At 64.1% G+C, this 61397-nt stretch overlaps 1 protein-coding gene across 2 annotated transcripts; it reads right to left on the bottom strand.

The window, feature by feature from the left end:
• Window positions 1–944: 944 nt before the first annotated feature.
• PRR5 (proline rich 5) lies at window positions 945–48574 on the bottom strand. 2 transcript variants are annotated; one of them, XM_054582583.1, is made up of 9 exons: window positions 48537–48574; window positions 25240–25359; window positions 17181–17261; window positions 12563–12611; window positions 11259–11316; window positions 7481–7572; window positions 7022–7162; window positions 3392–3527; window positions 945–1854 (listed from the first exon to the last, which is right to left on the bottom strand). In XM_054582583.1, the coding sequence occupies exons 2-9, from the start codon at window positions 25347–25349 to the stop codon at window positions 1415–1417; spliced, it is 1107 nt and encodes a 368-aa protein (XP_054438558.1). In that variant the 5' UTR covers window positions 25350–25359; window positions 48537–48574; the 3' UTR covers window positions 945–1414. The 2 variants fall into 2 exon arrangements, with proteins under 2 accessions (XP_054438558.1, XP_054438557.1); XM_054582582.1 differs by lacking the exon at window positions 48537–48574 and having other exon boundaries at window positions 25240–25389.
• Window positions 48575–61397: the final 12823 nt, after the last annotated feature.

Here is a 61397-nt window from a genome sequence, read left to right as displayed (position 1 = left end):
AGAGGGCTATGGAAAGTGGGTAGTGTCCCCAGATCTCTGCCATGGAGCTCTTCCCCCGCAGTGTGGTTGTATTTGGAGATGGGTCATAGGGTGGGGGCCAGACGGACAGGGTGGGTCCTGATGGGAGGGGCCCTTTCTGCCTCAAGGACAGGCCAGGGGGTGGCCGCCAGGCCAGGCGATGGCCGTGGTGAGCCAGGAGGTGGCCCTCGCTGGAGGAGGCGACCATGCTGGTCCCCTGGCCTCGGAGGCCCTCCTGTAGGCTGCGGAGATGAACTTCTCTTGCTGAAGTGCCCTGGGCGGCGGTGTCTGCACAGCCCGGAGTGGACTGTGAGCCAGGCTGCAGGACACCTCTGGTTCGATGACCTGCGGGGTCAGCGGCACTGAGGGGACAGCTCTCTGGGAGGCCAGACGGGAGGCAGCCCTTTGCTGTCAGAAGCCCGCCGGGGCGGAGAAGGTGCGTCCGAGGGACAGGGCTGAGGAGCCTGGGCCTCAGGAAATGCACTGATGCCTCCGTGGGGACAAGCCAGGGAGCCTCCCCATGTCGGTTCAGGACCTGGACCCCAGAGCCGCAGGGGGGCAAATCCTGCCAGGGGCACACAGCTGCAGGGGCGGTAAGAGCGGGTGTCGCCGGCCTGCCCAGGCGGCCTCCCCAGTTGTGTCCCGCCAAGGGTCGTGGTAGGGGACCAGGCAGGTCCTGACCCCTTCCAGCCCCCTGTGCTTTACGCTGGGGGCAAAGGCAGGGGCCAGCCCCCTTTGGTCAGGGCTCATGGCCTGGAGCAGCCTCTGCCCCCTGGGGTCCTGGCTCCTCCCTCGGGGCCGCTGGGCCCCTCTGACAGGGTGGGACAGAGAAACTGGGTAACTGCCAGTCGGACAGCAGGGCGGGGGTCTCCGACAAGCCGCGGCCTCTGGGGGACCCTGGCACGACACGCCCGGGAGCAGGGTTGACACGTTTTATTCCACCCTCTTCCGGCCCGGGGCCACCCTGGCCGAGTGAGGGCTGGTGGCTCTGAGGGTCGGGCACACAGTCACCCGCAGGCCACGCTGCGGTGTGTGGGGCGGGGCAGTGGGTCCAAGGGTCCTTCTGGGGCCTGGCCGGACGCCAGATCCATAGTCTCCACGGGTGTGGATGTGGCGTGCTGGGCGGGCTGGTGCGGGGAGTGAGTGGTGGTGGCCCTTCCATGCACATGAGGTTGACCGGTGCGCCCGGTGCCCCGTGGGCGGCAGGCGAAGACGCCGGGCCGACACCCCAGAACGGCGTGGTGCTTGGGCTGGGGCCGGTGAAAATGGTGTTTCCAACGAAGTGGGGGACGGGGGCTAAAGTGGATGAGGCTGACCGGGAGTGGACGAGTAAAAAACTCACACGCACGCACGCACGCACCGGCACGCACTCAGGCTCAGTAAAAACACCAGGCCCTCACACGAGGCTCTGGCGCCCCCTGTCCCCCTCAAACTTCGAGGTGCCAGACCCACTGCGCCGGCCAAAGTCAATGAAGATGCCTTCGGAATCCGAGTCCACGGATTCCAGGACCTGGTCCACCAGGTTCTCGGGGCTGGAGGAGGGCAGGGAGCCGCAGGCCGGGCCGGGTTCGGGGGGCTGCAGTCTGCTGGGGCAGGGCCCGGACTGGAGGCCCGGGGAGGCCATGAAGTCCCCTGCGGGGCCCTGGCCGGGCGCGTCCGGGCAGGACGTCATCTCGGAGACGGAGTGCCTGCGGATGCCGGGGCCTCCGGCCGCTGTGCCCTCCGCCTCGTGCTCGGCCACCGGGTTCAGCAGCGGCGTGTTGTAGCTCTTGGAGCGCACCACCGGGTTCTTGGCCAGGATGTCCCCGGAGCGGGAGCGGCGCAGGAAGTGCTTCTCTGCAGAGAGACAGACAGACAGGCGTCAGGCGCTGGAGGCCAGGGAACGCGGGCGGGGCGGCCCCTCGGCAACCCTGGGTGTGCCAGGCCCGTCCGCCTGCCCGGTGCCGGGGGTCTCCCACTGTGAGCACTGACGGGGCCCCCGTCCGCCTGGGAGGGCGGCCGCAGGCGAGCCCTGGCTGCTGCAGACCCCGGCCATCCCCACCGTAGCCCCCCAGGGGCGGCCTGGCCCAGCCGGGAAGGGGGTGCGGGTGCCACCCCCGCTGTCTCCTTGGTCCCAGCCTCTGAGCCTGGAGAGGCGGTGGGTCGGGGGCAGCTGGGGGGCTGCTACGCCAACTCTCCGGTTTCGAATGAGCACGTGCCTGTTTCCCCGCCTGCGCAAAGCCAACAAACATCAGCACGTGCTCCGCACCAGCACTTCCCCGGGCGGCCGCCGCAGCCCCCCGCCTCCCTGCTGGAGCCTTCAAATGCACGTGTGGCGGGGGAACAACAAAGCCACATGGGTCGTCCCCAAGTCAGGGAGTGGTACGTGCCACCGTGGGGACAGACATCAAGGGGCCCATCAACGCGAGGTCAGGGCTGGGGTTTTATTCTGAGTGTCACGGGGGGCCCCTGGAAGGTGGGAGAGGACCCCGGGGTGGCCGAGGCTGCGCAGGGGCGTTCTGATCCCACTCAGGACCACGCAGTCCCACAGAGCACCACGAGGTGGCACGGCTGAGTGTGCCCAGCAGCTGGCTTGGGTCTTTCCTGGCCAGGAGGTGAGGTGACCGCCTCAAGGCAGGGGGCGGGGGCCGTCCTTTCACCCAGGGCCACGGGGAGACCCTGTCTGGGCTGAGACATGCCTGGTCGGCAGGTGTTATACCAACCGGGGGCGGGAGTCACAAAGGACGAGGGGACACCTCCAAGCAGCTCTCATGCTGCCAACTGCTTGGTCCAGGGCGCTCTTCCTAACCCTGCCCCCAGGCCTGGCTCCCCCCGGTCCTCAGCTGGACAGTCGCCTCCCAGTTTGGACTTCCCGGAGCTTCCTGCCCGAGGCCCCATGTCACCCGGGCACAGGTCACCTTGGGCCCTTATCGGTGCGGGGAGGGGGCTGTGCACTCACTGGTCAGCCTCCCCTGATGCGCCAGGGTGGGGATTGGTCTCTCCTGAGCCCCCGGGACCAACGGCAGGCGCCGGCACGCCGTAGGTGCTCGGTTCCCATTGCTGAGTGAACTGATGGGCCGACTGGTAAAGCAGCAACAGGACTGGCTTCCGTGGACACGCCAGGCAGCCCCAGGACGCCTGCCCCACCCCTGAACCCCGCCCTGCCCTGGGGTCCTCCAAATTCCGGGGCTCTGACTTGTGCCGCATGCTGTGCCTGGCCAACGCCTGACTTTCAGGATGGAGCGCAAGCGCGACTCCCCCGGGGACACAGAGGACACTGCTGGGCTCTCAGGGACGCTGCCGTGCCCGCCCCGGGGCCTCCTTCACCCCAGGGTGGGCTGGGCGGATGGGCCCAGTGTGGCTCCCACCCCGCCCCCGGCCCAGGCGACCCTACCTAGGATGCAGGAGTGCGAGAAGGTGCCCTCGCTGGAGTAGAGGCCGTAGGTGCCCAGGTAGGGTGACACCACCTTCTGGATCAGCGTCTCCAGGCGCAGGTAGTCCTTGGTCACACCCCGGGACTCATGCACGCCCTGTGAGAGGGGGAGGCGGGGGGGGGGTCACCGCACAGCCCACCCCCATTTCCCTCACTCCGTAGGCTCCGCTCAAAGCCACCATGCACACCCCGCCCAGTGCCCCTCCCCCCCATTCCCACGGGGCCCTGGCCCCGAGGGCGGCCACACGAAGACCTCCTCCCTAGCGCTCTTGCGCGCCGAGGCCTCGTGGCCGCTCTCCTGCTCGGACACCCTCCGTGGCTGGGTCTGGGAGCCCGCTGTGCCCTGCGGGGAAGGACCCTGCAGCCGAGTGAGGTCGGGCGGTCTGCAATCTGCCCCTGGGGAGAGGGTCCCCGGGCGCTGGCTCCCTAGAGGCTCAGGGAGTCCTCCTGTGGGGACACGCTCATCCGCCGGGGTCCTGCCTGCCCTGCCCCGCCCGTGGGGCACTGCCAGTGGGCAAGGCTGCCCCGCGGGGCCAGGCCCGAGTCCACATCCAAGCTGGGCAGCCCGGGCCCCTCTGCCTGACAGCTGCCCATCCCCGCCACGTGCTCCACCCTGTGCCCCCTGCCAGGGCTCACCCAGCTCCTCCCTGACACCCCCCCTTGTCCGGAGCTTTGCAGGGGTCTCTGCCTCATCCAGTTTCATTCAAGCCAAAGCCTGAGGAACGAGGCTGCCCACCGGACAGCGCTGGGCTTGCTGATGGGGAGGGGAGGGGCCGTCTTTGAGTGCCCAGCCTCCCTGGCAGGGGGCCGGCACTGGACAGGGTTTTAGTGAGTGCTTGCTGAATGACGGATAGATGAACGAATGAAAGATGTCGCTCCTGAAGGAGCTGCCAGCAAGGGACAAGATACACTCAGGGTAATAACACAAAGTACCAGTTCAAGCCAGTGAGAGAGCCCAGCTCTACGCTGCCTTCGCCCACTTAAACTTGCGAAGGCACATGCAGATTAAAGGGAAAGCAGGGAGAAAGCTATGCTGGGCCCTTGCTGAGAAGCCAGCTGGAGGGGCTGCGTTCACTTCAGACGGGGCAGGTTCCAGACTGAGGCAGTAACGGAAGGAGGTCGGGACACAGTGATAGAGGGGGCCGTTCTCCAAGACGCCATAACAATCCTTCACATACACGCGCCTGACAACAGAGCGCAAATGAGGGGAGGCGAAACCTAACAACTGCAGGGAGAGACACAGACCTACTCCCACAGCTGAGACTTCAACACCCCTCTCGGCACGACAGACCCAGCGGCAGAAAGTCGCAGGGACCCAGCTGAACGCAACACCACCACCCATCAGCCGGGCGTCGCTGACGTCTACAGGCCAGTTCACCCAGGAACGGAAGGAGACACGCTCCTCTGAAGCTCCCATGGAACGTTTGCCAAAACAGAACATACCCTGGGCTGTAAAACAGACCCTAACAGATTTTTAAACATACAAAGCATACAGTGTCTGCTCTCAGGCTACAGTGAAGTGACACCAGGAATCAATAACGGGAAGATAACTAGAAAATTCTCTAATACATAAAGATTAAACAGCTCACGTCTAAATAACACATCAGTCAAAGGAGAAACCTCAAGAAACAGTTTAAAAGATTTTGAACTAAATGAAAATGAAAATGTAACATTTGAATTTATGAACTACATCAAAAGCAATGCTTAGAGGGAAATTTATAGCGTTGAATAGACACATTAGAAACAGGAAAGCTCGGAAGTCAATAATCTAAGCTTCCACCCTAGGAAACTACACGAAGAAGAGCAAATTAAGTCTGAAGTAAGCAGGAGGAAAAAAAAACCTCAGAGCAGAAATTAATAAAGCTGAAAACAGGAGTCAATAGAGAAGATCAACGAAACCAAAAGCTGGTTCTTTGAAAACACCAATAAAATGAACAAGCCTCTTGCCCGACGAGCTAAGAAAAAAGAAGACACACGTAACTGATTTCAGAAATGAGACAGGACATCACCGCAGGTCCAGTGGACCCAGCTGTGTTCGGACACGGAGGGGGTAGGATTCTGGGGGTGCCCGCCCGCCGGGGACCCCGACCTCCCTGGAGCTGTCTCTGCCCCCGGCAGCGGTGCCGTGGGCAAGGACGGCAGTGCTGAGCGGCGCCGGGCTCCCAGGAACTGGAGGCCACCTCGTTCCCAGAACTGCCGTGGACGCCGGGCCTCCGCCGCCCTGTGCAGAGCAGACGGGGCGGGGGCCGCGCTGTCCCTGAGCCCTCAGCTGCACGGCTGTTCCCTGGTGTCTGGGACCCTGCGAGAAGGAACTGCGCCTTCCTGGGCGAAGCGCAGGGCAGACAGTGGGTCCTCAACTACACCGAACAGCATCTGCGACTTCAGATCCATTTGGGACTTGAAAACAGTGGGGACAAGTTCCCGGGGGAGCTGGGACGAGGTCATTCAAAGTGTGGGCCAAGTGTGTGTGGGGGCGGGGCAACAGGAAAGGTTGTGGTTTGGAGTCGTACCCACCGGGAGCAGGACAGTCTGGGCGGCGGTGGGGCCAAGCTGCCTGAGGCAGTGGCCACCAGGGGGCAGCACCGCGCCAGCCTGGCCACCCGCAGGGACCAGGCTGCTGGGGCCAACGGGCAACCTTATTCCTTGGTTCCGAATCCCAGCCCCGGGGCTGCCTGCTCCCAGGAGGCTTTACAGCTGATTTCTCTCCATTATCCTCGCCCCTGCCCGGTCAGGAGGGCGGTCTTACTCCATGACACAGACGAGAAAAGAGGCTGAGGGCCCCCAGCCTCAACCCAGCCCGGGGTGACCCGAGAACCTTTAAACCCCTGCCTGCAGGCCCGGCGCCCCCGAGGCTGCCAGGCGGCCACGGCTCCCAGCAGGGCAGCCCGACCCTCCACACTCTTTGGCCCTGGAACCCAGGGCCAGCCTCATGGATCCTAATTTAGCAGGATTTCCACGCACAGGGGGATTCAGGACAAGGGGCGGGGCTTTGGAGCCAGCCAGGCCCCCGAGGCCAGGGCCCTGGGGGACTAGTTCCCCGCCCGTGAGGCGGGGTGCCCACCCTGGTCCTGCACAGTGAGGCGAGCCAGCACACCGTGGCACGCTGTGCCTGCGCCAGGGCTGGGGATGCGGCGGGAGGTCCAGGCTGCAGCAGGGGCTGCTGGTGGCCCGTCAGATCCCGCCTTGGCCAGGCCACTCACCCCCCGGTGCTGGGAGGACGTGGCCAACAGCTTGCCGCTGCGCCCGCCCCAGAGCCGCCCTCTAGGATGAAAGCCGTCTGCACCACAGATGCCGGGTCCGCTGTGGGGCATCAGGGGGGGCGGCCCTCAGCCCCCGTGCCCTACTGATGGGCACTGTAAAGACCCCGCTCCTGGCCCACGGCGGACAACTAGGGTTTTGGTCACACCACTGGGCTCCCATGGGGCCAGGCCAAGGCCATGGAACCCAGGCTTCTGCACAACTCCTCCCTCCCAGGCTCCTCCTGCCAGCGTCCCCGTTGGGGACGCTGGCGAAACCCTGTGCCCTCTCAGGCTCTGCCCCAGGGAGCCTGGCCTGAGACACACGGCCCACCCCGCGCTTGCCCGCGCCCACCTGCAGCACCAGCAGCATCTGCACGATGGCCGGGGGCACGCGGGCGTGGGTGCGGGCCAGCGCGTCCTCCAGCTTCACGCTGAGGGTGATGGTGTTCCGGAAGTGCAGCAGGGCCAGCTGGCGCACGGATGGCTCCTTGCCCTGCACACACACAATGCTGCGGTCACGACAAGGGAAGGGTGACTGTCACACACAGAGCGCCTACTATGCGCTGGGCACGGCCGACTACTCCGTGCCGCTCAGGCTTCACGGGGCCTTAGGAGGGCGCCGGCCTCGTTTCCATCTTGTGGGTGGGAATCGGGTCCTGACAGGCCCAGGGACAATGTGCTTCATCCTGCTAGGGGTGCAGGCAGCCGGTAGCGGCAGCGAGGGGCAGAGGGTGAGTCCAGCCCCAGGCTGCGCGGTGGGGCGGGGGGTGGCACGGTGGACCAGGGTCCCCCGGCCTCCGGGGCTGCTGACCTGCACCGGGTAGAAGATGGCCTGCAGAGTGGGCAGCACGTCGCTGAAGAAGAAGTCCCACGTCTCCGCCAGCGAGTCCAGCAGCTTCTGTCCTGTGGGCACAGGGAGCCGTCACCGCCTGTCCCACAGGGGCTCAGCAGCAGACGCTTCACGCCCTCCCAGGTCAGCAGCCCCCTCTCCTGGCCACAGGGCGCTTGGCAGCTTGGTGGCCCCGGGCCCACAGATTAGCCTTTCTGTGCTTCAGCTCCCCCATTAATAAAAGGGGGCAGTAGCAGGCCCACCTTACAGAGCCGATGGGACGCAAGGAGCCCGCGCAAGGCCTGGGGCAGAGAAGTGCCAGGTGCTTTGGTTCCTGTCCCCGCCATAGCGGCTGCGCAGGCGCGCGAGCGTCAGCTCACGCTCTGGTCCCACCTGACTCACCTCACCACCCCACCCGCCCAGGAGCGGAGGCCTCTGTCCACCTTACTACACTGTGCCGGGCCCGACACCAGGGACCCAGTTGAGCCCCAAAGAGACCCAGTCCCACTATGTGACCAGGAGCAAGGCACTGAACAGCCACTGTGAGGCAGGGCGGCTGGGGGCAACCTCACTGGGCAGGCGAAGACTCTAAGTCTGCGAGGAGTTCAGGCCTCGTCCTCCAGGGCCTGCGTCCCTGCTGCCTGGGGCTGCCTGCGGTGGGATCTGCGGAGCCAGGGGACCGTGTCCAAGCCTGGCAACATGCTCCAGGCAGCAGAAGGCAGAGAGAAGGTGGCGAGGGTCAGGCAGGGAGGGCTTCCTGGAGGAGGCACCATCTAAATTGATTTGGGATGGTCTGCCAGGTTGACTGACATCCTTGGTGTTTGACATGCAAAAGCAGGTGTGTGGAGGGCAGGCAGCTGGATGGCTCTGCCATCCTTTCTGCCTGCCCTGGGAAGGAGGGGTGCCGCTCTCAGGTGGACAGGGTGCCCCCTGGGGCATGGGTGCAGCTCAGGCACCCTCAGGCTGGCCCCGCGGTCGTCCAGGAAACGCCAAGTGCTGAACCTGCAGCCTTTCCACTGCAGAGCAAAGTTAGGATGGAGGGCCGCCGGGCCCTGGGGGAGCGGACCCCCCACCCGGAAGCCAGGCCAGCCACCGGCGGGGACGTGGTGGGCGGCTCCAACCGAGGAGGGGCAAGCGCCCCGGCTGGCCGCTCTCCCAGACGGCACTGCTCATGCCTGACCGCCAGAGGTTTCCATGGGAACCAGGGCCAGACAAGAGCCTTGGCCTCTCTTCTCCTCACTTTCCCCGGGCTCTGGGCCCCACTGCCTCCACCCTGCAAGGCTCCAGGCTGTGTAGGTGCTGGGGCTCTGGGAGGGGAGCCTGGCGGGGTGGCCTGGGAGGCCCAGGGCGGTCCGCCGGTGGCCAGGGGGGCCCGGCCTCTGGGCTCAGCCGTCTGCTGGCACTGGGGCTCCCTGCCAGGCGGCCAGCTCTCGGTCCTCCCTGGGGCCCACACCTGGGTCTGTGGCGGGACGGGCGGGTACTAGCAGCCCCAGGGGCTCTGCCTGAGCACAAAGGTCCCTTCAGGTCCCCACCGTCGCCGGCAAGGAGAAAGGCAGCTCAGTTCCCTAGGTCGGCCATGGGGTGGCCCTGGGCACGGGCCAGGCCAGTGTCCGCTGAGCTCAGGCCACCCTCCAGCCTCTGGCCCGGAAACACGGCGGAAAGCAGATGCTGTAAAACACGAAGTCCAGCCCGGCCCCGCCGCGCCAAGCAAGGCCGGGAAGCTGGGCTGCGCCTGCGGACCAGGCCCCCTGCTGCGGACCGTGTCTGGGGGGACTGGCATTGCGAGGTGACAGAGTCCGGCTGCACGGCCTTGCTGTGGGGCCCCAGGGGAGGCCCGCAGCCCGGGCCTGAGCACGGTTCTCTGTAGGATGGGCACGTGGCCATCCCACGCACGCAGGGCTAGAAGCGGCTACGCGGCAGGTGCTCCGGAAGGGCTGGCAGTTGTCGCGATGACCCAGGGGCTACGTCCCGGCTGATGGCCAGCAGGGTCCGGGCCGCAGCCCTGCCCCGGGGGCCGGTCAGTCTTCCTTTTCTGAGTTCGAGGGCCGCCTGCGGGGCCTGGAGACCAGAGCAGCCTGCAGCTGGACTTCGCTCCTGTCAGCCGCCCTCGTGGCGAGGGCACCAAACTGCAGCCTCGGACGGGGCCCCGGGAGCCTCCTCCTCTGGGCTGGTGCCTGGGCTCCTCATGCTTGTGAACCACGCGGCTCAGCAGTGACACTCCAGGCCTCCACGGAGGCTGGGGGCGGGGCAGGTGGCGAGGGCCGGGCTGCCCTGGGTGGGGGGGGGGGGGTGCACCCTGTCCATCAGGAACACAGGCGAGGACAAGGGGGGACGCCGGCAGCGGTCTCAAGGGCGGGCTCTCCCGGGGGCTCAGACCAAGCTGAGAGGTGGAAGGGGGCCAGACATGGCCTTGGACAGATTGCATTTTGAGCTCTTACTTGAGGCCTACTGCCTCCATGCAGTCCTCCCTGACTGCCCGTGTGGCATCAGTCCATTCTCCCCAGGGCTTCCCTGACATTCACCACACGGGGCTTTCACCATCTGGTCCTCATCTGTGCCCCCAAACGGCTGTCAGGCCCTGCTGGGCGGGGCCTGGGTCTCCTCCATTTCCAGTCCCCGGAGTCCACCTGGGGCCCAACAGGCACTGGCCACGCACGTGGAGCCCGACCAACCCTGTGGTGCTGAGACGGGGACCCTGAGGCCAGAGGGCAATGCCGTGTCCGCCCTGGGTGAGAGCGGGACCCCAGGCCGTCTGGCCTCCAGCCTGGGGCTCCGGGCCTGTCCCCGAGGCCTGGGGAGTCTGAACGGGGCTGGCACTCCCTGCTGGGTGGCCTGGCGGCCACGGCCACTGTGGGCAGGACTCTGCCAAGCTGCACAAAGCTCCCCTTCTCCGCCGATCCCAGCTCCCCTGGGCTGGGGTTGGTGGGAGGCACAGGCACCGCCGGAATGCGCCGAGTCAGGAGAGGGGCGTGGGAGGGTGTCTCCACCAGGTGCCAAGTCCTCGTCGCCTTGTCCTGCCGGCTTAGGTGCCGCCTCCTCCAGGAAGCTGGCCCAGGACCCCTGGTGGCTGTGCCTCCAGCCTGAGGCTCTCAGGCTCCTGCCTCAGGGGCTTCCACCCGACACGCACAGAGCAGGTGCAGAGGGCCCCACGGCTCCAAGTTTCCCCACAGCGCGCCAGGCCGGTGGGCCTCGGTCTCCTCCTCTCTGAACCAGGCGAACACCCTTCTGTCCTGGGCCAGAGCACAGACGCAGGGAGGCGTCCGGAGCCACAGAGAGAGGAGTGTGGGCGCACGAGCCAGGCTGTCATGTAGCAGCCACATGGCCTGGGCATCGCTGAACCCCTCCGTGACTCGGTTTCCCCAATGTTGGGTGGCTACAGCAATGGTGTCTCCTTCACAGGTTGATCCAGCAAGTTAGCAGGGTCGGGACAGAATCCAGCAGCATAGGCATGAGCCCCTTGCATAGCAGGTGCTCAGCAGACATTCACGGATCCTGAACCCAGCACGGGCCTGGCACACAGCAGGCCCTCAGCAAAGGCGCATTGGTTGGAGTGGGGTCCTCCCGTAATCTGGTGTCTTCCTAAGGAGGCACACACTGCCCGCCCAGAGCCCTGCAGGCCCAGGCGGGGCGGGCAGCGCCACGGTTCCCACGGCCACGCCTGCCACGCCGCCGTCCCTGGTACGAGCCAGGACGCCGGCAGCCACGCCAGCAGGCAGTGTGGCCCAGTGCACGGTCCCCACCACAGGGCTGCCCAACTCACCCTCATAGAAGCGGATCTTGTCCCTCAGGATCACCATGCCTTTCGTCAGCAGCTGGTTCTGGAAGACACGCACAGGGACGCTGTCACAGCCCCGAGGGAGCCCTGGGGGCTCCTGGAGGGCCACCCTGCAGCCAAGGCCCGGCTGGGCAGGGCCTCACCGACGTCCCACCTCCCGCCTGCCAGTGCCTCAGCCTCAGCTCCCCCGGGGAGGACACTGACAACTGACGCCACCAGGGGTTGTCATGAGACAGGAAGTGGCCACAGGGACAATCCCAAGAGACAGGCGGCACCTGGAGCCTCAGTGAGCGGGGCAGGCAGGCTGCCTTCACATCCCACGACAGATGAAGGACGCGGAGCCTGTGGGGCCTGTGACGAGGGCCCAGGTGGGGAACTCATCCGTCACATGAGGCTCACACCACGGGTCCCGTGCACGCTGCCCTGAACACCGGCTGAGGGGCACCGTGTGGTCTTGGCACCATTCACGGCAGCCAGGGGTGGATGCGCCCCAGGGTCCACCCACAGACAAACAAAACGGGGTGCGTGTAGATGAGGGGACAGTATATTTGGCTGCGGGAGGGACGAAGCAGGGACACCTGCCACAGCGCGGATGAGCCTCGAGAACACTGTTGGACACAAAAGGCCACACAAGGCGTGACTTCATCCCCGTGAGGTGTCCCGAACAGGAAAGACAGGACACAGGCTGGGAGTTGCCGGGGGGTCTGGGGGGAGGGGACGGGGACTGATTATAAAAGGCAGGGTTTCTGTGGGGGCGGCAATGACAATGCTGTGGAATTAGACGGCGGTGAAGGTGACGCGGCTTTGTGGGTGCATTAGAAACCACTGAACCTCACACTTTAAACAGGTGCACCGTGCGGCAGGGGGTTCACGTGTGCTCAGCGACCCTGCAGGCCTGCGGCCCCGGAAGGGGGGCTGGGAATTACGAGAGCCGCAGCGCCCAGGACAGAGGGGTCTCGGTGACGCCGACAGCCCTGGCTCAGGGCACTGGGGCTGTGGGATGGCCCAGACTGGACATTGGGGGCGTCCCTGCCATTTGAGGAGGAGGCGAGCCATCAATAACAAAGCCACCCCGAGCCCTGCCGTGTGCCAGGCACGGCGCTAAGACTTCACCTGCGTCGTATCATTAATTTCTCAACTGGCTGTGGGGCTTTGATGGGGAAACTGAGTCACGCCGAGGTGGAGTCCTTGGACCCTAGTGCTCCCCATGCCCACGGAGAACCGGGGACCCCGGTCCTTCTGGCCAGCCCGGGAAGCCGCCGGCCCAGCTGGAGCGCAGGACCACCCACCTGCAGGCACTCCGTGAAGAAGGGTCCCAGCTCTGTCTTCAGCAGCTGCCTGTGGGTGGGAGGGAGACGAGAGTGAGGGAGGGTGGGAGTCAAGGGGCAGCGGGGGTCCCAGGCGCTGGACTGGGGGCCGGGGGTTCCAGCGGCTCAGCCCGCCGTGATCGCTGGGCATGTCCGCCGGCCCCCGCACTGCAGGGGGCTGGGTGGGCGACGCATTTTCATCACCCACAGCTGCAGCTCCTCAGCCCCACCCCCACATTTCACGCAAGAGGAAGCTGAAGGGTCTCCAGGGAACGAGCGCAGGCGGGGGCCACAAGCGGCTCACACGGTCTCGGGGGGACACCTGGCAGGGCCAGGCCTCTGACACCCAGCCCCGCCCCTCCCACCTCCCCCGGCTCAGAGCCCCAGAGAGGCCTGAGCCCTGGCACCTCCCTCCCTGTGGCCTGAGAAGGTGCAGCAGGTTCGGGGGTCGGCTGGGGTCATGGCCGGGCCTCAGAGCACACGGCAGGTGCTCAGTGGGGTCCTCATGCCTCGCCCCTGCCCACCGTGTGTGAGTGCAAGTGTGAGCACGAATGAACGAGGCGGTGGGGGAGGGGGACCGAGGGGCAGGAGGGGGAAAGGGAGGGAAGGAGGGAGGCTCCCTGCAGGACCCAGCAGCCTGCAGCTCACCAGGTCCGGCAGGCAGAGCGGGCTCTGACGGAGCCTGCCCGGGGCGGCTGCGCCCCCGGCCGCTCCCTGCGCCTCCTCTGCCGTCTCCTCTCAGCTCGGCCCTCGTGAACCTCTGGGCAGCGGCGAGCAGTGCAGCTGGCTGAGTGCTCCCCGGCGTGGCCGTGCCATGGGCCCTGCCAGCCGCTGAGCGGGGCGCGAAGGTGGACTCTGGAAGGGGCGGCCTCTGAGCCACACCGTGGGCCCTCAGGTCTGTGCTGTCCGCAGGGCGGACGGTGAAAGGCCAGTTTGGCTGGGAATACAGCCAACGGTCTTCCCACCGGCCTCCGGCGCCGACACACAGTAGGTGCTCACGAACGGAAGCTAATCAATGCGGCTTCCAGGACCCCTCAGAGCTCCCCTGCCGATTCTCCAGGATCCATCGGCAGGGCCCTGTGCCGTGGGATCCCCTCCTCCCTGGCCCATGCGCACGGGTGTCCCTGCAGCCAGGAGGAGGTCACAGGCTGACTCCTGCCCCCAGCCCTGCGTGGCGGGACCCACGTTCCTGCTGCAGGTGCGGAAGCTGAGGCTCTGGGGCCTGCTCGCAGGCGGCTGAGAGGCTGCCCAGCCTGCGCGGGCAGGTTGCTCACTCCCTCAGGGCAGGAAGGGGGCCCCACGCCGTGCATACTGGGAATAAAGAGACACCACCTGGGGGCAGGGCTGCGGGGGTGACAACCTGGGTGTCACCAAGCAGAGAGAGCCACAGGCAGGCGCTGAAGGGTCGGAAGGCAGAGGCCCCAAGTCCCCGTCTATGGGCCCAGAGGGTCTACTGGTTCCTGGGAGCGGCCGGGCTGGCGGGACCCCGCGCGGGAGCTGGGGCGGGACGGACCACCCGCATCTCAGCCAGGAGGCGCCTCTCAGGACCACAGCCGGTGGCAGTGCTCCTGCCTGGCCTGGCCTGCAGGACACACGAGAGTCTCACGGTCCAAGGAGACCAGTAACTGTTACACCAAATGCTGGGGCAGAGCCTGCCCTAGACAGACGTCCAGGCTGCAGCTGCGGGGACAGGTCATGCAGAAGAATCCAGAATGCAGAGCAGTGAAGGCCACTGAGCCCGGAGCAAGTGGCCTCAGAATCTGTTTAAGAAGATGAGCCACGTGAAGGGCCCTTCGATGGCAGTGCCACCGAAACCATCGAGTAAAAGGAAGGCTGGGTCCTTGAGCAGGCGCCCCGTGCGACCCAGAGCACCTTATTCTCCCAGGTTTTCCTCTACCTGGAAAAACCATTACGGAACTACATCCAGGCTCGCCCCTCAGAAGAAAGGTGGTCAAGGGAAGGGGTCCAGGAGGGGGAAGAGCTCTCACACACTCGACGAAAAGAAGACAGAGGACCCAGTGAAAGGATGGGCAAAGGGTGTGAACAGACATTCCTTGCAAGAGACGCAAATGGCCAACAAGCACCTGAAAGATGCCCAGCGTCAAGTCATCAGGGGACAGCCAATCCAAACCACGAGGTGGCATTTCACCCTGTCTCCCAGCACCATTAGAATCACAGAGCGAAGAGTAACAGGCACTGGCAGGAACGTGGAAAGACTGAGTCCTCACGCGGGCTGGCCGCTGCGGCGGGCAGGCGGGCACCTCCTCACCAAGCCAGCCACGGCGTCACGATGCGACCCAGCGGTGCCGCCCCAGGTAGAGACCCAGAGACAGGGTTATGTGTGTGTGTACACAACACCCTGCCCACGACGTCACAGCCCCCGGGGGAAAACAGCCTGAACGTCCACCAGCAGATGAGTGGACAAGCAAAAGGGCGTGTTTTCCCCCCAATGGAGAATGACGTGGCCGTGGAAAGGAACCGAGTCCTGACACACGTCCCGACGGGGACGGGCCCTGAAGGCACTGAGCCCAGTGAAAGCAGCTGCGGAGGCCAGGTGCGGGCCGAGTGATCCCGTTCCCACCGAGTGTCTGGGACCGGCAGGTCCCTCCAGACGGACGGCTGCCTGGCACTTGCGGGGGCCGGGGCAGGGGGTCCCGGGGAGGGATTGCTAATGGAGACAGGGTTTTTTGTGAGGGGAGTAGGTGATGAAAACGTTCAGGATAAATAGGGTGGCGGTTGTCCAAACTTGTGAGTAAACTAAAACACTGAACTGTACATTTTAAAAGAGTGAATTACATCTTAAAAAAATACATGGACAAAATGGGGGGGTGGGTGGGAGGAAGTGGTGGCGAGATGTCAGCGTCCCATTACCAGTCACCACCTCGGCTGTCCCTGCGCCCGGGCACGGCCTTGTCCCACAGGCGAGCTGCGGGAACAGAGGGCAGTGTCGGGCAAGGGTGCAGTCCACGGCCCCAGGCCCAGGGCTCTGGTGGGATCGAAGCTCATGACCAATGATGGATTTAATGCGCAATTAAATTCACGTAACGTAGCGTGGCCATGGGACGGCGGAGAGCCGGCGCGGGGGCTGCCCTGAAGGACCCGGGGGCCCTGAGCCAGGGGCCTCAGTCCCGGCTTCACGAGCTGCCCATGACCTCCCTGTGCCTCAGTTTCCTCATCTGTAAAGCGAGATAATGGGGTGCCCGCTCCTCAGAGGTGCCGGGGAGAGTTTAAGGCGTGTGCGCTCAGGGCACGAGGCCGGCAGAGCAAACTCTCAAAAGACAGGCCCTGCTGTCGATACTCAACGAAGCCCAGCATTTCATTGTGAATCAGCTAAAAAGTTGCTTCCCCAAGTGACCTATCCGGCCAGGAGTGCCACGTCGCACGTCGCCTGAGCTCTGCCTCTTCCTGGGTAAAAGGTGCCGGGGCCGAGGCCCAGGGCTCCATTTCTGCCCCTTCCCACTGCCCGCGCCCGCGCCTGAGGGAGGCCGCCTGCTCTGCGCCGTCCCTGAGGGCCACTGCCGGCCCGTGGCCTGGGGTTACCGTTCCCTCCCCTGAGCTGTGTGCGGCCAGCGGGGAAGGGTGTCGACATGGCTGGAGGGCTGTCCCTGGCGCTTTGCTCAGGAATTCAGAAATACTTCCTTATGTTCTGTTGTTTAAACATCTAGCACATTCCTTAGACTTGCAACAAACTCCCTTTTCTGTCAGCAGACCAGACAACGGGGACGCTGCGGGCCCCACAGAGGCTTTCGGCGGCTCCTGGGGCCGCACCCCGGGGTGGCCGGACGAGCCCAGGGAGAGCCGGGCAGACCACACGTCAGGCCTGGCAGGCGCCCAGCTCCCGCTCTCGCGGCGCCACCAGCCCCTCTCCCTCTCCAGGCCTCAGCTGTCAGCGGGGACCCTTTCAGCTCTGCCGCTCCGGCGTGGGGAGGGCTTGCCCTGCCCCAAGTAACCTTTTATTCCTGCCTGGCGCTGATGAGAAGGTTTGCTGCCTATTTCTCCCGGGGCGGAAGGGGAACAGCTCAGAGGCGACACACGCCTCGTGTGGCAGCTGTGTGACCCTGGGCAAGTCTCTTGACCTCTCTGAGCCTTGGCCGCCTCCCACTGCACAGCAGGACCGCGGCAGGCCTCGCAGGTTCCCTCGAAGCCGAAGCCGGTCCGCCAGGGGCTCCTTCCCCCTGCTCATTCCGCAGCCGCTCACAGGAAATGAGGGGCATGCGCTGGCTGTAATGGCTTTTCCGGAATGACACTCCCGTCATTAGGCAGGTGGGTCCTTCCTCTCTAACAGAATGATTATCTTTCCTGATGCTTGACACCACCAGCCGGGAATGTGGGCGTTTTCTTGAGGCACCATCCAAGTCTCCCCTTGTTTCCCTGCCCTCAGGCAGGGAATGATGTCCTCAGGGGGGCTGGTGGCGAAGGCCCACCAGGCCCGAAAGCCACGTAACGGGTCCACGTGGCGGTCGCCGCAGGCTGCGGCTCTCAGGGCACAGCCCCCCGGTGGGGCTGGTGGACAGGGGGCCCGGCCTGGGCCTCCCGCTGTGGCACATCCCTCCCTCCCTCTCACAGACCTGGGCAGGGACGGGACGGGGCGGCCACTCACCGGACTCCTTCGTTGAGGCTGAAAAGCTCCTGATCGGGCAGGCCCTTGCGCTGGAAGACGGCGATCACCCCGTTGTGGATGCTGCGGGTGCGGAGAGAGGAGCGCTGTGTCCAGTCGCCCCGGGACCCCTCCCGCCTGCCCCAGACCCCCCTTCGGCCCGCTCTCCGCTGCAGCCTTCCCGCTCAGCCCAGGGGATGGAAGGGCGCGGTCAGAGGCAGGGCGCCTGGAGACCAGGGATCGATCGTCCCTGTGGGACCCTCGGTTCCCACCTCAACTCCAAGGTCCTGTATCCCCATCTCCGTGTCCCAGGCACTTCCCAGTCACCTCTCCAGGATGTCCTGTGTCCCCCCCCACACACCCTGCTCCCCTTCCCCTGCTCTTGAACCCGTCAAGCCCAGGCCGGGGGCTGGGGCCACCCTCTGATGGCCCCAACGTATCCAAGCCCACTGATGTTGTCACCGGGCTTCTAGGTGGCCCTGCTAACCCCTGCTGCCCCGCTCTGAGCACCAGGGCCCTGTGGTCCGCGCCGACCCTGCTGGGGAAGCTGCCCGCAGCCACGGGGCTCCCGCAGGCCCCCACCCTCTTCCACCCATCCGCTGCTCCCTTCAGATCACAGGTGGCCACCCGCTTCTGTCAGTGTGGGTGTGCGTGTCTACGTGCGATTTGTTATAGCGGTTTGCTCGTCTCCGCCATCGTTACGAAGCGCGAGAGCGGGGCTCCAAGCTGCTCAGGGCAGCACGGCAGCACCCGGCTCACAGGGGCAGCGAGGGGACTGCCTGGTGGACGTCATCCTGACCCCTCGCCCTCCCAACCCGGTCAGCCCTGCCTCCTGGGTCTCCGCGGCGCCCCTCCCCTGCCCTCCGGCCCAGGGCCCCTCCGATGACACCTGCCTGCCGGCTGCCCCGCTGCACCTGCTGCCCAGCACAGAGCAAGGCCTGGGCGTGGCATCCAGGGCTCCTCGGGAGCAGCCCTTCCCTGCCCTCCTGGGCACCCTGCACTCCAGTCCCCCGGAGTGCAGGGCCTGTCGGGGTGCCACACCTCTGGGCCTTCGTACCCACCGCCCCTTCTGCCTGGAGGACCCCTCTCCTCCCTGTCTCCAAGGCAAGCAGCTAGTCCTACCAGAGCCTCCACTCAGAGGCCACTGCCTCCAGGAAGCCCTCCTAACGCCCTCCCCATTCTGCGTAGATTTGTGTTCCAGCACTTTACTGATTCCCCTTCCTCACAGTCCCTCCCACTGGCCACCGGCTCCCAAGGGTGACAACCAGGTCCCACTGCCCTCCACCCAGCACCTGGCTGCTGCTCGCATGGCCTCACGCTGGCTGTGTGACTCTTGGTGCACAGGGGACAGCTGGACACGTGCCGCCGGTCACACCCCAGGGCAGGCAGTGGCCAGCGAGCTCCCAGGGCCCCTGCCTGCCTCCAACAGCTCCGCCCTCCCGGCCACGGGGACTGGCCGCCCGCTTCTCGGATGAGGAGGCCGAGGCTGGGAGAGGCCAAGAGCCCTAAGGGGGCCGCAGGTCCGGGCAGCGTGGGCACGCGCCCAGGCCCCATGGCGGGCCCGAGCTGAGCCACACGCTGTGGCCCCACTGGACACCTGTCCCCGGCCCAGGGAGCCCGGCTCTTCTGGGGCCTGGCATTGGCACGGACACGCACCCTCTAACCTGGTTCCTGTCTGTGGAACAGGGGCCACGGGCCGCCTGCCCCGGCCTCAGCGCTCGGTCACGGCTGGGGTCATGCTCGCCCGTTACAAGCCCCGGGTGGACACAGCTCCCCGTCTGCGCGCTGAAGAAAGGTGAGAATCTGACGGGAAACCTGTGGCCGCCAGGAAGCCAGCGGTCCACGAGCAGCCGCCCCCTGGAATCCTGACAGCTGGGAACTCTCTCAGCCTCGCGGGGGCTGCCCCCCAGCCCTGTCGGCCTGGGGGCGGGGTGGGACCGGGAAGCCTCAGTGACCGCCCAGGCCTGGCGCTGCTGTTCTCAGGGACCTGCTCCTGGCCGTCTCTGTGCCCTTCCTCTCCTTCCCTGAAACCTCTCGGAGGGACCCCAGCACCCCCTGGCTCTCCCCCGCACCCCCGCCAGGAGCTGACCTGACACCAGGTGGCTTTGAGTGACGAGGCCGGCAGCCTGGACCCTTCTGTGATTCTTGCCCCACCTCCCCCCGACCGACCCCCTGACACCCACGTCCCTCCTCCCGCACACCTGCGCGGGGCAGGCATGCAACTCCATCTCCTTTTTGGTGAGGGGAGGTCTATTTGGTTTATGCTTTAGCCTCGACCTGCACCCCAGCCCCGCGCCGCTGGGGCAGTCGCGGTCACTCACGGAGGACCTATCTGTGGGTGAGCGAGGGAACACCTCGCGTGGCTGCCCCGCCCACACGGCCGCCTCCAGCCTCCGCCCAGGCTGGCCGGGGGTGGGGGTGGGCTTGGACCCCAGCTGCGGGCCTCCTGGCGCTCAGCCTCCCCGTCCACACAGTGGGCTCATCATCGCCGCCCCTAGAGGGGTCCATGCGGGGAGGACGCAGCGCCGGGCGGGCTGTTTGTCACGGAGCGGGTCAGCAGGGACTCTCGGGAGGGGCGTGGCCCCAGAGGCACCCGCCACAGCGCAGCCATCCGCTCTGCGGTTTTCTCCATGTCTTCCTTCTAACCGCCACACGCGTCGGGGGCTGTCGTGCCCAGGCCACGAGCCCTGAGGCTCCGCGAGGCCCAGGGGCCGCCCCGAGGCGCGCAGTCTTATCCTCAGCCCGGGGCCCCTGGCCCCCGGCCCGCAGCCCCTGCACCCCACCCTGCCCTGCCCAAACGCGGGGTCGGGGTTAGCGTGGCGCGGGGGCGGGATGGGCGGGCCCGGCTCCTTCCCGTTTCTCTCCAGCTGAGGTTCCACGTTCTTCCCGAAGTCCAAGTTGGGTAAACAAGAAAACCGAGCTGCCAGCCACGGGGGAGAGAGGAAGGGTGGGGAGGGTGCAAGGGCCGCACGTGACTTCTCATCCCCCCAGAATAGAAGTGAAACCCAGCTGTTCTGGCCGCGGCCTCCCAGCCAGAGGGGCAGGGCCGTGGTCCCCAGGACACAGCGGGCGGCCTCCGGGGAGCTTCCAGGAGAGAAACCCTGACCCATCACCCCCTCCTCCTGTTGGGCGGTCCCTCCCTTCGGACCCAGAGAGGAAGGGAGGCCGGGCCAAGTCCCAGCCTCTCTTGCCTGAGCACTGGGTGGGCGAGAGGGTGATGTGCAGGACCCTTGGGAGGCTCCAGGGCACCCAGGAGGGCCCCAGGCTCACGGCCTCCGCACGCCAGGCCTTGGAGATCTTCTCAAAGGCTCACCTGCCCAGGTAGGCAGGCACCTGCTTGGGCCTGACCCCGCTGCCGCCCCACCTTGACAGGCTGCAGAGGAGACTGTGGCATGGCCGTGTTTTCCCATGGCTTCCCGAGCCTTACATTCCCACCTTCCGAGCCATGTGGGTGCGGGCGGTGGGGGCCCAGGGCTCGTGGTGGGAGGGAAGCCCAGCGTGAGGCTGGCCTGTGGCTGCCGTATCAGAAGACCACAAGCCTGGTGGCTTAAAACAAGCTGAAGTTGTTCTCCTTGTTCTCCTACAGCTCTGAAGGCTGAAAAGTCTAAATCAGTGTCACGTGACTGAAATCGAGGTGTGGGCGGGCTGGCTCCTTCCGGCAACTCCAGGGCAGGACCTGTTTTTCTGGCCCCCCCAGCTTCGGGGGCGCCTGCACTCCTTGGCTTGCGGGCTCCTCCTCCGCCCCCAGCTTCTCTGCTTCCACCCTGTGTCCCGCTCTCACAGAGACCCTGTGATGACACCGGGCCCACTGGGTCACCTCCCCATCCAAAGACCCTTCACTTAATCACATCTGAGAGGCCCCCTTTGCCTTGCAATGAAACGTAGACACAGGTTCCAGGGAATCGGGGTGCGGGCGTGTTTGGGGGCTATCACTCTGCAGACCACGTGTAGACGGCCTCAGAGGGCAGGGGCTCCATGGCCCCCGACCCCACTCTCAACCAACCGGACACCTAGAGGCCTCAACCAACCTCCTCCGGCCCCTCAGAGACCCCCATGGCGGCGGAAGCACAGGCTTTGGAGTTAGACCCGGGCGATCCCTGTGACTCTCTGAGCCTCATCGGCAGGGTGGGGGTTGTGAGTCCCACTGGAGTTATTCCCAGGATGAAAGGAGCTCCTCCCACCTGAGTTTGGACGGAGCAGCTCCATCTGGGGGACAGGGTGTCATGGCTGCTCGGTATTGCTGAGATCGGGGTGGGGGACGCTCTGTGGGGGTGGGAATGGGGCGGGGCAGACCCCAGCTCACCCCAAAAACCCACTTCGCCTTGGAGTGCCTTCAAGTCGACCTGGGTTCAGACCCCAGAAATTATAAGCTAAAGATGGTCACCCAGCTTTGGAGGCAGTTTTGTGGGTAGGGTGACAAATGTCACTGGCCCCATGTGGGAGCACCCTCTACCCTGCTCCTGCCTGGCTGGGCACCCCCATTATAACGTCTAGGTGCGGTGGGCACTGGGCTCTTGAAACCTCAAGCGTTCGGGCAGATGCCGGCCCAGCGAGGAGTAGGGCTCCAGAATCGTCAGCACCCACTGACCCAAACGCAGGCGCAGGGGACCAGTGCTGGGGTCCGGGGAGCTCCCTCCACCCTCATCTCAGATCGTAACCTTCACGGAGCTGGAGGCCCCATGCACATGGGCCCAGGTCCTGAGGAGGGAGGCCATCGGGGACTCCAGGGGGGACTGGCAGGTGGGCCTTCTACCCTTGCCCCGCCCCCCAGCCTCTCTGCAGCCCCCGCACCGGCTCTGCAGGGGAGAAAGCTGTCTGACAAGCACCTCCTGACCGTCCTAGTCTAAGGCGTGCAAGGGCAGCCCCGGAGGCGGCCAGCCTGGCCCCCGCCGCTCGCTCAGACGTCTCCTGCACACCCACGGGATCCACGTTCCTGGGGCAAGAGCGGAACACGGGCTGCCAGCCGCGCGTGGCCGGCGCATGGGTGCCCGTGTTTCTCTCCTTCCCGGCACTGAAGCCGGCCTGCGGACACCGGACCGGTTTACTGTTCATTTCCTGACTCCCCAGTGGACTTGAGCTCCCGGAGGCTGTTGACTCTTCGCTGACTTTACGCCTCGGGCTCAGCCCAGTGCTGGTGAGTGAATGAGTGAATCAATGACTGGCTGGCTAAACGCGTGCATGAATTCCATCCTCGCAAGGACAAGCTATGTATTCTTTTGCCCAGGCCCCACATCCAGATGAGGAAACAGAGGCACAGGGAATTTAGCGGGTGCGCCCAGGGTCACTGTAGGGGGTTGAACAGTGTCCCCTAGAAGGCCAGGGCCACCTGAAATCTCAGATCTCACTTGGACACAGGGTCTTTGCGGATGTCATCAGCTAAGGATCCTGAGATGAAATCATCCTGGATCTAGAGTGGCCCTAAATCCAATGACTGGTGTCTTTATGAGAGAAAAGAGGGAGGTCTGGACACAGAGACATGGAGGAGAGGCCATGGAAAGATGGAGGCAGAGGCTGGAGTGGCTTGGTCACCAGTCAAGGGTTCCCCAGGAACTGGGAGAGGCAGGGGGACCCCCCCCGCCCGGCCACAGAGCCTCTGGAGGGAGCACGGTCCCGCCAACACCTTGAGTTTGGGCTTCTGGCCCCGGAACCAGGAGGGAATAAATTTTTGCTGTAAGTCACCCGGTTTGTGGTGCTGGGTCACAGTGGCCCCAGGACACTAGCGTGGTCACACAGATAAAAGGGAGTGCACCTGGGACTCAGCCCAGCAAGGCAGGACCCACCCCAGCCTGTCCTGGCGCAAACACGGCTGCTGCCCTTCGGGCCCGGCAGGGAGCACCGCGAGGACCCGAAGGGGCCCTGGCCCCCACCGTTGTCACTCAGGGCCCTGGCAGAAGGAGCTTTGCTCCCCTCTGGGCTCAGGGCCCCCTTGGCCGGGGAGGAGGGAGCAGGACGCTGGCTCTGCCATGTCCTACACGGACAGCTCTCCTGGGGCCGTGGGACCCCTCGCACCTCTCAACGGGGAGAGGGGGGTAGCGACAGTGCCCTCCCTGGGCTGTAACGGTGGCAAGTGGGCCAAGGAACAGGAAGGGGGCTGGCACATGGCTGGAGCGCAGGGCGGAGGGGGAGCGGACAGGGAGCCTGTGGGTGCGAGCAGGGGCGTGCTCCTCAGCGGCCTGCCGGGCCCAGGCACAGAACGGAAGGTCCAAAGCCCCCTTAAGTAAAAGACGGCTGGGGGACCCTGGGGGGCTCTCCTGGAAGACTCGGAGCTGGGCCTATGGTGCCCCCACCTCTGTTTGGGGGGCCCCAGCAGGTCTGACCACAAACGGTGCTGCTCGCGAAGATGTAGTGGATGAAAGCTCAGGAACCAGCCCCGGCTGGTGTGGCTCAGGGGACTGACCGCCGGCCTGCGAATCAAAGGGTCACCAGTTTGGTTCCCAGTCTGGGCACATGACTGGGTTGCAGGCAGGGTCCCCAGTAGGGGGCGCACGAGAGACAACCACACATGGATGTTTCTCTCCCTCTTTCTCCCTCCCTTCCCTTCTCCCTTTAATATAAACACATAACATCTTTTTCCTTTTTAAAGAAAGCTCAGGAACCAGCAGACTGCGAGGAGCCCCCCACCCCACCCCGACCCTGCCAGGCCCTCCCCGGCACGCATTCAGGCCTGAGTCGTGCGTTTCAGGGGACCCACTGCATGCTGGGCACTGTGCCAAGGGCTTCAACACCCGTCCTCACACTTAATCCCCGCAACATCCCTGGGAAGGGGGAGGTACGCTTGCCAGCCCATTTTATAGGTAAGGAAACTGAGAGCCAGGAAGGGCTCATGACCCAAGGCCCCACAGCAGGGACGAGGCAGAGCTGGGGCCTGAGCTGGGACGGCTCGGCGCCTTCCACTGCACCACAGCAGAGATGCAGGGAGGAGGAAGGCGGCTTCTCCCCCTCAGGCCTGCGAGAGGGGGCGCGGCTGTGAGACAGAGGGCAGGCCCTGGGTGGGCGAGAGGCCCCAGCGCCCTTCTCGCCCGGTCCCGCGCGGGTCCTGCAAGGAGGAATGTGCATGTGCCCGACAGACAAGGAAACCAAGGCAGAAACGTCCCAGCCCCTCAAGCATGCGCAGCTGGGTAGGGGCCAGAGACAGGCAGGCGGGCGCCAGTGCCTTGCCTGGTGCACGGACGAGGGTCCCGCGCTGGCAGCCCTGTGCCCACCATGCTGCTTGGGGAAGCCTGGCCAAGACCACAGCCCGAGGAGCACCTGGCAAGATTTCACTGCCAGGTGGGGGGGGGCAGCATCCACAGCACCCCCCCCCCCCCCCCCCAAACAGCCAGCCTCACTCTCTTCTCCTCCCTTCCCATTTTCCTTTGGGTGGAAATATCTATTTTTGAAAAGGGCCAATGAGCAGACACGCTGGGGAATCCCACTAAATAAACGGTCTCTTTTCCGGATCCCAGCCTTGCTCTTCAAACAAAGCTGGGTGGCGGGGGGACTTCCCACGCCCCTGCCTGTCTGGGAGCGGCCCCTGGCGGAGGGTCGTCTAAGGAATGCCGGGCAGCTGCTGCATCCCTGCGGACAGCTGGGAGGACAGGGGGCCGCTGGAGGGAAAGCCACCCGCCGCCCCCGACCTCAACGCAGAGGCAGGAAGCGCAGCAGCAACCTCCCGACTGCGCCCGCGAGGCTCATCGGCTCATCTGCGAAATGGGAAAAATACTTCCTGCTGTATTATCTCCCGGGTTGTCATGAGGACTGGATCGGAGACGTGGGAAGACCACGAGCGGGCGGCCGGCACGCGGGCCCCCGCCCACCCCGCCACCCACGAGCCAGGCGCTTCGGGACCAGCCCCGGGTCCTCGGACTCGTCCCTCCGTTCTAGTAACACGTTGCACTAAACTTCCCTCCCCGCCCGTACAAACTCCAGCGGAGCAAGTTCTTGCAAATAGTGAAGTGCCGCGGTGCCCCCGGCACTGTTCCTCGCAGGGGCCCGCCCTCTACCCCTGACCGGCTCGAGGGCTCCCCCTCCTCCGGCTCTGGGGCCCCGGGCCCACAGGCGGGCCGGGAGGGCGCGGCCTTACCTGTTCCAGGTGGCGTTGGCGCAGGCCCGGCGCTGCTGCGTGCCCCGCTCGTCCGCGGAGGCGGCGGCCGGCTCTCTCTTACCCAGGTCACTGAGGCTGGGCGAACTCATGAACTTCAACCTGCGGAGAGTCCTCATGGTGACCCCAGCGGCTCGTTCCGCGCCCACGCGCGATCGGCGCCGCGCCCTGCGCCACGCCGCGCCGCGGGCCCCGGCCGGCGCTGCGCTCTCTACGAGGAAACTTGGGAGAGAGCAGGAAGCCGAGCGGCCCTCTGGGGTCCCGCCCCGGCCCCAGGCCTCCGCCCCGGGCCCGGCGCCGGCCAGCCCTCCGGGTTAATCATTGCCCCGAGCGGCTGCAGCGTGGAGTGCCTGGAGCGCGGCGGGCAGCACGGACCCGGCGCAAACAGAGGCCGGGGGCGTGGTCAAGGGCGGGGCTTGGGGCCGGGGGCGGAGCAGGGGAGGCCCCGGGTGCAACTGGAAAGGGGGCGGGGCTGCGAGAAACCGAGGCGGAGCCTTGAGCTTGGGGCAAGGCCCGCTCCTCCGCCTCAAAACCCCCGGCGTCTGCCCCGCTTGGGTCCCACTAGACCCGCTGCGCTCTCGCAAAGGCCACACCTGCCCATCGGAAGCCAACACGCGCGGTAGGAACCACCACCCCAAGCGCCCGCCCCGCCCCACCACTGCGGGCACATCCACAGGATGCTGCTGCTTCGCCACTCCCGTCCTCCCATCCCCTAAATCCCCTCCTCTGCGATGCCTCGACCAAAATCACCCCTCCTCCCTGTCCCTCCCCACAAAGGCTGTGTCCACACAGATCCCTCCGCATCCGGCCACCTGGACACCTTTGTCCCCATGGTTCTCCTGAAGACCTAGGCAAAGCCTTCAGCCCCCTGGGGCGCCTCAGGCCAGGAGCCCGCCCACCCTGGCGACTCTGCACGGCCCCCTCCTGCCTGGTCCTGGAGGAGTCACCAGATTGGGGGTGTGGGGGAACCGGGAGTGGCCTCCGCAGCGCAGAGCCCTGCAAAGCTGTTGCTACCCCTCCCACCCCAGGTCTCTGGGAGGATAAAAGCAAGCGGCTCCCCGCAGACCCCGTGGCTGGTGGAGAGTGATTCCGAGCAAGGAGCCCGCGGCCGGAGGTGCGCACAGCCCTTACAGATGCTTGGCCTCAGGCCCCTCCAGCCCCCTACGGGGCAGGAATCTCCTACTTCCCGGCCGAGGAAACTGAGGCTCAGAGGGTGGGCTAACTTGCTCAGTGTCATACAGTCAACAAATGGCAAAGCTGGGCCTAACCACCCAGGCCGCAGGAGCACATGGCACAGACCCGCCCCCTTCCCCTCCCCACTTCTGAGATTCCCACCGCGTTCACCACCCCCTGCCCCTGCTCTGCCCCTGCCATCAGACGGCAAGACAATATCGTGGCCCTGGGCTCCCCTCCCAGGCCTCTCTGGAGGCTCTGCCTATGCCGAGCGGGTCCCAGTGCAGGCAGCGCCCCAGCCCTGTGACTTCCCATAGATGCTTCCCGTGTGGATCAGTGAGGGGGTGAGGGGGTGATGATTCCAAAAATCCCAGCCTGAGAAGGGTGCTCAGAGACGCCTGCTTCAGCGCTGTGCAGAGGAGGGAAGCTGAGGTCGCGGGCCCCCTGCCCCAGAGCATGTGCCTCCTGCATTCCGCCCGCAATGGTGGCACCAAAGCACCTGCTCCAGGGAAAGGGGTTCCCTGCCACGGGGCGGGGGTGGGACGCAGCTGCCCGCGAGCCAGCTGGGGGCGATGCAGTGCAGGGCACCTCCGTTCTGTTCAGAGACAGCCACCTGGGCAGGCCTCCGCGTGGGGGAGGCAGCAGCTGGGGCTCGCCGAGGCCCGGCCGCCGGGCAGCCCAGGAGCTTCTCTCGCGGCCCCAGGAGCCAGGCGAGGCCCGTCCAGGTGCACAAGGGCCTTGGGAGGGAGCATCGTCCAGTTCAAATCAACCGGCATTTCCTGAGCACCCACTACATGCCAGACATCACCCTCATCCTGAGGGGGCAGAGTCATGGCCGACAAACTCCGTGACCCTGCGCTCAAAACTGGTGGTGTGGACCCCCTCGCCTGCCAGAGCTGCCATCCCCAAGGCGGGGACCCGTGTGACCTGACGAGTCGCCCTGCCTCACCGTCGCCCGGTCAGGCCCCTGGTGGCTTCTCACCCCTTTAGAAACATCTATGGATTCTGCTTCCTCCACCTCCACTGTCACCTCTCCAGGCAGAATGGAGGGCGCCTGGCCAGGGTGACAGACACCTCCTGACTGCTCTCCTGAGGCCACACAGGACACACGACAAGCCTCTTCCTCACTGTGGGTGGAGAGATCCTTGCTGGGCACTGCCCGAGGATACACTCCGAAGCCTGGAATCCTTGAAGGGCCCCCCCGCCCTGTCCCCTCGCTTCCCCAGCCCCCAGAACGGCTTTCGCCAATGGTGCATCCCCTTCCCTGGTGGCCTTCACCCCGCATTGGGCTCAGAGGCTGCCCCCCGGTCACTTGGCGGCTTTTTCATCCTATGCCATAAGCCAAACTTCAGTGGCTTCTATGTTAGTGTGCCCGCACGCAGTAGGCACACAGTAGTGTGGCGGAATGGCTGGAGAAACACCTCTCCCAGGACAGCGGAATGAGACCGGATGGGCGCAAATGCTTAGAGAAAGGTGCTACCCTGGAGAGAGAGACAGAATGCGGTTAACAGCCCCCGGTGAGGTGAGGCGGAGCGTGCCGGGTGGGACGGGGTGGGAGCAGCTTTCCCACGCTGCAGGCGGCTCCGTGCCGAGGGCTGGCTTTGTTCCCGCAGCGCACTGGGGTGGGAGGGGCCGCCGGGTGGGGGGAGGCTGGACTGCTCAGATAAGAAACTCATGGAATCCGGGCGGGCTGGAGGAGGGGAGGAGACGCGTGGTCGGGAGGGCGTCTTGGTGGAAAGGGGGCTGAGGCTGCAGCAGGGATCTGTGAGAGGTGGCCCGCAAGAAGTCCCAGAGGCAGCCACGGCCCCGGGCTTCGAAAGCCAGCTACAGTCCATGGGAACGGAATTAGCTGTCACCGCCGGGCCCAGCAGCCTGCTCCCCACGGCCCAGGGCCTGGTGCAGCGGGGACTCAGGTGAAGGTGCTGCCGCAGAGTGTGGGCTGGTGACCGGGCGGAGAGGGACACGTAGGCGGAGGGGGTGGGCTGCCAGCCCCGGGGAGCAGCCAGCCCCTCTGGGCCATAGAATCTGAGGCAGAGGCCGGGAGGGGACAGAACCTTCCCAGCCCCGCAGGGCAGGGGCTGTTAGATGCCGACGTAGGAGGCGGCCACGTCCGCCCCTAAACGTGTTCTGCGCCGCCCGCCACGTGGTGAGAAACCCCAGCCCAGAACTGCGTGCAGCCGTTTCACAATGGAGAGAGACTGACAGAGAAACCCTGATTTCTGGCTTCCCAAGGAGCATCATATGACCAGGCCTCGGGCCTGAGGCCCCATGTGACGGCCCTCACAGAGCTGCTGCCCCTGCTGACAGGCAGGCACCGGGCTCCTGGGGCCCACGGGCCCACGCTCGGTCACGGGACCTCCCAGGCCTGATGCGGGGCGGGGGGTTGAACGCCTGTATTGCCGGGCGGCCCTGGGCGGGGCCTGTCTGTGCCTGGGACTCGGGGAAGGGAAATGCTCTCCTCCTAAGGGCACGGGAGACTAGGGGAACCTGTTCCTGGGCCCCAGAGCTGCCAGAGGGGAGTTTGAGAAATCAGAACCCAGGAGGCCCTTTGAAGGCCAGGCGCACCCTGTAGGCAGACATGGCTGGAGACGGCGACCCTGGCGCCCTGGCTTCCTGTGGCCGGCTCCTGGACACCATGCCCAGGGACTGGACACCACGTGCAGGGACTGGACAGCGGCAGGTGCAGCGCCGGGGCCCGCTGGGAACCCGGGGGTCGGGGCCCTTGGGGGCAGGGCCTGCGTGGGGACGGCTGCGGAGCGTCTCGGTCGGGGGCATCTGGTGCCCTGAGCCGGGCACAGCCGGAGTGCCTGGCTCCCAGGGGCGCGGGGCCGGCAGGGAGTCAGTGCAGCTCTGGAACCAGGACCAGGGACTCGGGTCCGCCTGGCCGAGTTCACAAGCTCCCTGCCTCCAACCTGTATGTGAAGGGGGGCGGGGGGTCTCGTCTGTCCCCAAAGAGTCTGGGCAAGAGGCAGGGCAGGGGGCGGCCCCTTGAGTCCTACTGCCTCCCCTAGTCCACGCAAGGCCGGCAGGCAAGGGCGGCAGACAGCGGGACTGAGGCTCGGGAGGCCAGCATCAGAGTCAGCATGGACGCTGGAGCCAGGCCAGCAGAGCGGGAGAGAGACTGTCCCCAGCTCTGTGGCTCCTGCTGTCTTCTGTGACTTCTGCCTGGCCCACCCCGGCACTGCCCACTCTGAGGGGCACTTCTGCCCCCTGGTGGTGAGGCCTGGCGTTGCCCCAGATGACTGGCTTCCCGCTGGCTGGGAACACCCAGGGCGGGGCTTGACAGTGTGCCAGGCACAGGGAGCCACCTCATCCCTATTCCGGGACAGACGGGGAAGACGACACACCTGTCCCAGGAGGCGGTGAGGTGGGACAAGACAATTCTTGTCGTCATGGGGTGCATGGCAGCTGCCACACTAATGAGGACAGCCCACAGCCGCTACATTTTATTTATTTTAATCAGCATCATGAGCAGAGGCCACGCTGGCACAGTGCGGGGGAGGGGCGGGGCCTGCTAGGCCACCACCACTCAGGTGACCATCCCTCGCGGCCTCCTGCCCAGAGAACGCCGCCCGCACACTTGAGTTGGATACAGAAAAGGCCATCTGCCTGTGGGGCTGAGTCCCGGGGCCTCCACGCTGCTCTCCTGTTGTGGGTCGAGCTGTGGCTCCCCGAACACATGCTGAAGCCCTAACCCGTGTGCCCGTGAACGCAACCGTATTTGGACACAGATGCGATCAAGTTGAGATGAGATCACACTGGGGAAGGGTGGGCCCTGCATCCAGCGCCCGGTGTCCTGATAGGAAGGCCAGAGGGACACAGAGCTACAGAGATGCACAGGGAAGCTGGCCGTGCGGGGAGGGAGGCAGGGGCTGGAGGGGCGCAGACAGGCAGCCACCAGAAGCTGGAGGAGACAAGGAAGTGTGGCTCCCTGCCTCCCCCCACAACGCCATGACCCCGGACTTCAGCCCCTCGGACCGGGAGAAACGCCCTTCTGTCCTAGGTCACCTGGTTCGCGCTGATCTGTAAGGCTGCCCTGCGGCCCTACCGTGGCACCTTTCCCCAGGCAGGGCCCGCTCGCCCCAGCCCCGCCCCAGCTCCGACCACGGTGTCCAGGAAACCCCGTCCGAGTGTGGAAAGGCCAGCCCCGGGGCTCCCAGACAGGAGACGCCCTCGTCCCGTAGTCCCGGTCTCTCCAGTAGGAACACGCAGCCCCTGGGAGTCATGCATGGGTGCCGGGGCTTCTGCCAGGGGGTGGGGATGGGGGTGGGCGCCACGTGCAGCCCTGGCCTCATGTGCCGACGGCTGCAGCCCTGGGCCTCGTGGTGCCCACGCAGCACCAGGGCTCGTGGGCGTGGCCCGACCCGAACACCTGCGGGCAGCCTTGCTGCGAGGCAGGCCCCGGATCGTCCCCAGCGGGTGCGGACACTCAGACGGAGGCCCCGCAGGGCCGAGATGGACGACCGGGGCCTGCCTGCCAGGCGTGGCCTCCCTGGGGCTCTTTCTTGGGCAGCAGCCTTTGCTGGGAAGGCTCCTTAGAAAGAGGGAACGCCGTTGTGGGCATCAGAGCTCACGCTGACATGGCTGAGCGCCCGGTAATGGGGTGGGTGGGGCTCGGTGGGGACGTGGGGCCTTAGGAAGGGCTTCCTCACCCCGCACTGCTTGCCCTGGCGGCCTGTGGAATCCCAGCCCCAGCCGGACTCAGGTCCAGCCCGGGAGGAAGGACACCCTGGTGTCCTCACAGCTTGCCCCGCGCTGTTGCCTTTGTGAATGAAGCCCAAACTGCCCCGTGAGGAGGGGGCATCAGGTCACCTGGCCTCTGCCAGGCCCGGGGCTTTACCCTGGGAGGGGGTCCAGCCGGGTGGGTGCTCCGCTCGCTGCCCCCGCTCCTGCAAGAACCCAGTTTAGTCCACGAACGGACAGACCGAATGAAGGAGGAACTGCTGCTGAGATTCTCCAGATGGGCGGGTGGGGGCCCTTCTCCCCTTGGGGGCAAGAGGTGCCTTTTACTGAGCACCTGCCCCAGCCGGCCTGGCCCACGTGTCCCTGTGGTAACCCTGCCAGCATGCGGAGGTCCCAGATCCTGAGGTCACCGGCAGGGTCACAGGCCGGCGGGGGCCGGGCCAGGCTGGGGGCTGGGGTCCCCGTTCCTGTCCCCGGCTTCCCCAGGGTGGACTGTGGCCTGAATTCAGGTGCCCGCCTGGAGGAGGCTGGGACCGTCCCCATCTCAAGCCTGGGCAGGTACCGTTCCCCTGCCGTCCTCTCTGCCCCTGCTGGGCCAGCAAGCACAGGCCCTGGCCCTGGCCCTGCATCTTCCTGGGTCCCTGCGCCCGGGAGGGCTCAGGGCCGTGCCCTCCCCACCCCCCGCAGACAGGCCTTCCGGCCTGAGCCTTGCAGCTGCCGAAGCGCACCTTGCTGCTAGCGGTCACTTGGTGTCCTGCACGTGACCTGCACCGCCTGCTTGGATGGGAGCTTCCGATGAGGCCTTCCGCCCGCAGCATGAACTCCAACTTTCCGAGCTGGGCGTCCAAGACCCTCCACAGTCTGGGCACAGCCTTCCATTCCTTCCGCTTCTGCTTCATCTCCCACTTGGCCCCTCCGGGCCCCTTTCTTTCCCCGCCCCGCCCCCAGCCAGGAGACAAAGCCGTGGCTTGTTCTCCAGACTCGCCGCCTGCTTCCCACTCGGGCCTTTGCCCAGGCTCTGCCCTGCCCGGCCGCCCTCCCCCGCCCCCCCGCTGGTCTCTGGTTCAGTGGTTCCAGTGACATCGGGCGGCAGGACAGCAGTGCATGGGGCGGGGCGAGGAGCAGGCGGCCTGAGGGCACTGCGGCTTCCGCTGGTCAGAGCCAACCGCTCGGCCTGTTTAACTAACTGCGCCTCAGTTTCCTCCTCTGTAAAATGCGAATGTGCAGAGGAAGAAAGTGTACCCTCCAGGTTCTTTCAGCCGGTCTAATCGTCACATAGACAAGACATGTTAGCAAGAGAAAATAACTGAATTTACTACGTATGTATGGGAGCCCTGTGTGTGTGACAGAGTCGGGACCCCACATGCACGAGCAGCTCTGAGGCAGAAGGGAACGGGCAGCATGCGGCGCCCTGAGCTTGGCGTGAGCCGAGGCTCCGTGGGGGTTTCCGGTCACTGCCGGACGGTGAGAAGCGCAGGCGTTTGGTAATTAGTGGTTTGCCTCTCCATGCGGGTGGGTCAGGAAAGGCACCCTCCAATAATCTCTGACTGTGAGCAAGGCCCCTACTTCAAGTTCTCCTTGGTAGTTAAGGGGAAGCACAGCTGTTTCCCTGGAACCTACAGCGCAAGTTGCCTTCGGCTCAAAACCACACATGCTCCACCGAGGCTTTTGGGGTGACTCGTCCTGAACCCCCACAGAATCATGACACCTTCCTCCCCAGGCGAGCCCAAGGCTGCAAATGTATTCACGGCTGTGAAGCGCTGAGCAGGGCCTGGCCCGAGCGCCGTGATCCCCACCTGGCCCTGCGCAGCCCCGCGCAGCCCCGCACTGCCTCCGGCCCCGCCCAGCCTGGCGGCAGCCCCTTCTCCTGATGCGACCCAGCAAACCGCCCCCCGCTGTCCCTCCTCTGCCTCCTGTTTGGTCTCAGGACCGGGCCTGCCCTTCCCTACTGGACGGGCTCTGCTGAAGCCAAGAGAAACCACTGTCATCTTGGGCTTCCCCCTCCCATTGTAGAATCCGGCTTGAGCAGGAACGCTGCCGGGCCAGTCGAGGAAAACCCCCCACACGTGGTATCTGACTGCCTGGCCTGCCTTCAAGATTCCTTGGAGCTGACTTCACGAGAACCCTCCGACCCCGACGTTCCCTCTGCGTCCTTCCCCGCCCACGGGCCCCGCTCAGCCCCTTGGCTGTCAATGCCCGCATGTCCTTGTGGGAGTTGAGTCCAGCACCCCCCCACCCCGCCCGGCTGCCGGACCTCTCCCACTGTCCATCCGTCCGTCTGTCCGTCCACAGATATGAGGGGCCGCCAACCCTGGCCTGGCCTCAAGCGTGTGTACATGCCTAACGGACTCTATTATAGTCACAGAGATCCGACAGGAGTCCCCAAACCACACCTGGCCCTGTGGGTGGCCGATACGGGCGGGGGACCCGCACAGAGGGGAGGTGAGTCCCTGAGCTGGCAGGTAGCCCAGCTGGATTCCCCGGACCCCTGGGACGGCCTGGGTTTAGCAGGAGAGTGAGAGAGAGGAGCGCCGTGGCCCAAGTTGGCCTCTGCCGGGGAGTGTTACCGCTTAAAGGCTGAGGGGCTGGTGGTTTGAGAACTAGGAGAACTTGGCTCCTTCCTACTTATCTCCTGGACGTGCTGGAAAGGAAGATGACAAACATCTCTGAGTGCACAGGAGCGCTTGTAAGACAATGAGGAGCATTAGCAGGGACTAGACAGGTGATATTCACGTTGTCGCTAAGACGATATTACTACCATAGTTCCATCACATGGACTACGGGCGGTGCCAAAGGCCAGCGTGATGCTTGAGGAGCGCAATAATGCCGTCAGAGCGGTGTTCTCAGCGCCTCGATGCACCGAGCCCTCTGGCCCGCGCAGCTGTGGAGGAAACAGGGCGCTGTCACACAGCTAACGGACAGGAACCACACGGGGTGACCGGCCATCCATCCCTAACAGGGCAGGTCATGGGCCCCAGGCTGATAGCTTCCCTAGTTAAAGGTTTATCTTTGCGTAGTAAACCCTGTCCGCTGTTTCTGTGCACCTTTGAAACGAGCTGAAACGCCCTCAAGAAAGCACTCGCTCTTGTTTGTAATCCAACCCCCTCCCGATTGCTCCTGTCTTCCTGTAATCGTTCTTCCGCTGCCTCCTTAAATCCAAACGCACCCAAGGGGCCGCAGAAGCGTCATCTGCAGGGGCATTTGAGACCTTGCTCCTCGGCAGTGTTGTCATTCTGGCTCAAGTAAACTTTTGTAAAAATTCTCTACAGGTTTGGACATTTCCCATGTCGCCGCAGGCCCCCCCCTCACTGTTGCCACCCCCACTTCACAGATGAAGAAACCGAGCACACACACCTCCCGGCTGGTGGAGCTGGGACTCGAGCCCAGGCAGCCTGGCTCCAGAGTCTGTTTGTTTTTCTTAAGATCACTTATTTGTTTATTTTTAGAGGGAGAGGAAGGGAGGAAAAAGAGAGGGAGAGAAACATCAATGCACAAGCGAAACACGGATCGGTTGCCTCTTGTACGCGCCCCGATTGAGTACCTAACCTGCAACCCAGGCTTGTGCCCTGACTGGGAGTTGAACCCGCGACTCTTGCGAGATGACACCCAACCACCTGAGCCACACTGGTCAGGGCCAGAGTCTGCATTCGTAGTTATTCTACTCTACCAACGTACTCACTGGTGTAACGGTTGCCGCAGAAAAATGCGAACGAAGAGCCTGGACGTTAAATGATGGTGGGGAAACTCAAGAGCTGGAGTTTTTAGTTTTAAAGTTACAGGTAACAGTCTTCGCAAGGAATGCATGTGAAAAGCTAGTTCTAGGGACTGAAGGTACGGCTCCCCATCCTCCCCCCGACTCCGGGAGGCCACAAGCTTTCGACCTTTGTGCCCCGGGAGGACTGCGGGCGGTCAGGATGGCACCTGAGCTTCTGTGCTCCCGGCGGAGAGGCCCGGCCGGCAGACGAGAGGCTGCTCGGAAGATCACCCAACGGCAACTATCATCGGATTGACCTTTTTCCTGAAGTCCGAACCCCTGACCTAGACTTTTCTTTCTCCTTATAAAAGGGGTCCGCTTGAAATGAAGTGTAAGACTGTCTTTTAGGGCAGCGGTCCCCAACTTTTTTGGCACCACGGACCGGTTTCATGGGGGGGTGGGGGCAGGTGAACTTCACTCCCCTGCTGTGGATGGGGGGAGGCAGGAGGCGGAGCTCAGGCGAGCTTTGCTCACGGCCTGGGGTTGGGGACCCCTGTTTTAGGGCACATAACCCGCCCGGCTCTCAGGTCACCAGCATCTGAATAAAGCGCTCATAGAGACTCAATCCCTGCCTCTGCTCACGGGCCCTGGCAGCAACCAGCAGCAGGAACGCGCGGTCCCGGAGTCCAGGGCCGCCTCGGAAGGCAGGGAGGGGCGCCGAGGCAGGCGAAAGCCAGCAGTCGGGCGATAGGACCCCAAACAAACCGGGGGTCTGTCGGGACAGGCACCTGGGCTCCTCACACACAGCAGGGGCCCCAGGGGGCTGCGCCCCTCCTGGCAGGGCAGCTGAGAGGAAGGCTGGCCCACAGACACAGAAGTGGAAGGAAAGGGGCCCGTGAGGCAGCCTCACACACTCCGAGACCCCACGTGACCACAAAGGATGGGCTAGAAGGAACACCTACTAACTAAAAGCAGTTCACGGCAGGCAGCCCTGCCCCAGCCGGTAGTTCTGCCTGGCAAAGGTCAGCCTTTACCTTAACTGAGCCTGTCTGTGTCTTTTTGCATCTACCATAACAGGCCTTTGGAAGGTCAGGGTGACTTCCCTTGGTTCCCAAACCCCTTGGGCACAAGCTGAGACCACAAATCCCCTTGTCGTTATTGTTAGGTTAATTGCTGACAGTTCACTACCCTTTACCCACCTACGTAAAAGAACTATGTGTTTTACCTTTTTCCAGTCCCAGAGCTCTCTCCTTGTTTGCTTCCTCCCGTCTCCCTAATCTACTGGCAGTGGTCTTCATGTGACCCCCCACGGCCCCTCCTTTGATTCTAATGTATAAAATAAGGCGCTGAACTGCCGTTCTCTGGGGCATTTCTCAATCCGCTGAGAGGTTGCAGTTTGGCTCAGGTAAACTCACCAAAAATTCTCTGCAGGTCTGACTCTTGCTTACGCCTGCGGGGAGATGAAAAGGAAAGTTGCCCCGTCCTCCTGACCTTGCACCGGGAGAAAGCACCAAGTCTCCACAGGCTCTGTAACTGGGGATGCCCTCCCTTGGCCCCCGTGGTGGGGAAAGCCCCGACAGGGACACAGCAGTGGCCCCGGGCGGGGCCGGGGGCGGGGGCGCGGGCAGGGGTGCCCAAGGCCAGGCCTCCCAAGCTTCCTCAGAGAAAGCCGGGCTGGAAATGAACTCGGGATCTCAACTGACACAGCAACCGCTCAAGGAAGCGGCCCTGCGGGGGAGGGGAGCAAACCCCGCCGCTGTCAGCATGGCGCCCCCAAGCGCGCCGTCAAGGAGCGCCTGGAAAGAGGCTGTGGGATGGACGTGCTTAACATTGTGCAAAGACACGAAAGGAAACTAGAGTAGAACAAGATGTGTGGATGGAAAGGGGTCCCTCAGAGGAACCGCGCAGGGTGGTCTGATCACAGAGCCCGGCCAGGCGGGTCCTGGCGTGCAGTCACGCCCTGGGCACGTGGCGTCTCGGTGCCGGGTTTGTCTTTCTCTTCAGCGAGGCCCGTGCGCGGTCTCCGGCCCTGTGGAGGAGGAGCCGGCCTCAAGCAAGCGCATGGCCTAGCGGCTCTCCTTTCACCGGCCCCACCTTGCTTTCTCCCGCCTTCCTCGGACATTCCTTCCCTGGCCTCCTTAATTCCAAACGCACTCAAGAGGCTGCAAACAACGTTCCTGGAAGCCGTTTTCGCAATCTATCGAGATCTTGCTTCTAGGTATTTGGCTCAAATACATTCTCGTAAAAATTCTCTACAGCTTTGGACATTCCTAAAGGACAGACGTTACAAAGCCAGGTGCCTGTGCGAAGCTGGTGTCCAGGGCCTGAGTCACCATGGGAGGCACCGGGGGTGCGAGAGGGGACAGGACCTGGGAGAAGCGAGCGTCTGCAGTCTCCGCGTTGTCCTTCCCTGGTGTCCCACAGTCTGTGTGAAAGGTCCCCCCTGACTCAGGTGCCTGGGTACATTTTGGGGGGGTGTTAGGCACGAAAGCCTGGACTACACGGATTGCAACTGACTAGGCGCACCTCACGGTCAGCTGGGGCTTTCTGCGGCTGCTGCCTAACGAAAACGCAGCTGGGGGGATCGCGTTCACGAGCGTGGCCCAGAAGGTAGCAGGCGGTTCCCCGTCCCCCTAGGTCAGAGCCTGCCAAGCCGGGGCCTGGGGTCCCTCCAAAATTGTCCGTGTAACTCCTGAAGGCCAGCGTGCCTTTTGCTGGGGACAGGGATGTGGCTTTCGCAGACCTCCCTTAAAGGGCTGAGGAGTGAATGGCCCACCTGCGTGGGGCACCGTGGTCCCCAAAGATTTGGAGTGGAGGAGGGAAAACGTTATTTTTGTAGTTAGATTTGACTCTATTACAGATTGAGGTGAGCTCCTCACGGATTTTGAAGGTAATGCATGAGACTTCAAAACTCTGGGGCCTTGCTGGGTCCTGCACGCAGACCCCCTGAGGACGCCCCACACCTTCTCCCCTGCTGTCAGGAGAGCGGGGGACCTGCTCCAGACACAGGTGCTTGGGTCAAGCCAGGCCACAGGGGCACTGAGGACACGGCTCAATGTATCACATGAGGACCTTTATGGGGGCTCCTAGGAGGGTCATCCCTTGGATCTCATTACCAGGAAAAGCTGTGTTTTCATCTTAAGGGCATTATGAATCCAGCGAGTCATCTTTTTTCCCTCTTTGCTCTTGCTGCCAGGAAGCTCAGTCAAAAAAAAAAATCCACCTGTATCTCACATGGGTACTGGACTTCCTGGCATGTCCTTTTTAAAAACAAATCTGGGCCTATCTTGGTAACAATTACAGCAACAACACAAGCACAAGCTTCGCATTACTAGCGCTTGCTAATAGCCACGCCCAGGCCTGAAGGGTGCCCCTGTCTAGGCAGGCTGTTGCCACACGGCGCGGTGGCCGGGAGCAGAGCGGCACACGGAGCACGCCCCCGCCGCCGGACTGGCAGGCGAGCAGCAGCGATCCGACTCACTTCCTGGGCCGGGAGGGGTGGGCAAACAGAGACCGGTGGCTTCCCCTCCTAGGGGTCCCGGAGGGAAGGGGCAACCCCCCAGGCTCTGGCGCCCCGAGACCTCCAGCCCTCCTTCACGCGCCCCTCCTTACATATCTGTGTCAGGGCTCCCACCCCTTCCTGGTCCCAAAATGCAGGATGTGACACCAAACGCTAAGGTCCCACTGGGTGCTGGGCACCCAGCCTCCTCACTGCTGGGGCAGCCCCACCAGGGCCAGAGGGGGGCACGGACGGACCACCCCCGCTGCACCGCAGGCGAGTGGAAGGGCTGAGGTCCGAGTCCAGCTCCGACCCGGAGCCCACGCGCCTCCCGTGGTCACTGCCGCCTCTGTCATCCGGTCATCGCGAGCAGCCGCTGCAGCCAGCGACGGTCCCCACGGCCTGCCACGCTCCCCTCTCTGCGGAGCCCCGAGGGAGTGCGGGGAGGGTGCCGGGACTCGCGAAGGACACCGGCTGCCCTGCGGTCGTCCAGCAGCAGCGACGTTTCAGACAGGCCTGGAGGGAGGGCCGGGCCCTGTGGCGTCACATCACAACATTCCACTGCGAGGTGCTGGGGCGGGGGCGCGCAGGCCAGCCAGTCGGGGCCAAGGTAAGAGGGGACCTTCGGGCCTCTTGGCCTCCCCGCCTTTGCCCCAGTGCAGCTGCTGCTCCCGAGCTGCTCCCTGGGGGTGGGGGGTCAGAGGGTGAGGGTTACATGACTGGTGCTCAGACGGGGTGGGGGGTCCCCTTTGGGGACGGGCCCGCAGCTGCACGTGGACTGAAGCCAAGTGGGGCCCGTCCAAGGGGAGGCGGGAGCTGGGTGTCCAGGGCTGCGACAGGCGGGAGCCCAAGGGCAGGGGCCTGGAGGCGGGGAGCAGGGGGCGCCGCGCAGCCGACCACCGCTGCGCGAGGGGTTCCGACGGGAGGGTCTCGGGGAGGCCGTGAGCTCCGCTCCGCAGCCCCACCTCTCCGTCCCCCGCTTCCCCGAACCCAGGCTCTGCCGCCAGTGGGCAGGGGAGCTTGGGGGTGTCCTGCGGGGACGGTGACATGGCCACATGCGTGAGGTTGTGGCGATGATGGAAAGGAGTGTGGATATGAAATAAGAGGGGGGCTTCTGGGACCCCCACCCCCACCTGGGTGCTAAGAAGAGGCTGGGCCCATAGCTCGGGCTCTGCGAGAGCCGAGAGGGCGTCGCAGGAGGCTTGTTGAGCTGGAACGCCAGGCCCCGCGCCCGGCCGGCCGCGCCTGAGTGAACCTGGGAACGCCCTGGCCCTGGGCCGGTCGGCCTGCCTGGCCTCAGGTCCACGCTGGGGCCCCACCCCCTCCCCCGCCGCTCGCCAGCCGCAGCCCCTGAGCCTCAGCCTCTGCCTGTGAGATGGGAAACCACACACAGGGCCGCCCGCCCGGGGAACAGCATGGGCTCCTGGGTGGGACCCACTCATGCTTCCTCACCTTTCATGGAAGCCACAGGTGGCTGTCACAGAGGAGGGTCACCGGCTTCACCCGCTGTGACTGCGGTGCCCCCAGGCTGGGTGGGGGTCCTGGCGTAGCGGGGCGACTTGCCAGCCACACGTGGGTGCGGTGCTTAGAGCTGAGCCTCAGGGGCAGGGGCCCCTGTGGGCCCGCCAGCCGCCCAAGCAGTGGGGCCTGGGCAAGTCCACGACCCACTGGGACCTGGGCCACAGGCAGGAGCTGGCAGGCGGACATGGTGTCCTGGTGCCTGCTGTCCCCTGAGGCCCCCCACGGGGTGCTGGGCGTGGGAAGATGGCCTTGCCCGGGCGCCGGCCTGGCCCCCGAGCGCTCCTCCTCGCCTCTTAGCAGTTTCTGGTTTTGAGTAACCGATGTCTGGGCCTTTCTCTGTGGCTCCCAGTGTGGGTGGCAGATAAGGTGGGGACGGAGGTGAGACGCGGCTGCCTGGGAGCCGAGACCGCCAGGAGGCCCCGCTGCTGTCGCCTGCGCGGCCCCTCCCGCCCTAGCTCAGCCACAGGGATTTCCCCAGCCTGCAGGGGCCGACGACAGGAAGGGGTCTCCAGGGCTTTGCCACGGGGGTGGGGGACAACGGGGTGAGCACAGGGTCGCAAACTCCCGGCCCTCACAGGGCACCCAGGCCACCAGTTCCCTGGGTGCCTGAGCAGAGCAGTGGGGACCCAGGAACCTCCCCGAGGCCTCGGGAACAAATCCAAGGAGAGGCCAACAGCCTGGTGAGCGGTGCCATCTCGGAAGCCAGGCCAAGTTCACGTCCACACACTTGGCCAACTCCTATTCATCTTGCAAAACCCTGCTTAGGACAACCTCTCCCTCTGCCCCCACCAGTCTCTTCCACGAGCCCCGCCGCCCCCACGCCTGCGTGTGGAGGGGCGTACTGCCCAGGCTTCCGGCGGCGGCGGGCACACCGCCCGCACCGGGCCTGTCCCCGCCGCGCTCCCGGCAGGGGGGGCGGTGCAGTGTGCCAACGGCCGCTGGCCCTTTCCCTCCTTTTCATTTAATAAGTGTTTCTTGAGAGGCTGCTTGCTGTGTGCCAGGCACAGGGCTAAGTGCTGCGCTTGACTCTGGCCTTGGCCAAGTCTCGTACCCTGTGCTGACCCCAGTGTGTCTGTGGCCTTCGCGAGAGCTCTGGGGGGAAGCCAGGATGTAGGGGAGGTGGGGGGTGTCCTCACGTTACCAGTTGGGGGACAGAAGCCCACACCGAGCATGCTGTGGGGTCTACAGCCTAGCCTCCAGGCCACACCCAGGGCGCCCACCTTGTCCACCCAGGTGAAAACCACAGCAGGCGGGCCCCCCCGCGACTCTCTGTGGAGCCAGGGAAGGAGGACGTTGGGCCCTGGCTGGGCTTCGTTCTGGCCCCACCCCCTCTTGCCTACAGTGCCCATCAGAACTCAGACCGAGAGGGTGGCCTCTAACCTTGACCGTGAGCGTGGAGGCCTTTTCCCTTTCCCGGGTTGGCTCTTCCCGCCTTGGGGTAAAGTGGAGGTCGCCACTGAGACCTCAGGGCACAGAGCCCTCGGCCTTGGCGCGGCTCCCCCGGGGCCCTCCCCGTCTGCCTCTGCTGAGGCTGCGCCCCGCTCCCTCGGGCCAGGTCTGGGCTGACCCCCTTTAGGCTGCTGCTCAGGGCTCTCATGAAATCAAGTGGGTTCCTGTGTCTGTGGCTCCCGCGCTCAGAGCCCTGTCCCCAAGGCCCCCCTGTGCTCTCCTCTTGGCCTGGGACGAGCCGCCCTGGGCAGCACTCTGACCACAGGAGACCTCAGGGCGGACCCCAGGGGCGGCCTTTAGAACCAGTTCTGGGAAGGGCGCTCAGTGGGTCTGTCACGTCACGTGCTGGACTCCACTCTGCAAACGGCTGAGCCAAGGCCGGGGATCTCGGTGATAAGCGTGGGCCGGCGGACGAGGGGCCCGCTGTTCCGAGCGGGGCTCCGGGGCCGAACAGCCTGGATTGGAAGGGAGGCTCCATCACGTGCTAGGACTTGGCCTCAGTTTCCCCATCCTGTAAAACGGGGACACAGCAGCGCCTGCCCCATAGGACCGGGGTGAGGGTCTCCCGCGCTCCTTAGTGCCAAGTCCCCTCAGCCCCACTGGTAGGCCGGGTGGGCGTCCTCAGGGGATGAAGCCGTTTGAACCTAAAAGGAGCCCCCCGCCCCCCCCCGCCACTCAGGATCTGGTCTAGCCGCTCTCCTCGCTCCGCTTGCGGGGTCTCTCCCACCCCACCCCACCCTCCTCCCGCTCTCCGGCCGCACAGCATCACTGGCCCTCGCACGCCCGCCTGCCTAGCAAGCGCGCCCTTCCGCGAACTGGCAGCTTGGCAGCCCACAGGCGGGGCCGGGGCCTCCTCGGGGCTCCATCTGTCGGTGGCACAGTCATCAGCCGCGGGGCTGTGTCCCATCTGCCCGCCCCCTCGGCGGTGCCCCAGCGGCAGGGCGGGGCCGCTAGGGCAGTTGCCACCCAGGGTTCAGCGCCAGGCTCTCAAACACACCTGCGAAGTCACTGACTGGGCTCTAGAACATGTGGAACACACAAGAAAGCTGGCTGAGGAAGCCAGCCACCCATGTGGGCACATTCCCTTCCTGCCTTTTCTCCGCGCCAGAGCCAGTGTGGGTCGCCACCGTGCGCACCCTGCAAACACAAGCCTGCTGAGGCCAGGCCCCCGACGCCGCGGGCTCTGCACTAGCCCTTCCCCGCCCCCCGCCCCTGCCTCAGCCCCAGAGACCCTGCTTCCCCACTGTCCAGCCGAACACCCACCGTCTGTGACGGTCAGGGAAATGGAGGCCCTGGCCGCAGAGCCAGGTCACGTGGGGCACACCTCACGGGTTCACGCCTGTCTCTGTGACAGGTCCTAGAGCCCGCGCCAGCCCTGGACGTCCACCACGCACTCACTCCCCCCTGACGCATCGGACACTCCCGGGGCCCCGCTCTGTGCCAGCCCTGAGCTCAGCCCTGGGACCCAGAGGTGAGGGGAGGGAGGCCCAGCTCTTGGAGCCCCGGGCCGGAGGGAGGAGGCCTGGGCAGTGCTCGCTCCAGCGGGAGGTTCTAGGCTGGATCGGAGACAGGAGCAGAGATTGCAGCGTGGAGGGTGTGGCCGGGGCTCTGGCCTACCCCGCCTGGGATGGACTTGGGGCAGCCGGGAAGGCTTCCCAGAAGAGGAGGGCAGCGGCCAGCAGGGGCTTGGAGAAACAACGAAAGCCCCCAAGTGAAGAAGGGAGGAAAAGAGCTGCCGGCAGAGCAGGGACAGGGGAGGCTCTGAGGAGGGAGGGAAAGGCGTGGGGTGGGCAGGAACGAGACCTGCGTGCAGGTGCAGGCCGCAGGGGAGGGCGGGGGACGGGCACCCCGGCCACCCACTGGGTTCCCAACCGTAGTGCGCGTGTGCCCGCCCGGCTCCCTCGCATGGCGAGCGTGGCTCCCTTCAGCACTCGGCTTAGGAGAAACTCCCACCTTCCACCATCGGACCCGAAGGCCCCCACGGCACCAGCTTGCGGCTCCATCCTGGGAGAGCCTATCGCCGAGCCTGCCGGGGCCTCTGGAAAGCAGACCAGCTCTAAGGCCAATCGGCGGTGCCCATCGGCGGGTGAATGTGAGGATGTGACAGAGAACAAGGACACGGGTGTGATCCGCACTTGGGAACGCAGTCTACCCCCAACTCACAAACAGAGACCGAGGCGCGGAGCGACCTCCTGGAGGCCACACGGCCAGTAGTAACCAGCGAGTAGGCCCATCCCCGGCCCCAGCCCTCTCTGGCTGGGCGGGCGCCTGCCCCACGGGCCGGGGCCTGCCAGGCATGTGGACAGCCGGCCGCCCCACCCCCAGGCCCTGGCCCGCGCACCCAGAGCGTGTTATGAATGAGCGAACAAAAGCGCCTGGACACCCATCATCCTCCCGCTCAGCGCGGCTGTACGAAGACGCCATCTGCTACTGTTTTTTTTTGTTGCCGTTACTCTGGAAATCAAAACGACAAACCTGAAGTCACAGCTCCGTTTCGGATCAAGAAGGAGGGACACCCAGGCTCTGACTCAGAGTCGGGCACGGCGGGACGGGAGTCGGTCAAGGGCCAAACCTCCGCTCAGCCACCAGCAGCCGTGACACGGCTGGTGCGCCTGGCTCAGAGCCCCCCCTCAGGTCCCCGCTGCTAGGGACGTGCCAGAGGACCGCCTACCTTGCGGGGTGGGGGGGCGCCGTGAGGAATCAGGACGCGCGACCCTGCAGGGTGGGTGCAGGAGGGTCCCGGCCCCCTGGCCTTCGCTGCCTGCGCCCTTGGCCGAGCCCTGCGCCCTCCTGCGGGGTGAGCTCTGGAATCCTCAGCACTGACCGCCCTGGATGCCCCGGCCTCGCGGGCAGCCAGATGGCTTACACATTAGGAGGCATCCACGTGGCCAAAGGGCAGAGGGGCGAGGAGGCTGCAGGCTGCGGGCCCTGGCTCCCCGTGACTCAGCGGGATGCGGCGAGGAGGCAGGCCTGGGCTGGGGGCTGCCCCTGGCTTCACCCCGTGCGGGGAAGCCCAGCTGCCAGCGTTTCTGATAAATATTTTATCCCTGGAGCAGTCCCCAGGAAGGTGTCTGCCGCCTCCAAGCCCAAGGAGCACCCCTTCCTGCCCGGACAGAAGGAAGCGGTCGGGAGGGGTGTGGGGGAGGTCAGGAGCCCGGGAAGCTGGCTCACTGCTGTCCGGTGGTGACTTCAGGCCAGCCCAGCCTAGCCCAGGCCACATCCTGCACCCTCCTGAGCTGGGTGCTGGGCGCCAGGCTCAGCTCTGGCCCGGGATGGCCCCCATCTTCCTCTCCCCAGGTCTAAAACACGCCCGCCCGCTGCCCCTCAGCCCAGTCAGGTGCCCCGCGCTGCTGGCCCAGGGCACTGCCACCACCTCCAGGAAGCGTTCCTGACTCCATGACCTTGGGCTGGACCACCGCACTCTCTGAGCCTGTTTTTGAAATGGAGCCGATGTTATGTAAATTTGGGGCAAGGTGGGATTGTATAAATGTCCCAGTGCCTCACCCACAAGGAGACACTGTACTTGGGGGGACACGGAGGTCAGGAATCCAATCAGTAAATGTGACGGAGCGTGTTGGGGGTGGGACACGGGCATGCTCAGAGCCTGGCTCCTGCTGGCAGAGGCCCACGATTTAACTGGGGCGATAAGGCCTAAGTAGTAATAACAACAACAGTAATAATAACCACCGAGTTTCAGGTCCCCGTCACCTGCCTGAGATGGGACATCACATCCGCTCACTCATTCCCCCAGCAGCCCTGTGACATGGGGCTCTTACCCCCAATTCATAGCAGAGCAGGGGTGTGAGACTCAGAGAGGGGAGGGGCCCTGCCGCAGGCCACGCAGCCTCGGCCAGGCCCCGCTGACCAGCTGTTCTGCTGGGCCTTGGGGGCATGGCCTCGCGGTCCACACCTGCTTTTTACATCACTGTCCACGTGGTGGCGCCACTGAGCGCGGATGTGCTCCAAGTCAAACGATGAGACACCCGCCAGGCAGGATGTGGTCCAGCCATTAATCAGATCACCATCCCTATTTGGGAAGACCAGCCCGATGGGGAACAGGGCACGCGCTCATCGTGTTACATTAAGTGAAAAAACAAGGCAGTCCCCGGCCTCTCTGAGCCTCCGCTTGCCCACCTGTTGGCTGGCTGGGCCTTGTTCCCCTCTGGTCTGACTGGGGCAGGGTGAGTGGGCCGGTGCCTGGGGGAGTCTTCACACAGGCCTTGCGCACAGTAGGTGCTTGCCTTCGAGAGATAAAGCCAGGCTGTGGAGTCAGGACGAAGGAGGGCAATACCCCGAGCTGAAATGAGCCGCAGATCTTTTCTCCATGAGCTTTTCATCAGGGGCCTGGCCTGGGCACCTGCCACCTGCCAGGCATGCGGACAGTCAGTGGTGGTGCAGCGGCCGACTCCTCCTCTGTCCCCGCTGCTCAGAGAAGCTGGGTGGTTTTCCCAAGGCCACCCAGCTGCCCAATGGCGCTGCCGGGCAGGCCTGACTCTGCGCTGGCCAGCGCCGGCCGCCCCACCCCCGAGCCCAGGCCCGGCTGGGCCGTTCCTCCGGGCCTCGCCTCCCAGAGTGGAGGGCTGAGGCCAGGGCCTAGGCCTGTGGGCGCCCCGGCCCTGGGAATGGGGGGTTCCCGCGTCAGAGGCCCCTGCTCACAGGCAGACTTCAAAGCCCCCGCCCCACACGGTGCTCCCCAACCAAGATTCAATTTTGAGACATAAAAGAGGGATGTGGTTAAAAGAAAAGAGGGTTGTATGGTCCCCAGGAAGCCACTTCATTGTCCCACTAACCCAAGTCTTTACAACAGCCCAAGGCTCTAATTCCTGTCTCCCAACTCTCGCCCAGGAGGCGGTCGGTCCTTCTCAGTGCCTGGACCCCAAGGGCCACCCTCGGATCCCTGGCCCTACAGCAGGCGTCTTGCCCTGCTGTTTGGCTACGAGGACCACTGGCGGTCCCCGTAGCTCCCTGTCCAGCCACATTTTCCCACCTGGGTCTCCTGGCCACCTGCCAGGCCTGAGAGACCTGTGAATGAGGGAGAGTGACTTCCTCTGTCCCTTCTATGGGCGTCTCATGAGAGCTGTACTCTCCTCACAGACGTCCTGGGAGAGTATTTCGTCTATGTCCACGGACACCCACACCTCAGGGCACCTGGGGAGGGTCCGGGCTTTCCCCTCTGTCTCCTCGCCCGTCCCTCCTTGGCTTCTGCTCTCCTGACCCTGCTGGGTGCTGCTGGGGACGCGCGGGCAAGAGAGCTGGCCCGGCCGCCCGGCCTGGGCCCTCCAAGTGCCACCCAAGCCCAACCAGGCAGTTCCGCTCGGCCATCACCGGGGCTTTTAAGCCGTCCATTAGAAACAAGAAGCTCCATTAGCCAACCAATGTTGCTGCAGAGACCGCTTTCCCCACGGATGAGAAATTAAGTCCACGGGGCTGTCCCTGTCCCCAGAAGGTCGAAAGGGCCTCCTGCACACACCATGCCAGCCGCTCCCGGGGGCTGGAACACCCACCTTGAGAGTGGGCTTCTGAGGCATTGGACATTGTGCTCCCACTACCCGAAAGGGCTGGGTCACGTGACTCCCAGTTCTGGGATGAGAAACTGAGGCCCAGAGAAGCAAAGTGACTTGCCCAGGGCCACACAGCCAGCTAGCGGTGGCCTTGGATGCTGACCCAGGCCTGCCCAGCTCTACGGAGCATGACCCCCCAGCCCCAACCCACATTCTAAACAAAGGGCTCAGCATCCCAGGTCATTTGGCAGCAAAATCCTTGGGAGGCCTCGGTGTCCTGACGGATGGGACTTGGGCTCGGAGGGGGACAGTGGCTTGCCCAGGCACACAGCAGGGCCGTGGCCTCCTGGCTAAGACCCTCTTGGGTCCACCCCACTGCCTGCCAGCCAGTGAGGGAGCTGGGTGACCTTGTCCCGGCACCCCGGCCACCATCCAGGGGCGCTCGCATCTGAATGCGCATCAGAATGGGGGTGGATTGGGAAACGCAAATTCCCGGTGCCCCCATCCGGAGTCAGGACAGGAGCCCACAAAGAGGCATTTTGTCAAGCTCTGTCATTAAAGAGGACAAGGCAGTGGTCCCCAACCCCATTCCCAGAGCCCTAGCTCACACCCCAGGACAGGCTCTCGCGCTGGGCCCCACCCAGGAGGTCTGAGGGAGCGCCCCCACCCCCGGCGCAGCCCAGCGATGGGCTTTGGGAGCTTGGGGAACTTGGGCACAGCCCCGCTCTCACTAAGAGCGTCACCAATCGCCTGGACAGCGATGGCCGTCCCCCGCGTCCTCAGGGCAGCTGCACACAGACCTCACAGCTGCCCAGGCCGCGGATGGGGAAATGGAGGTTGCCAGCAGGAAGTGGCCGGGTGGGCAGAGCCGACAACACCCCAGGACCCGCGGGCCAGCGACCCTCCTCCGGCCCAGCAAGTTCTCCCTACCTTGGCTCCGTGGAGGGAAAAAAAAAAAACCTTAGAAAGTGTCCGGCCTTGCTCACGTGAACAGGGTCTGGTGCATGACCTGATTTTGCCAGAGGCCCAGGCCCCTGACCAGGCAGACCTGCCCGGTGCACATCTCTCAAGAGATGCGTGTGGGAGGTGCTGTCCCCAGGCTCGAGGGCACAGACCCTCCGCTGCTCCAGCCCAGGGGCTGCTGCCCGTTGCCCTCGGAGGAGCCCGCTGCTCCAAACCCACCCCCACACTCTGCAGGGCCAGCCCCCTGCAGGAAGGTGGCGGAGGCCCGGTCTGGCCGGAGGGGTGGGGCCCCCTGGCTGAGCCAGGACAGACAGCTAAGGGAGGTGTCTCCCTCCCTCACCATCTTTGTTTGCTCAGTGAAGGGGGCAATGGAAAGGGAGGGAGAGCTCCGCGGGCGAGGGGGCAGTGCCTGGAGGGAAGATTAGGAAACGAGGCGCTGGACGAGCGGCTGCACTGACAGGCAGAGACGCACCCACAGAGACCCGGAGAAACTCAGAGACAGGTAAGGAAAGGGGGGCGGGGCGGGGCGGGGGGGGCGCGAGAGAGACTGGGAGAGAGGAAGAGCTGGGGAGGTCCCGGAAGAGACCAGGTGCGAGAGGGTGGACCCCCACCCAAGGCGGACCCTCTACCCCACCCCATGTCTCCGCATTCGGCGCGACACAGGCGCGCGCGCGCGCACACGCCACTCCGCCCGCGCAGCCCCAGGCCCCCGCCCTCCGCAGCGGCGCGCGTGTCACCCTCGGCCCACCCGGACCCTTCCCCCGGCGGGGCCTCCGGGACCGTCGCCGCCACTCACCTTGGTCCCCGCGCCACTGCCGCCGCCGCTGCCTCCGCGCTGAGCCGGAGCCCGGGGCTGAGGGCGGGGGACGTGGAGGCCCCGCCCCGCCCCGCCCCGCCTCCCCGGCCCGCGCAGCACGCCCCGCGCAACCACCGCCGCCCGGACCACGGGCTGCGGGGAGACCCGCGCGAGGTGGCGAGTGGGGCTGCGGGCACGTCCACGGACCCGGGCCCGCCGGGGCAGGAGCCGCCCGAGCTGGGAGCCGGGGCCGGAGAGCCCCCGCCCGGATCCCCCACCCCAGTGCACTGCGCAGGCTGTGGGTGGTGCCCGCCGCGGAAGGGGGCTTCCTGCTTACCCCAGTGGCCCAGATCGGCTCTCTGGCCAGTGACCCACCCCGCGGGGGCTTTCTAACGTCCCCTGAGCGCCCCTCCCCAAGCCCTGGCCTGTGGGGGGCGCTGGGAGCCGGAAGGGGAAATCGGCTGTCAGATTCAGTCCCTGCTCTGGGCTAGGGGGCAGACGCAGCAAACACACGCCTCCAGCATCTAAATAGCCCTAGGCTAGGGTTAGACCGCTCCAGGAGCACCACCGGAACTGGTAAGAAATTCGAGTTCTTGGGCCGCACTCAGACTCACAGAATCTGGGGCCGTGCCGGGAATCTGGGCTTCAACAAGCGCTCCAGGGGGTTCCCAAGCCGGAGGCCCCACACCCTGCACTTAAAAAGACTCGTCCTGCCTCCCTCGTGGCACTCCAGTGGGGTGGAGGTGGCCCGTGGACCAAGAACCCTCCGATTAACCGTCAGGGCCCGGTGGACACCAGGTGGACGCCAGAAAGCCTGGAGCTGCTTTGGTCTGGGGGCCTGGCTGGGGCGTCCCCGCGGGCGGCAGCGATGGCTACTGGTTCTCATGTGTTCACAGTAGCGATGGGAAGTTTGAAATGCAATCGTGCAAATATTTTTGCTCGTGAAGTTAAGCCTCTGGACCCCCAGGAACAGTGTTAAAATGGGGCAGGCCTTCCTGGTGACTGAAGTCCAGGAGAGGGAGGGGGCCGATGGTGTCCCCCTGGGTCCTGGGGTGGGCGAGCCCCCTCGAGCCGCAAGCCAGGGTGTCCCAGAGGGGGAGAGCGCGTGCGGGCAGAGGCCAGCCGGAGCGAGCACGTGGTGAGTGTGTCAGGCTCCTGACCCCTGCCACAGCCTCCCCTTCCTCCCTCCCCCCGCCCTGCTCTTCTCCTCCTTCCGTTTGCACTTGGCTTTATGTCCTACCCTTGCTCGTTTCTTTGTTTACTTTGTCCCGCAGGTTGTATATTCCCCACGAGGGGGGGCTTGTGTCTTTTTCTCACCCTGAGCATCCCTGGTGGTTAAGACAGTGTTTGGCACCTAATAGACGTTTGTGGGAATAACGAGTGAATCAATGATCAGACAGTGGGCGGTGCCAGTCACTTTTCACCTGTGGCACCCCTGTCCCCCCAGGTCCATTCACTGCGGGGCTCTGTGCCCACCCTGGGGGGCGCAGCCCATTCTGGTGCCTGGCTGGGTCTGGCCAATGGAAGGCGGCGCTGGAATCAGGGAGCGGACAGAGGGCGGGGTCTCCCCAGCACCGGCCCTGCGCTCCATGCTGGGCCCCCACCCGCTTCCGCTGGAAACCCCAAGTTCTCGGCTTGGTCCTCCAGGGCCGGCCTCCGGGTGCTCCCTGACCGACCCCACCTCTGTGAGCCAGTGAGTCCCTGTCGTCCTGCCTCTCCTCTTGACCGCCTGGGGTACATTCTGTCTTCTGCTGGGACCCTGACTGAAACAGGTATTATCTGTTTCCACTTTATAGAACTGGAAGCTGAGGCTCAGAACGGTTATAATACGTGCCTAGCCAAAGACCTTATTGGATGCCTCCCCGAAGAAGACAGACAATGGCAAACAAGCATGTGAAGAGGCTCCGTGTCCCAGTCATCAGGGAAACGCAGACTGAAACGGCCGCGAGACACCCCTGGGTCCCTAGCAGGGCGGTGAAAACTCGCAGCACCGACCACGGACGCTGACGAGGGCGGAGCAGCAGGCGCCTCGCCCGCTGCCGGTGGGCACGCGGACGGCGCGGCCCCTGCGCAGGGCCTCTGGCGGCCCCCTGCAAAGCGAAACCCGCGCTTCCCGGCCGGCCCGGCAACCACGCTCCTTGGGGGTCACCCAAAGGAGCTGAAACTTAGTTTCGCACAAAAACCTGCACTTAGATTAAAAACTGACAAAACTTGGAATCAACCAAGGTGTCGTTCTGTAGGTGACGGGTAAACTGGCATGTTCAGACGACGGAGGAGCGTTTGGCACGAAAGAGAAATGAGTTATCAAACCACGAAAAGGCACAGGGGAACCTTAGACGCATATGACTAAGTGAAAGAAGTCCATCTGAAAAGCCTGCATACTGTATGATTCCAGCTCTCCATGACATTCTGGAAAGGCAACACTATGGAGACAGTGGAGAGTAGTTGCCAGGGGCTGGGGGAGGGAGGGGTGAGTAGGCGGCGCACAGAGGGTTTTAGGGCAGTGGAATTATTCTTCACTGTGCTGTAGTGAGATGTATACACGTCATCACACATTCGTTTGAACCTACACAAGGTACCGCACCAAGAGTGAATCTTAATGTAGACCACGGACCCTGGGTGACAATGGCGTGTCGCTCTAGGCTCGCCTACAGCTGTCACACACTCTGCTGGCGGATGCTGATGGGAGTGGGGGGGCGGGGCTGTGGGTACGTGGGGAGAGGAGGGTGTATGGGAAACTCTGTACCTTCCACTCAATTTACCTGTAAACCTAAAACTGCCCTAGCAGGACTCGGGTGGGGCGCGGCTGCAAACACTGAGGGCTCTCTGCACAGGAAGGATTTTTGGAGACACATACCCGGTCATGGCAGACAGGGGTCGGGCCAGCCTTATGCACTGACTTGCCCAGGGCCAAAGGGTGTGCCAGGCTTATAATGAATGCACCTTCCCCCCAAAGATGTCCACGCCCTAATCCCTGGAACCCACGGACGTATTACCTTTCACGGCAGAAGGCGCCTTGCAGGTGTGAGTAGGCACCTTCAGCTGGGAAGGTGACCCTGGGTTATCTGGTGGGCCCTCTGTTAACGCGAGGGAGGGTCCTTGTTAGAAGGAACCTTGTAAGGTCAGATGAGAAAGGGAGGCGTAACCACCGAAACGGGGAGGGGCTGCAGGATGCTCCACCCACTGCTTTGGAGGTGGAGGAGGGACCTCACGTCCCGGAATGCAGGGGCCTTCGAGGCAGCGAGATCGCGTCCGCCCAGGAGCCCCCGGAAGGACAGCCCGGCCGACTGCGGCCTCTGGTACTGTGAGAAGAGGGGTGCGCGGTTTGGAGCCCGTGACTCTGTGGCTGTGCATCAGGACAGCCGCAGGGGACCAGCTCGCACAGCCGGGCCGGGCCGGGTCGTGGGGGCTCCGGCAGCTCCGCCGGCTCCGGCCTGGACCTCTGCGCCACGCCTTCCCTCCAGGGCGTGGGGGCCTCGAGCTCGGCTGGTGCTTCAGGACGCATTTTCTTCCCGTGGAGTGCTTCAGGGGTTACAGGGACTGCATGTAAAACAATTCACATGATAATCGGGAAAAAAACACAACACCAATCCACCAGTGCCCGGTGGAAGAGTCAGTAGGTCCCCAAGTTCCAAGGCGCCTGGATGGACCACCAGAGGTGGGCACTTCAGCGCCCACAGAGTTCCCTTCATGGGGCCGCCCTGCAACTCGGGGCACGGGAGGAAGATGAGGCCCTGCCCAAACCTCATGGCTTCAGCAGAAAGAGGCAACCCCCCCAGAAGCCAGTGTCGGGGGACAGGCTGTGTCCGCCCTCGAGCCAGCTCGGCCCTCACCCTGCCTGCCACTGTGACCGCCCTGTCCCCAGGGCTGCGTGAGGGGCCGTCTGTCCCCTGGACTTGCAGCTCTGACCTCTGATTGCAGACTTAAAAGGTGGGTGCGGGGTAGCATTTCGTGACTTGAAGGGAAAATACAGTTTTCTGAGTGATAATAACATGACATTTGCATGCATCTCCCCCGTCGTGAAGTTGGCTTTCCTTTCATACTGTAGCGGCTCAGACCTGACCTTTTGTCTCAGATGCACTGTTAGACGGCGGTCCCTCTGCACCCCGGGCGAGCACCCTGGGCCGGAGCCGGCCGGGCCTGGGGGCCGTGATAAACAGCAGTAGCAGCTGGGCATGCCCCTCACCTCCTCCTCCCCCCTGGAATGGGAAGTCCTGAAGGCAGGGAGCCTGGCCTTCAGCTCTGGGTCCCGGCTGCAGCCCAGGGCTTGGCCCACAGTAGGTGCTCAGTGAGTGTTCGGCAAGTGACAGATATGCTAAGCGGAGCGCAGTACGAAGTCAGCACCCAAGAGACATTTTGGCAAATGCATGGCTCCCCTGTGCACCTCACCTGTGTACCACACCTGGGCCACACACCTGGGCATCATACCCGTGCACTGGGCTGGGATGGAAGGGTGGGGGCTCTGGCCTGGGCTGCCGGCCTCCCGACTCTCCGCCCATCGGTCTGGCTGCTGTACCAGGTTTATCTGCCCAGCCCCCGTCCCAGCTGAGAGCCGGGCCCTCTGCCCTCAGCACCAGCCTGGACCGCCAGTCACAGCACAACGGAGCCTGGTTCAGTTCAAGGAGCATTTTCCACGTGCCTCACGCGCGCTAGGCTCTGGGTTTGGGCTGGGCTGCCGATGGGCGCCCCGGATGCTCCTGGAGTGGTGTGGGAACATAAAAGTCAGGTCCAGAAACCACTTTTGCCACTTGGTGTGATAACGTCTGTGGCCCTGAAAGCCCAGGAAGGGCCCTGGGGAGCTGGGCAGGGAGTCCCCCTCTTCCTGTGATGTCAGCAGAAGCTTCGCACAGAGGGCGGACCTCTTGGGACACAGAGCTGCTAGGCCTGGTGCCTGCCCCTAGGGGTCTCGGGCTCAGCCCCAGCTGCCGGACCAAAGCAGGGGGCCCTGAGGGCACGACCTCGGCAGGACCCAGCCTGCCAACCACGAACAAGATCCCATGCCTGAGACCCCTCATTCCCCGCTCCCCGCCCCTGGGGACCTGACACAGGGTCGAAGGCGAGGGGGCTGAGGCCTGTCACAGGCAGCCAGCTCCCAGCCCCCGCCCCCCAGTGCACGCTCTGAGGCGCTGGCAGCCGACCCCCTGCACTTGGCCCAAGTGTCTGAGGCCGGGGAGCCAGGCCGTCCCACCAAGCGTCTGTCTTCAATCACCGCTTTCCGATTTCCCAAGCAGAGCCGGCCTGGCCTCCGCAGGAACCTCAGGCCCAGCTTGCCTTACAGTAGCTCGCCTCCCGGGCAGCCTCCCACGCCGAAGCAGTCCCCGAAGCCTCCTGCCACGGCCGCGCCCTGGACCCCCCGCTCGGAGCACGGGCCTGCCCTCCCTCTCCCAGGTGGTTGTAGGTCCCGCAGGGTTGTCTGCAGGGGTGGACATTCTTGTCGCTGGCACCCAGAGACGGGCCAGGGCCTCCAGGACAGGGCACTGGAAGCGGGGGCAGCGGCCAGCCCGTCTTCTCCCCGGCCCTTGGGGAACACCGCCCACCTCATAGCCTCTCCTGTGATCTTCCTGCAGGTTTCTGCAGTTTGTTGATCCTGTTGGTGACGTTCTCTCACGTTCCTAAATTGACGAACATTAAAAATCTTTTTTTTTTTGGTTGTGAATGAATTTGGTCACGTGCTTTTCTTTGCATCTACTGAAACTATATGATTATTTTTATCTTTTATTTTTCTGTTAATGAAATAAATGCCATTGAATGGTTTTTGAATGTTACGCAAGCCAGTCTTGCCTTTCTGGGAGAAAGCCCACATTGTCACGATTCATGGTCATCTTGGATGTTGTTGGACTCGATTTGCTAAAGTCGTGTTGGGGATTTTGCACATGTGTTCATGAGTAATGTTGGTCTGTGATTTCTCTCTCTCTCTCTCTCTCTCTCTCTTTAAAAATAATGTCCTTGCCCAGTTTTGGTACCAGGGTAATTCTAACTCATAAAAACAGTTTGTGATGTGCTCTTTCCTCCTCTCGTTTCTGAAGGGGTTCTTATGAGCATGGCATTCTTTCTTAAATGTTGGATGCTCTCTCAGTACCCGGAAAAGGAGGCGTCTTAACAACTCATCAGCAGAGAAGGCACTGATTTGAATCTGCAGAGCCAACCTGACTTGCTTAACGTACTCTTCCTGGTCACCTTCTCTTCGTCACGGCCCCCGCCCCCTGCCAACGCCCCTCCCCCTCCTTTCAGCCTGAGCTGGCAGGGAGCCCCACGTCCTGGCCACCCCTGCGGGTCACAGGCGCGATGCTCATGTTCATGAACCCCTGTCTGTTTCTCCCCCGGTAACCGGCCTCGCCCGTCCGAGCCACAGGCCCAGCAGAGGCCCTGAGGTGGGCGGAAGAAAAAGACGTTCCCTTCTCTTCGTTGTCCCGGGGGGCCCCGCGCCTGGCTCCTCCCCGCTGCACCCAGGCCGGTTGCGTGGCCGCAGGTGCACAGCTGCTGTGGCTCTGGGCTCGGCTTCCCGGAGTTCGCGCCACGCTTCCTACGCCTGGCCCTCCTGGATGTCCCTTAGAAACATGTTGTTTCAATTTTCATGCAGTTTTTTTTTTTTTTTTGTCATTACCGTAAGATCCTCTACGTCCCATTTGAAAGACGTTTGCGGTCAGCTTGACATCCTGGCGGCATCCGTGCCCCGGCCCCGGGCCTGACTCAGCTCCATTCCCAGTCTCCCAGAGCCCTTCCCTGTCTCACCCGCTCGCACGAGGGCCCCGCCTCCTCCCGGCAGCCACCGTGAACCCCTGAAACTGGCTCTTCCCTCCCCATGAGCAGCTTCCCAAGCCCCAGGGCAAGCCACCTCTGGCTGCCCAGCGAAGCCTGCCTCTCCCCACCCACCCCGCCCCGTGGTTTCCTGCCTCCAGCCTTTGCTCACACCGTCCCCTCTGCCCGCTGGTGTTTGCCCAACTCCATGCCAACAAGTGGAGGGAGAGGGCTGGATGGGCCAGCACATCCAAGAGGGTATTTCCCTCCCCGCCCCCCCGCCATGGCCAGTACTGATGCAGTTCCCTGCTTCTCCTCGCAAGCTGTCCTGGGGGGCTGGGCTTCCAGGTGCAATTTAAAAAAATAAACAAGTCCCCAAACAAAAACAGATCGAAAAATAACCAAATCCTCCAAATCAAACCCTAGAGAAGATTTCTTTCCTTACATGAATCTCCCACTCTTGCTGATGGAAATCTTGGTCCCAAGACAACTTAACCTGCAATGCACGAAGTGATCTGGGACCCAGGGGCCCCGTGAGGCGTCCCTTCTGACTGCGGGTTGCACGCTGTCACTGGGACCCCCTTCTCCCTGTCCCAGACCTTAGCGGGTCGGGGGGACAGGCCCTATTTTGGAACGGCAGGGTTTCACTTTAACACCCAAGTATGAGCACGTGAATGCTCACATCTGGAAGTTTCCAGATACTTCTGTGGGGAAAGGGTCATTGACGGGGTGCCAGGGGACTTGGCTGGAAGGGACTTGGCCGCTTGCTCGTGCGTGATCTTGAGCAAGTCACTTCTCTCTGAGACGTGGTTTATTCCTTTATTTTTATAAAACGAAGATGAGACTTGCTGTGAAATTCAAAAGAGAGAATGTGTGAAACAGATCAGGAGTATGCCGACGGTTAAAAAAGTGCCTGTTGTATCCCTCTGCACTCGCGGCTTAAACGGCCTCACACACACCCCGCGCACGGAGCTGCATCGGCCCGCGCAATCGATACATGGAGCAGGTGCTCCAGCACCTGTTGGTTCCGGGGCTCCAAGGGTGTCACGGGGCTTCTCCCCTGCTAGAGCCTCCTCTTTGGGCGGACCCTGCCCTGCTGGTGGCAAGGAGCTGCCTGCCATCCCAGCCTTGCGGCCTGGCTGCCTCCCTAGAAAGAGGGGGTTCGAGCAAGGGTCCGGGGCTGACTCTCAGCAGCCCCTGGGTGCCCCATCGCCGTTGCCGGACCACTGTGCCGCGGCCGTGGGCTGTGCCGCGATGACCGACCAGCGTCCCTGGCCCATCCCTGGAGATATAATCAGCTCCTCACCCCCTCCTGAACACAGGCACTGCGAGCGGGGGAAGGCAGCTTCTCAGAAGAAAGTTGGGACGGAGGCAAGGGTGTTGGGCAGGGCCAGGCACGTGGCTGTCTCTATGCAGACTGGCCCCATGACATTCCAAGGAGAGCAAAGCCGCACGGCCTAAGGGGGGGTTCTGCCACTGAGTGCATGCTTGGCCGATGAGTGGATGAACAGCCCTGGCCGGTATGGCTCAGTTGGCTGGAGCGTCGGCCTGTAGCAGAAGGGCTGCAGGTTCGATCCCCGGTCCGGGCACGTACGGTCCCAGGTCTGGGCGCCTACGAACCCCCGTCCGGGCACGTACAGGAGGTAACCGATCGATGCTTCTCTCTCGCATTGATGTTTCTCTCTCTCCCTCCCCTTCTCTCTAAAAAAACAATGACAAAAAATGTCCTTGGGTGAGGATAAAAAAAGAAAGAATGGATGAATGGTTGCTGAAACTGCGGGAGGAAGCAAAGGCGGCAGGATCGTCCTACAGCTGAGCAGGCCCAGCCAGGGAGCCCCGGGGGGGACACACTGGGTGGGGGCGCACGCGACCTGAGGTTCGGGCCCACGGGCCTTCTTTCCACGTTCACTGCCGTAGGTCTCACAAAACAGCAAAGCCTTGGGGAGCGGGGCTTGTGAAAGAGACATTATTCTGACATTTGTTAAATGTTAAAACCAGTGGGGAGACCGTATTCGAGACAACCGCAATGGGGCAGAGAGACGGGGCTCGACGCCGAATGCTGCTGGGACGGCTGGGGACCCAGGGCCAGCGGCAGGGCGGGCGCCGCGGCCGGGAACTTACTACCAGGAGACATGGAGGACGGGGGTTCCTGCCATCCTGAGGGCCCAAGGGCCAGGCCGAGGCCGGACGTCGGCCCAGGGGCCTGGCTAAAGCTGGGTCAAGCAGGCATCTTTGCGAGGCCTCCTGTCCCAGCTTTGGAGCAGGTGCGTTCCCCCGCCCCTCCCCGGCGGGGGCAGGGGGCAGGGCTGGCCACTCTGAGGACAAACCCGACACCCAGTCCCAGCCTGTAGGTGGGGGGTGCCTCTCTGAGATGCCGCAGACCCCCCTCGAGCCAGTTCCTCAGATGCCCCCAGGGGGTGGGAGGCCAGTGCTTTTCAAGGGGGACACACAGTCCTTTACAAAAACCCAGGAAGCAGCACTTTTGACACTTAACTCTTTATTGTATTTATTTTTTAATTTACACCCAAGGAGAGGCTTATGAGTTCTGTCTCTAACTCACAGGACGTGCCTCTTTGCACTTAGCACTTGAAAGAGGTGGTTCCACGTGGGCAGCGTTTTCCTCCTGGGACCTTCCGTCGCTGCTCCCTCCTCTCCCAGCTCCCATCTGCCCAAGGCCGCCTGGCCCAGCCCCTGTCCCCAAGTGGCGGACACAGGTTCTGGGGGGAAGGGAGAGGAGGCCGGCTGGCCCTTTGGGCGCGCATGCTCGCACTGCCCGAGGCTTTGACTGTTCACTGCACCTATGGCCCGTCTGCTGGCACATGTCCTGTGGCGCCTGGCACAGGCCTCTGCCCCAGGTCCGGCTCTCTACCAGGGTAGGCCAGGCCGCGTGGTAGAGCCCAGGAGGAGGAGGCAAGGGACTCCCTGCGTCCACGTCTCTACCACCGACGCCTCCACAGTGTGCCCTGGACTGGTCATCCCCGCTCTGGGCTGGTGCTCGTGACGCAGGAGGGGAGGAAGCTGGGCCGAGCCGTGGGAGCAGTGGGTGGAGACCCCACGGAGCCCTTCGGCCCTCGCCTCAGGGCTGGATGGCGGGGACACTTGCGTCCTTCCCTGGCTCGTGTCAGCTGAAAGTGGACTCAGACGGGGCGGGGGGACATCCTCCACTGCCTGGCGGAAGCAGCCAGGGCGACTTTGAGAGGGAGAGTGCAGTGTGCGCTCTGGGCAGGGGAGGGAGGGGCCGGCCCCTCCAAGCCATGCTGGGAGAGGCCGGTCTGCAGGCTCAGGAGCTAAGGGGCATGGGAACAGCTGCCTGGGTGGAGGGGAAGCTGCTGAGCCTGGCCCTGCATCCAAGGGCCGGGCCTGGGGAGGGCCCTGCCTTGGCCTCTCGCCCCTGGCCTGGAGTCCTCTGTCTGCCTCCTAACGGCTCCCGACACAGCCCGCGGGAGAGGGGACCCTGCCAGGGAGGGAGGCTGGGCCCTCCCTGTGGACACCAGGCTGTGTCTGGCTCAGAGGAGGGGGGCTCATGGGGGAGCAGATAACAAGACCCTGAAATCCTCTCTGAGGGCCTGCCCAGGGTTGAGGGCTTTACCCCAGAGGAGAGAGCAGGGCAGCATGGTCCACATGGAGGAAGCGGGGTGGGCGCGGGGGCGAGGCAGGGTGCTTCCAGCCTGCCGCCCCAGCGCCAGGACCCTGTTAGGGAGCCGGCTCTCAAGCACCACCAGCTTCCTGAATCAGAAGTCTCGGCTGTGAGAAGCCCTCTCCCCAGGGGCCCCTATGCACCCCCGGGGTCCGAGGAGATGCGTGTACCTAGACAGGGGTCCCTGGGTTGGAGGGTGAACTCACAACTCTCATACAAGTACTGAATGAACACCTACCAAAGATTGTATTTAGCTCATTAACTTGTAGGAGGACCCATGGGATGTTACAACAGCTCAGAGGAAAAGCCAAAGGCAGGGAGGCAGGGAGGTGTGGGCAGTTAGGGAGGCCGAAGCGAGTTTGCTAATAGGCACAAAACTGGCTCCTTCCAGGGGCGGGGGACGCAGGCCACCAGATGCAGTTCATTTGCATCTCTGCGGGCAGGACTCTTGGCATCACTGTTGTCTTCGACGTACAGCGTGGTAGGCGCGCTCAGTCACAGGGAATGAGAGATGCAGACCCTTATAGAATCAGCTAATGAGACAGGTGTGCCTAGTGGTTCCCTGCAAGGGCGCCTAGTCATTCCCTTCCCCTCCCTCCCCTCCTCACTTCCTCCCCCATGTACCTGCAGGGCCAGTTTCTGGCTGAAGACCTGTCTCTCCAAGTCTCAGTCTCTGGATCCTTAGGAGCAAAACAGGCCGATGTCACCATTTCTGGGGGATTCGGTCAGACCCTGGCTGCGGGGCCTTGGGTGCCCTGTCTCGGCCACCTGTGGGGGGGCGGGGGGGGGTGCTGAGGCACAGACCCGGACTGAGTGCGCGGGTGGGCGAGCGGCCCAGGAACCAGTACAGATACGGGGAGCAAGGCGGATGAAGGGGGCCCCCCCACAGGTTTTCTAGGCGAGGCGCTGGCCTGACAACTGCAGCCTCAGGTGGAAGGGACTCTCCGAGGAAGCGGTGTGGGTGGGAGGGCGGGTGTGACAACTGTGGCCGAGTTTTCTGTGGTCAGACAGGAGGCGGGGGAGGAGACGGAGGGAGGATGCTGCTTGTCACAAGTGTGCTTTGTCCCCACCAGCTTGTCGCGGGGCCGGCGGAGGCGCTGCCCCACGGGGCTGGGCCCCCGCTCTGCCCTGCGCCCCCTGCCCCGTGTTTGGCGGGGCCCCGCGTGGCCAGCCTCTCTGGCTTCGACCCTGACCTCGCTGTGATAGGCACAAACCGGGGACTAATTCGGGAGTTCGTGCTGCCGATGGACCCTGCGTCCAACTTTCTCTTGACCTTGGGCAAGTCCCAGCCCTTCTCCGAGTGGCCAGCTTAGAGGGTTAGGCCCAGGCTGCCTCGCTTTTTAAATTTTGAAGTCCACGGAACCCCCTTCTTCAAACAGTCTTGGGTGGAAGTCCAACATGTAGCAACGCTATGATGTAAACATTTAAACATCGTCTTATCGGCCGGTGCGAACATTTCCTTTACAAGGAGGGGAGATGCCATGGTGAGCCCACTGGGCAGAGGCGAGACTCCCTCCGAGGGCCAGAGAAAGGCCCAGAGGATGGGTGGTCTCGGCATACCTGCTGGGGGGCGGGGGACACGTTCCTGCCACGTCCCTGGTGTGTTGTGTGCAAGGCACTGCCGTCTGTGTCCCTGGCTCTCATTTCAAGGACTTCGTACAGTGATGTGCTAGTTCCCGCAGTTGCTGCAACAGATGATCACAAATGGGGTGGCTCACAGCCACAGAAACGTATTCTCTGGCAGTTCTGGAGGCCCGAGTTCAAAGTGAAGGTGCCAGCAGGGCCGGGATCCCCGTGAGGGCTCTAGGGGAGAGTCCTTCCCGCCTCTCCTGGCGTCTGGTGGTGGCCAGCCCTCTGCGCTGGTCCTGGGCTCGTGGCCGCGTCCCTCTGGTCTCTGCCTCTGTCTTCACACGGCCACCTCCCCTCTCCCCATGTGTCTGTGTCCAGACTTCCTCCTTCTTACAAGGGCATCGGTCATATTAGACTAAGGGCCCGCCCCAGTCCAGTACGACCTCATCTTAACTTGACCATATCTTCTAAAGACCCAGTTTCTAAATTCCATCGCATTCACAGATTCTGGGGGGCACGAATTTGGGGGGATACTATTCAATACAGTGTAGGTGAACGGTCTGGAAATGCACAGCTTCCCCGCTCCGGAGCCGAGGGCCGGCGCGCTGGCCGCCCCGGTAAATGGTTCCGGCTCCCTAGGTGCAAAGTCTTGTCCTCTGAGGAGCCGGTGCCACCCGGCCCCGTTGCACCGCCCTGTGGGCGCCAGCGCTTGGGGAACTGGTGCGTAAAAATGATGATCCCTGGCTCCTGCTGCCACCCTGAGTCCTAGGCTGTCCTTTGCTTCTGATCCAGGTGGCGCGCGTCTTCTGCGAGAGTCCGTGGAACTGTGTGCGGCTGGCCCGCTTGCAACAGAGCGAGTCCCTGCCCATCCCTGTGCATGGGGTGGGGGGACCAGTGGCTGAGCGAATGGCTCAGCC

Source organism: Pteronotus mesoamericanus, unplaced genomic scaffold, assembly GCF_021234165.1.
Source record: "Pteronotus mesoamericanus isolate MK-2021 breed Mesoamerican mustached bat unplaced genomic scaffold, CSHL_Meso_final contig_702, whole genome shotgun sequence".
NCBI lineage: Eukaryota > Metazoa > Chordata > Mammalia > Chiroptera > Mormoopidae > Pteronotus > Pteronotus mesoamericanus.
The sequence above is the reverse complement of the archived record's forward strand: the minus strand, read 5'-3'. Positions and strand labels throughout refer to the sequence as shown.

Bases quoted from the DNA above. Each gene is read 5' to 3' on its own strand.
- PRR5 (XM_054582582.1), bottom strand. From the start codon at position 25,376: ATGAGGACTCTCCGCAGGTTGAAGTTCATGAGTTCGCCCAGCCTCAGT. The intron at 11,317-12,562 runs GTGGGTGGTCCT...CGTGTCTTCCAG, and splicing joins TCTTCACGGAGTGCCTGCAG to AACCAGCTGCTGACGAAAGG. The intron at 3,528-7,021 runs GTGGGCGCGGGC...CCCCTCTCACAG, and splicing joins AGATGCTGCTGGTGCTGCAG to GGCGTGCATGAGTCCCGGGG.